This window comes from Medicago sativa, chromosome 1 (genome assembly GCF_051527215.1).
Source record: "Medicago sativa cultivar Bolivia chromosome 1, Bolivia_mono, whole genome shotgun sequence".
Lineage (NCBI taxonomy): Eukaryota > Viridiplantae > Streptophyta > Magnoliopsida > Fabales > Fabaceae > Medicago > Medicago sativa.
In genome coordinates this window covers 38712310-38784398 of record NC_140749.1, presented here as the reverse complement: position 1 = coordinate 38784398, position 72089 = coordinate 38712310, and the positions used below count along the sequence as shown (strand labels likewise).

At 35.9% G+C, this 72089-nt stretch overlaps 6 protein-coding genes and 1 pseudogene across 7 annotated transcripts; 5 read left to right on the top strand and 2 right to left on the bottom strand.

Moving 5' to 3' along the window:
• Nucleotides 1–15378: 15378 nt before the first annotated feature.
• Nucleotides 15379–17792, top strand: LOC146954847 (uncharacterized). Its single transcript, XM_085746264.1, has 3 exons — nt 15379–16044; nt 16363–16585; nt 17740–17792. The coding sequence occupies exons 1-3, from the start codon at nt 15379–15381 to the stop codon at nt 17790–17792; spliced, it is 942 nt and encodes a 313-aa protein (XP_085602390.1).
• A 13873-nt stretch (nt 17793–31665) lies between these two features.
• Nucleotides 31666–32392, top strand: LOC146954846 (uncharacterized). The gene is made up of 2 exons (XM_085746254.1): nt 31666–32202; nt 32303–32392. Exons 1-2 carry the CDS (start codon nt 31666–31668, stop codon nt 32390–32392), a joined length of 627 nt encoding a protein of 208 aa, XP_085602380.1.
• A 132-nt stretch (nt 32393–32524) lies between these two features.
• Nucleotides 32525–33932, top strand: LOC146954845 (uncharacterized). Its single transcript, XM_085746246.1, has 5 exons — nt 32525–32813; nt 32910–33011; nt 33184–33338; nt 33483–33623; nt 33681–33932. Exons 1-5 carry the CDS (start codon nt 32525–32527, stop codon nt 33930–33932), a joined length of 939 nt encoding a protein of 312 aa, XP_085602372.1.
• Nucleotides 33933–37538: 3606 nt separating this feature from the next.
• On the bottom strand, nt 37539–38675 carry LOC146954844 (chitinase 2 pseudogene; annotated as a pseudogene). The gene has a single exon (XR_015006764.1). The product of XR_015006764.1 is annotated as a chitinase 2 pseudogene (transcript).
• Nucleotides 38676–48275: 9600 nt separating this feature from the next.
• LOC146954843 (uncharacterized) lies at nt 48276–49724 on the bottom strand. Its single transcript, XM_085746235.1, has one exon. It carries the CDS (start codon nt 49722–49724, stop codon nt 48276–48278), a length of 1449 nt encoding a protein of 482 aa, XP_085602361.1.
• A 3076-nt stretch (nt 49725–52800) lies between these two features.
• LOC146954842 (putative F-box protein At5g04010) lies at nt 52801–53685 on the top strand. The gene has a single exon (XM_085718730.1). It carries the CDS (start codon nt 52816–52818, stop codon nt 53611–53613), a length of 798 nt encoding a protein of 265 aa, XP_085574856.1. The 5' UTR covers nt 52801–52815; the 3' UTR covers nt 53614–53685.
• A 6454-nt stretch (nt 53686–60139) lies between these two features.
• PRFB3 (peptide chain release factor) lies at nt 60140–66099 on the top strand. Its single transcript, XM_085718724.1, has 6 exons — nt 60140–60449; nt 62147–62364; nt 62779–62976; nt 63096–63308; nt 64571–64748; nt 65597–66099. Exons 1-6 carry the CDS (start codon nt 60269–60271, stop codon nt 65869–65871), a joined length of 1263 nt encoding a protein of 420 aa, XP_085574850.1. The 5' UTR covers nt 60140–60268; the 3' UTR covers nt 65872–66099.
• Nucleotides 66100–72089: the final 5990 nt, after the last annotated feature.

Sequence of the window (72089 nt, the reverse complement as noted above, 5' to 3'; positions counted from 1 at the left end):
TGTACCCTATTGCTCAGGTTTGTTTTCAAAATAGACAGAAAAAGATTTTTTAGTTTTCAAAAGATGTTTGTTTCAGATATTGACATTATCAAATAGAAAGAAAATATTTTGTATATAGCATTGAAAGTAGAAAGAAAAATAGAGTTTCAAACAAATAGCACAGGCTCAAATTGATGTAGAAGAGTGAGGGTCAGCCAAAGGCATGACTTCACGGATTTACAAAGCTTGGAAAATGGTAATTTTATTGGTTGGTGATACATTGAACACGATGACCGCTACATTTCATAGAAATTTTGAATTCACAAGTACAGAAGCCTCTGATGGAGACGATCATTGACAGTTGCAGATGCCCCAAGGGGTGATGGTGATTTGCCAGATATAGTTACTTGGTCTTTTATTGTCAACCTCATTTTTGCATGAACCGCCCTTTCGGGTTTTCGGCTCATCGAGGCGCTCATTCTTGCCTGAGTTGCGTACAATCTCAGCGAGCTTTTTCATATTCATTTTTTTGTCCCTAACTTTTGCCTGGATCGCCCTTTCGGGTTTTCGATCCACCGGGAAGCGCATTTTTGCCTAGGCTGCCCTTTCGGGTTTTCGACCTACCACGCTGTTCTTTTCTTTCTAGACAAAGTATTTCTTGACTATATCGGCATTAACAGGGTTTGGAAGCTCAACACCATCCATGTGTGTAAGAATCAAAGCACCACCAGAGAAAGCCTTCTTGACGACATAAGGACCTTCATAGTTAGGTGTCCACTTGCCCCTTGGGTCGGGTTGCTGACTTATTCTTATTTTCAATACAAGTTCGCCTTCCTTGAATTCTCGAGGTCGGACTTTCTTGTCAAAAGCATTCTTCATTCGCACTTGATACAACTGTCCATGAGCCATAGCATCCATACGTTTTTCTTCAATCAGGTTCAATTGGTCGTACCGACTTTGACACCATTCAGCCTCAGTTAATTTGGCTTCCATGATTACTCGAAGAGATGGAATCTCCACTTCCAGAGGGAGAACTGCTTCCATACCATATACCAAAGAGAAGGGAGTTGCCCCGGTTGAGCTGCGCACTATAGTACGGTAACCATGCAGGGCAAAAGGTAACATTTCATGCCAGTCTTTGTAAGTAGTGACCATCTTCTGAACAATCTTCTTGATGTTCTTGTTAGCTGCCTCAACTGCACCATTCATCTGAGGTCTATAAGGAGAAGAGTTGTGATGTTCAATTTTGAATTCTTCACATAAGGCTTGCATCATGCTATTGTTGAGATTGGATCCATTGTCAGTGATGATCTTGTTGGGAACACCATATCGACAGTTGATGTTATTCTTGATAAATTTGACAACCACTTGCTTGGTCACATTTGCATAGGAAGCAGCTTCAACCCACTTGGTGAAATAGTCAATTGCCACTAGAATGAAACGATGTCCGTTGGAAGCCTTTGGTTCAATTCTTCCGATCATGTCAATGCCCCACATAGAGAAAGGCCATGGGGAAGATATAACATTGAGAGCATGTGGAGGTACATGAATCTTGTCAGCATAAATTTGACACTTGTGGCATCTCTTAGCATGTTTGTGGCAGTCACGCTCCATGGTTATCCAGTAATAGCCGGCTCTTAACAGCTTTCTTGACATGGTGTGGCCCGAAGCGTGGGTCCCAAAATTACCATCATGTACATCATGCATCAATTTCTCAGCTTCTTGTTTGTCAACACATCTCAACAAGACCATGTCATAGTTCCTCTTGTATAGGATTTCTCCACCCAGAAGGAATTTGCTAGCCCATCGTCTCAAAGTCTTTTTATCCCGGTTGGAAGCACCAGGTGGATATTCATGATTCTGCAAGAATTGCTTGATGTTGTAATACCAAGGCTTTTTATCATTCACAACCTTATCAGCTTGATCTGGCATATTTTCAATAGTAAACACATGAGCGGGTCTATCAAGACGTTGTACTTTGATTACAGGCACATCATTCCAGTGATTGACACGAAACATGGAAGACAAGGTAGCAAGAGCATCAGCCATCTGATTTTCATCCCGAGGGATATGGTGCAACTCAACCTTGGTGAAGTATGCCAACAGACGTCTTGCATAGTCACGGTAAGGGATCAGCTTCTCATGATGAGTCTCCCATTCACCCTTTATCTGATTAATAACAAGTGCAGAATCTCCATAGATATCAAGGTGCTTAATTCTCAGATCAAGGGCTTTTCAATGCCCAAGATGCATGCTTCATACTCAGCTATGTTGTTTGTGCATTCAAAGGTTATTCGAGCGGTGAAAGGAATGTGGTGCCCCTGCGGAGTTACAATGATGGCTCCGATTCCTTTACCGTAAGCATTAACAGCACCATCAAACACCAATCCCCATTTGCTATTGGGGTCCGGCCCTTCATTGATCAGTGGTTCTTCACAGTCTTTTGTTTCAGATACATAATCTCTTCATCAGGGGAATCAAACTTAATCGGCTGGTAATCATCAAGAGGTTGACAAGCAAGATGCTCAGCAAGGACGCTTCCTTTGATTGCTTTCTGAGCTTTGTACACAATATCATATTCAGACAGCAACATTTGCCAACGTGCAATCTTTCCGGTAACAGCAGGCTTCTCAAAGATGTACTTGATTGGATCCATTCGGGATATCAACCAAGTTGTATGATTCACCATATAATGACGCAGGCGTTTGGCAGCCCAAGCTAAGGCACAACAAGTCTTTTCAAGCATTGTGTACCGAGTCTCACAGTCGGTGAACTTCTTGCTCAGATAGTAGATAGCATGCTCTTTCTTACCAGTCTCATCTTGCTGACCGAGAACACAGCCCACTGAATCATCTAACACTGATAGATACATAATCAAAGGCCTTCCTTCCACGGGTGGGACAAGGATAGGTGGTTCTAACAGGTATTCTTTAATGCTATCAAAAGCTTCCTGACATTCATCATTCCATACAACAGGCTGATTTTTTCTGAGCAATTTGAAAATTGGTCCACAGGTAGTGGTCATGTGAGATATGAATCTTGAAATATAGTTCAGACGTCCGAGGAAACCTCTGACTTGCTTTTCAGTTTGAGGGGCTGGCATCTCTCTGATGGCTCGGACTTTGTCAGGATCAACTTCAATGCCTCTTTGACTGACAATGAAGCCTAGCAACTTTCCAGATCGTACACCGAATGTGCACTTGTTAGGGTTCAATCGCAGCTTGTACTTTCTCAGTCTTTCAAACATCTTTTTCAAATACACAACATGCTGCTCCTCATCACTTGACTTCACAATCATGTCATCAACATATACTTCAATCTCTTTGTGAATCATATCATGAAACAGAGTTGTCATACCTCTTTGATAGGTAGCACCAGCATTTATCAAGCCAAACGGCATCACTTTATAACAGAACGTTCCCCACGGAGTGATGAAGGACGTCTTTTCTCTATCTTCAGGAGACATTCGTATCTGATTATAACCGGAGAAACCATCCATAAAGGAGAACACTTTGGATTGAGCAGTACTGTCAACAAGTACATCAATATGAGGCAATGGGAAGTTATCTTTCGGACTGGCTTTGTTCAGATCTCTGTAATCAACACACATTCGAACTTTCCCATCTTTCTTTGGTACTGGTACGATGTTGGCAATCCACTCAGGGTATTCAGCTGTCATGAGGAAACCCGCATCAATTTGCTTTTGTACTTCAGCCTTGATCTTAAGAGTCATGTCTGGACGAGACCTTCTCAATTTTTGTTTGACAGGAGGACATTCAGGCCTTGTCGGTATCCGATGTTCCACAATCTTGGGATCTAGACCCGGCATATCTTCATAGGACCATGCAAAGACATCTGGATAATCATGGAGAAGCTGAGTGATCTTCTTTTTCACCTCTAGCTCAAGTGCAGCACTGATCTTGATCTCTCGCTTGTTCTCTTCAGTACCCAGGTTGATGAGTTCAATCTCTTCCTGGTGAGGCTGAATGGCTCTTCTTTCTTGCTCAAGCAGTCGAGTGATCTCATGCGGTATTTCTTCATCATCATCCTCATCTTCAGCTTCATATACAGGGAATTCAAAATTTGGAGGAACCATAGGGTCACTGTGTTCAACGGGTTTATTATGGTTCAATCTGCATAATATGATTGGGATGATTTTTAGAAAAAGTTTTCCATGCAGATTTTTGAAATTAATAAGAAAATACAGATGTTTTGGTTTTTTCTGGCATTACCATTATTTCCAAGAAAAAGGCACTAAAAAGTATATATAAAAAAACCAAAGAGTCGTGAGAAAGACGACAACTTTTATTGATAACGGCAATGCCGAAACAAACACGCCCTTACAATGATATCACTTTCGCCTTGGGCAGAGCGAAAGGATTGTTATTTTGAAAACAAAGAAAACATGAGCAACAAGACACATTACATGGAAGCATGCATGACTAAGGGAACATCAATGGCCTCCCAATTTCTCACAGTGCCTCCTGGTATAACAAATGTAGGCACATGGCTTCTTTCAGCAGCATCTTCAACAATAGCATTGATGAACCCAGCACTGTAGAAAGTTCCCTTTGAAACACCAGAGGTTGGGGAGAATCCAAGGCCCTCTTTACGCTTGTTTTCCAAGATCTGAATCACTTTGCCCCAGCCAGCAGCTTGCCCTTCTTGACCCGGAGAATCCTGAAGCACTGGCACAATCACACATACATCACTGACGGTCAAGTGTTTGTCATCCATCAGACTCTGGATATCATCCTGCACCACACGACAGCCCATAGGATTTTGGAGACATTCTAAACAGGAAGCATGATCGTGATTAAACAAAGAAGCTTGACAAAGCTTGGTATGTAGTGGTACCAAGGGAGTAACGACATTGCGGACATCCAGCATGGGATCCTCTTGAGGAACAGGGATCCTTTCAAAAGCCTCGATCATGTTAACTGCAGCATGGTTTGGAAGCGGATTGTCAAGAACATGAGGAGCACTATTCTCGAAAGTCAACCTTCCCTTTTCTATCAGATCTTTCACAATATATTTCAAAGCATAGCAACCTTCAGTATCATGGCCTTGAGCACCCTGATGGAATTCACATGTAAGATCATGCCGGAACCTGGGAGGCAATGGATTAGGCGGAGGTTTGCCTGGTCTAGTGACACAGTGTCCCTTAGCAAGTAAAGTTGGGAGCAGCTCAGCATACCGCATTGGTATTGGTGGGAAAGAAGGTCTGGGTCGGGGACCCTGTTGTTGCTGCTGTTGCTGTTGAGCAGGAGGCTGTTGTTGTACTTGTTGAGCAATGGCATTGACGGGCACTGGTGGTTGACCCGGTGGCAGAGGATATTGCTGATAGAATGGCGGGAAGAAAGGATGTTGAGAGTATTGCAAGTACTGATAGGGCAAAGGAATTTGAGTAGTAGCTGCAGATGGGTTGCCAGATACCATCCCTACGTCAGATTCTTTCCTCTTATGGTGGCCATTACCATACTTCTTTGGTGCACTGGTTGAAGATTCACCTTTCTCAAGAACAATAATACCCTCTCGGATGGCCTCCTCTAGACGAGTTCCCATTGTGACCATATCAGAGAAGTTGTTCGGAGCAGAGACTATCATTCTCTCCTTATATTCCTTCTTCAGAGTCTTCAGGAATGTCTGTGTTAATTCTTCCTCATCAAGTCGAGGAGAAACGCGGGCAGCAGCCCCTCTCCATCTCTGAGCATATTCACGGAAGGTTTCATCTGACTTCTGAGACAGAGCCTTAAGAGAGTCCCTATTCGGCTTCAGACGGGTATTGAATTCATAATGACTTTCAAAAGCAGTAGCGAGTTCCTCAAAAGTATGGATGTTGTCTCTGCTCAAACTAGTGTACCAATCTGCTGCATCATCTGTCAAGCTACTCTGGAAGCAATGGATCATCAGTGCATCATTATCGGCGTAGTTAGCCATCTTTCGAACATACCGGATAACATGGTTGTGTGGGCAAGAAGTCCCATTGTATTTGTCAAATTCTGGCTCTTTGAATTTCTTAGGAACCTCAAATCGGGATACCAAGCATAGATCACGAGCTTTAGCAGGAACACCGTTGTTTCCCCGGCTAGCCTTGACCTCACGGAGTTCTCCAGCCAACTCCCTCAACTGTCTTTTCATAGCTTCCATTGCGGGATCTTGTCCACGCGGAGTATCGACATCAATCACCTGTTGCACAGTGTGTACAATAGGGTCGGTAACAACAGCGGTTACTTGAGGCATAGCAGTGGATACGGGAATCTCAGCAGTAACTGGAATAGAAGTGGCTGGCTGTTCTTGTGCAGCCATCATAGCGGATATAGCATCGTGAGCCTTAGCCAAGTCTTCTTTCATAGCAGCCAATTCGGCACGGAGCTGAGTATTTTCTTCTTCAAAGTTAGCCATCATCCTTCTCTTGTGAAATCTTGTTTGATGAATTCTATCTGGTTGGTAGACTTTGCGAACACGAGCCACTTTTCAGACTGCGGCGGACAAAACCAGGAGGCAATGAGCACGAGAGAAGTTTTTTGTGACCAATGAATGCATATGATGCATGAAATGTGTTAATGCATATGCAAAAAGACTCTTTTTGTGTTATCGAAGGGTTTTTAGACAAACTAGAAACTTGTAAACATTACTAAACAACAATTAACATGAACGGGAAACAACCAACATATAGTTTTACAAGACAATTCCGGCATAAACAAATGGAAATAACAACAGGAAAAAGAAATCCTCAAGCATAGGAGGTGGAAGCGTCATCCTCAGACTCGAACTCATAGCTGCAGTATCGTGCATAGAAGTCACAGGCACCCCTAGCCCTCTTAGAGTATCTCATAAGCAACATATCTTTCTCTTCAATCTCTCTCCTAGCCTTAGCTAACTCTTTCTTCAGTGTCAGGACCTCATGAGTCTGCTGCTCATCCTTTCCGTCCAAAGTCATGATCAAATTCTCAGCCTCATAGTATCTAGCCCTCCACTGATGCTTCTCCCGACTTTCCATAGCTAGATGCTCCTGATACATCTCCTGGGTAGGTGGGAGTAGAGGCAAAGGCATGGTAGGAATAGATGCAGACACATATCTCATAGAGGGGTAAGGCATACCAATCTCCTCAGCTTGGTTTATTACCCACCGTGTATAGGCCTCATGAGCAACACCGGACCTTACACCCATGTGCTTCACCTCTTTCTTCCGAAGTTTGGACCAAGCATCCATGAAATCCTCTTTTATTCCCGTGGGAGCATTGGAGTAGTGAAAGAAGTAAGGAGCTGTAGCAAGATTGATGGGTTTATCTTTCATCGGGAAACCAAATTGTCGCAAAGCAAGCTCCGGGTTATAGTTGATTCCACCCCGGGTACCAAGAAGAGGTACATTAAGAAACTTTCCACCGCCAAAGATAATTTCCTTAACCCTAGAAACGGGAGTGAGCCAAACCACATCATTAGGAGTGAGAGCCATAATCCTTTGTGAAATAGACCAATTCCCCGGATTGTCGTGGAAAGACTGCGGAAGGTGCGAAATAAACCACCTATAGAGGAGAGGCACACAACAAAGAATGTATCCACGACCTTTGTCGGAACGATCGTGAATAGCATGGTATGTGTCAGCTAGCAAAGTAGGAACCGGATTCTTGGAGTGGAAGATCATAATAGCATTCATGTCCACGAAGCCATCAAGATTCGGAAAGAGAATAAGCCCATAGATGAGAAGTGCAAGAATAGCCTCGAGAGTGTCCTGACAAGTGGTATTGAGGTTGGCTTTCCCAAGAAGATACTCTGAAGTGAACCCTCGGATGCGTGCCTTAGTGACAAGATTCTTGGAGACATCGGTGGTCTTGAGATAGAGATCTTTAGCAATAACCAATGGAGTAGGAGGATTTTCAGGTCCTGAGAAAGGTATCCCCTTAGCAATAGATAGATCCATCAAGGAAGAATAAGCCTCTAGAGTAGGCACCAACTGAAAGTCGGGGAAAGTAAAGCACCGACACTCCGGATCATAGAATTGCACTAGAGTGTGCACACGCTTCTCGTCCACATTAGTCTGGAGAATAGTAAGTAAAGCCCCGTAACGACGTCGGAAACCAGTCGGATCCTCGATCTTGAGTGCCAAATCTCTCAAACTAGCCAAATCCACTTCCTTGAACTTATAGGACTTAGTTTTCTTCATTCCTACAATGTTTACAAATTCAACTTGTCTGAGCCCTTCGATAATAATGCATGGAAAAAGTTTATGCATGTATGCATGTATGCATGATTATGTTCAAGTTCGGAGAAAACATGGTGGGTTAAAGTCCAAAGTCGAGGAGTCATGGGTGGACACGGTGTCCGGTGAGACTAGGGTTTTAGGATAATAGTAACCGGGTTCTAAAAAGGTTCCCAAGTTGCAACCTCTCCGACGTATATCACGGTGTCACGAGACAAACACTCGCTCCATGATTATCCACGGAAGGTCTAACTTGAGTGTAGTATCGCGTGACGACTAAAACTCGAGACGACACTCGGTTTAGCCTCCGCACTACATCCTAGAAAATGGCCATGGATGGGTTTGGTTATCTACGGTTCATAGCGTCATAGAACAATTAGAAGTAAAGTGCCTAAACGCGACAACACGCGCCGACAACATCACCCCCAAAATGCCTTAGCTATGTGGGATTGATCGCATAATCCAAAACACGAGGCAACCCCCGGAATGAATTGTCGATTATATCCCCCCTAAATCCTAAGTTCACTCAGCCCGGGTGCAGGATTTTTGATATTCTCACCCCACACGTTTGCAAGAAATTAAACATTTATTCACATAGGAAAGTAAGTAAAAGAAACAAGTAAAAATACAAGCGCAAGCGTGGAAATAAAGACTAGGCGTAACTCTCGAAGATCCCCAGTGGAGTCGCCAGCTGTTTTATCTTGGTTTTCGGGTGTCAAACATTGATTACGTTTGAACCTTTTAAACCGGTGATATCTTATTTTTTCTTGGGAAGGGAAAAAGTAAGCAAAACCCTTGAGAATCGAGGTCCGGGAGTTGTTTTCGCTACGGGAAGGTGTTAGGCACCCATAACGACTATAGTATCCTATAGGAACCGTCTTTAATTTCTACGCGCGCGCTTTATTTTTAAATGCTATTTTGAAATGATATTTAAGCCTAAAGGTATTCTAAGTGAAGAATTGGAGGGAGAAGAATGTTTTTGGATTTTTATTTTAGTTGAATTGAAGGAATTTTGTTCCTTGCCTACGTACCCGTTTAAGGGATCAAATCCACCGTAGTTCTCTTCCAAAAAATGTTTTTGTTTTTGTTGGTTGATTTTAAGTTTGAAAATGGATTTTGAAGAATAGAAAGAGGCCTCAAGGGCTTGAGATTGTAAAAAGTGGGGTTGAATTAGTCATTTGCAAAAGAAGTCAAGTATGATTATTTTCATTGAAATTTGATTAAGAAAATGAAAAGGAAAATTCAATGGGATTTTGATCCCAAGGTTTGTTTTGAAAATGGTTTGAATGAAGTTTGTTCATATTTTTTTTGGAAATTGATTTTTCTAAGTATGAATCCTAAACATTCATCTAAACATACAATCCTAAACATACATCTAAACATGCATATTCTAGCTAGATACCTAAAGTGAAGTGTGTGCATGTGTCGGTGCTAGTGTCGGTGTACATCATTAGAGTCCATTGTCCTTATTACATCATTGGCCTAGATACATTCTATGGTCTTGCAAGGAATTTAAATTGCATGAAAGTAAAATATTACAAGAACTCCTAAATCTTTACATTCTAAATCTTTGTACAAATTAAATTGCAAGAAGATAGAGGTGAATATGAGATGAGATGGGAAATGCTTATGAAATGATGAACAAAAGGGTTAGTGATAATAGGCATGGTATGGTAGGAAAAATTGACAAGGAAATAAAGCATGGTAACATGATAAAATAGCAAAGAAAAATGGCAAAATATACCTAACAAAGTACCAATAATCCCAAGCAAACAAAAGACCTATAACCCTCACATTATAACATTTTTCAAAGAGTTTTGGGGTCAGCCCTAATATGAGAGTTACAAGAAAATCATAAGCCAAAGAATCATGATATAAATTCCACATAGAACTATTTACATAACTTGTAACACAAGTAAGTCACAAATCAGCACCTCAAACAGTAAAATAACCACAAATTCAGGGGCATATGTACCATAGAATCACACACCAAGTAGCACCATCATGTATCAAAGCATTAGAATCAAGAACATAGTAAAAATTCACAAAATCTAACCAAACAAGTGAAAATACTAATGAGAAACATCACATATTTTTTTTAACAGCTTCCAACATGCAAAAATATCACAAGAAACAAGTCTCAAGTATCAATAACAATCACAAGAATTTTCATACCATTTTTGGAAGTTTTAACAAGATTTTAACAAAAATAAAAGTGCTAAACTAATCAAGAGATCAACATTTTCACCAATATTTTCCAGCCAATATTAACAGGTAAAAATCATCAAGAATCAACAAAAATATCAAGAAAAGCATTGAGAAATTTTTTAGGAATTTTTTGAAGGTTTTTGGAACCTGCAGGGGTGCAATTAGCAAGAAATAAGCAAAGCATGCAAGAACAGGGGGGTACATAGCAACAATGCTCCTAGGCGTGCAGAATGGGCCGAAGGAGCAGGCTGGGTCGGTTTGAGGACGGGTTAAACCGGTTCATGGCAGTATATATAGGCCTGAACCGGTTTTAACTCATTCTAAACCTCCCTTCCTCTCTCTAGGCCGAACATGTTCTCTCTTCCTCTCTCTACAATCTCTCGTCGGATCCTGGGAAGATCATGAATTTCGCGGCGAGTTCAGGAATTTGCCGATGAATATTCCGGCGAACTCATGAATTTTCCGACGAAGGTTCCAGTGACCGTCCTTATTCAAAACGTTTTTCATGCTTTTCAAACCAAAATCTTCTCCTCTTTTCAAAATCAAACCCTATTTTCGGAGGAGACGAATAGATTAGTACAGATCTACGAAATTCTTTACTGATTTTTTATTTTTAAAGTTTTTTCGAAAAGCAAACCCTAAGGTTGGTGGATCTATACTAATCTATGCTTTCACACGTTCTATTTTGGATGAAACACGTTCATAGCTTCAAACGATTGAGTCTGAGACGAAATGAAAGAAGAGAAATTGACATTTACCTCGTTGGATTTGCAGAAAGACGAAGGAAGGAAAGCTTCACGTAGTTCGTTCTTGTTGCTTCTAGCAGGCGAGATCGAAACGAATGTGAATCGTTTTTCTTTTTCTTCTTCGTATTCTGTGAACTTGTTGTTGGATCTTCCCTGGCAAATCTTGTTGAACTGGTTTTCCTACTTCGTTCCTTCTTCTTCTCGCTCTTCCTCTGTGATCGCACCAAATTAGTCCTCGCGACGAAACGGTGTTTGAATTGCAGAGCTCACTGTCCGGTGATGATGATTCAATCGTTGAATCTCTGAGGACTATATTCTGTGATGATCTTTGATGAATTCTGAAATTTTTGTTGTTTGGAACCGTTTTTTGGATGAATATTCGAACTGGAGATGAATCTGTGGATATTGTTACGGTTGTGGTTGATGAATTTGGTGGTTTTTGGAGTTAGTTGCGGTGGTTCGTGGTGGTCGGAGAAATTGGTTATGGTGGAGTAAGGGTAGGTTACGGTGGAGGGAGTTGGAGGAAAGAGAGAAAGCTCTCTGTGATGATGTGGCAGAAAGTAAATGGGGAGATGAGAGAAAATGAAAAAGTTGTGATGACTGGGTCTGTGACTGGATTTATAGCTGACAAGTGTATGGACTGGACCAATGGATCAATGACATGTGGCATAACTAACTCTTGGACCAATTGGGACCTGACACGTGGCACTGGACCATGACTTGGACAAAAATGGACTAAAATGCAAATTTTAGGAATTTAGGACTAAAAAAATAAAAATAAAATGAATTAAAATTGGTAATTGGAAAATAACGTAAAGTGAAACGATTAAAATTGACAAAACGGACTAAAACGAACCAATGGCCTAAATGAGGTACTTTAAAGTAACCTCTCTTTGCCGAAATTTCGTGTGAAATGACCAAAATGCCCTTGGGGCTAAAACGACTAAAAAAGACTCAGATGCAAATTTTAAAATGGATTTTTGACAAAGAATTGAAACAAAAGTTTATCTAAACCAATTTAAAAGACTCAGAGACAATTTTTAGAATTTACACAGAGTTTTGACACATGAAAAGACTAAAATGCCCCTAGGGGCAAAACTGACTCAAAATGACTTCAAATGCAACTTTTGGAAAGGGTTTTGACATAGGATGGAAGCAAAGACTTATTCAGACTATTTGAAAGGACTCAAACAAATTTTTAAAGATTGAAAGAAATTTTGACATAGGAAATGACTAAAATGCCCTTCTATGTGAATTTTGCAAATAAAATTAAAATAAAATGCAGAGAAAGATGCAATTGATCAGAGACAGTTCAAATGACTTATAATGCAAGAAAAGAAGAATTGAATAAGTATTTTTAGGTCCAAAATTAGGGTATAACAGGAACCTATTTAGAAACATTCCAGATCGTAACAAATATTTCCTAAAATAAAATATCTATTTTAGTAATATTCCACAGCTGATTCTTATAAGATATGCGCGTTACTTGGTCAGTAAGTAAAGGAAATATGGTTTCCTTAAACGATAAAATACGCGCGTACAGATAAGGCAGAAACCCAGGCACACTGAACCGTGCCAGGATGTTGGAACATTGTATCCAACATCTCATAGAGCTGCCTAACCACATGCTGAAACATTGGTTCCAACTTACAGAACAAGGATATTTGTTTTAGTAACAATGCAGCCAACACAAATACCCAACACTCTCCATCACAAATATTCATCTTTTGTTCTTGGAAATAATATGTGACAATTGTTTCTTCGAATAAAAGTTCATCTTTATTTTCTTGTTATTTATTTTATGTTGTTCTTCTTCTTCTTCTCCATATCTACAATGAACGTTAGTGAGTAGATTTCTTTGTTTTGGGATTGTTGGATAAGTCTAATGACGTAATCCGGACCAAGCCAAGCCTTAAACCTTAATTTTATGTAACCCTAATTTCTAATCTAAATTCACCGCTTTAACATGAATTAACCATTATCAAACTGTGGAAGCGAACACGGAGGGTTTGATAATTGTTAATCCATTATCTCAAATATCAATTCATAAAGCGAACGCGGAGCTTTGATATTCGAACAAGTGAATTTAAACAAGGATTGCGAAACATGAGAATAGTCTAGCAAACCTTGAGACATATAAAGTTTTGATCTTCAAGGGTCACAAAGGCAATCACCCATGAGAATAGGTGTGGTTGTTGGAGGGATACACTCACTGACTTCGAGAGAAGCTTTGTTACGCTTAAGAGAAACTTGTCTTTAGAAATTGGGACTAACGTAAAGTTATAAGTTTAAGGGTTTGCTTGCGAAGGACTTGTCATTAGGATGAACCAATAATCCCAAGGCTCCTTTTATTTTATTTTTGTTATTTTCTCTTATTTAAAAACCCCCTATTTTATAATCTTTCTTCTCTTCTAATCATTTTTCTAATAGTTAATTGAATTCATAACTCCCTAGCTTTACGATACTCTTTTTACTACTACTTCGATAGACCGTGCACTTGCGGTTTGGCCTATCAAGTTTTTGGCGCCGTTGCCGGGGAGTTGTTGTAATTTGATTAACTTTTTAATAGTGATTAGACAAAAATATATACATATATATATATTATTTCCTTTTTCTTTTCCTTTTCTCTCTCTCTCTCTCTCTCTCTCTCTCTCTTTCTCTTTATTTTTTCTTTTTCTATTCTATCTCTAACTGTTTTGATTTCAGGCAAGGCTCAAAACCTTTATCAATGGACCTTTTCCCCCTTTCACCACCTTGTAAGGATTATGAAATATTTGGTCATACTAGTGTTGAATGTCAACTAGGTAGTGTTGTTAGAAGTCCCGAGCAAGTAAACTATGCTCAATATAATCAAGGGTTTAGGAATAGTCAAATTTTTTTTCAAACCCCACAAAATCTTTTTTGACAACAAACATCACCACCCGGTTTTGCAAACAACCAAGGAGTCCCTCAAAAATCCGACTAGGAACTTTTGATAGAAAATTTTGAATTAGATAACATTAGGCATAACCAAGAGTTTAAAGTCAAAGCTAGAATTTTGAATGACTCTCTCAATAGGCTTTCCGCAAAAGTGGATTCTCTTTTTACTCACAACAAAATGCTTGAGACTCAAATCTCTCAAGTAGCCCAACAAGTAACCTCTTCCCCACCACCCTCCGGAGTCTTCCCGAGTCAAACTGAAACCAACCACAAAGGCCTGATAAATGCTATTACACTTAGGGATGATAAGCAATTAGAGGACCCTGTTGTAGAAACCAAGACAATTGAGATTGGGGTAGAGAGTGAAAAACCAAACAGTGAGAAAGTTATAGTAGAGAGTGATAAGCCTCACATATCACCACCATATGAGCCAAAAATTCATTTCCCACAAGGGTTTGATGAGTCCAAGTTAGATGAGCAGTTCAGGAAATTTATTGCAATCATTCAAAGCAAATTGCCATCTAAACTTAAGGATCCAGAGAGTTTTTCCATACCATATGTCATAGGATCCAAGACTATAGAAAGAGCACCATGTGATTTGGGGGAGAATATTACTTTGATGCCATTGTCCCTTAGTGAGAGATTAGGTATCGGATAGAGAAACCTTTTGATCGTCAAACTAATGACTTTAAACGAGCGCTTCGTGGGAGGCAACCCACACATTTAATTGCTTTTGTTTTGTTTATTTTTCTTTGTTTTAAGTTGTTTTGTAGGTAATCGTCCACATATGATTCATTGAAATTGAAAAAAAATTTGAAGCCCCTGACCAGAAGGTTGGCACGGCCCGTGCTAAGGTTGGCACGACCGTGCCAATATTTTAACACACAACAACCCTCCCAATTCCAGTAGCTTGGCACGGCCCGTGCCAAGGTTGGCACGGCCGTGCCCGACCTCTAGTACCATATAACCTCAAAAAATTTCTTCTTCTTCATCCATTCTCAAACACAAACATCTCTCTCCCTTTAAACTTTTCTCTAAAACCTCCATAACCATCAAACCTCAAACCTTCACATCTCCATCAAAACTCCACCAAATCAATCCAATTCTTCCCCATATCAACTCTAAACTTCATTCCAAACACAAACCACCAATCAAAAACAACTTTCATCCACCCAAACCCATAATTCACCAAAACCCTATTCTCTTTAAACTAACCCAAAAACCAAAAATTCATCACCAAACCCCACAACTAAAGTCCTAAACCATATTCCAACATCAACCCCAACCCCAAACCAATCCTCACAAAAATCAACCTAAGGTCAAATGGCTTCAAGAAGAAGTGGCAAGGAACCAGCAAGATCTCAAGGAGGACCTCCCTTAAAGAAGCAAGCACAAGTCAAGAATCATGGGATCAAGTTTAAGGACAACTCACAAAGGGATAGGTATAAAACTCTAATCTCTAAACCCTTACATCCTTCTAGATATCCTGATTCTCATACTTTGAATGTGCTAGGGCTTAGAGATGATGTTTATAGGATGATAGGAAGGCTAGGTTGGACTGATTTGTTAGAACCTATGAGGGGTTATGAGAATTTCACCTATGAGTTTTTGAGTTCCATTGTTTTTACTAAAGATAGGTTGGATTATGATAACCCTAACCATAGAATCACCTTCCGGCTATTGAATATTGATTATAATATGTCTCTTCAGCACTTTTGTGATGCCTTAGGTTTTGCAAACGAGGGGTATATCCATGATCATTGGGACCCTAGCCTAAAGCCGGTTGACTATCAACCCGCTGTCTTTTGGGAACGAATCACCGGCCTTGACACATTCGTCACTAGAGCCAACAAAGCTAGCAACATTCACAACCCCGTACTTAGGTACCTTCAGAGGGTAATGGCTTGCACTATTTGGGGTAGAACTGAGCTAGGAAACACTAGAACCGATGAGCTCTTCATGCTGTGGGCTATGCTCCATAACCACCCTGTAAACACTTGTTTTTGTTTGATTGATTACCTAGACTTAGTCGGTACTAGACTGGCCGGTAAGGGAGATATAGTGGTGGGTGACATCATCACATACATAGCTAGGTGTTTTGGAGTGGGTGAGGATGAGGGGATCAAACCAATTGAAGGAAACAATAGGCTTAATAGGGAAACCCTCATTGCTATAAATTTCATTAAACATCGTCCACCCCTCCATTACCAACTCAAGCTAAATGTTCCAATCATGTTTTTACTTCCTAACCCATCTCGGACTACCACCGAGGTGGAAGCAAATTTGTTGTATGTCAATGATGTGCAGGTTCTTGAGGAGCAAGATGTTGATGAAGGAGAAGGTGCTAACTTGCACCATGATGTGGGAGGAAGTGCTAACTTGCACCAAGAGGAGCACCATGGCCATGACACCAATAATCTAAATAAAGATCAAAGATGGGCATGGATACACAAGGAAGTTGAAAGGATGAGCACCGAGCAACAAAGGCAAGGTGTTGAAATCTCCGGACTTACAAATGAAGTCCAAAGAGGCAACCGCATCAATGAAGAAAATAATGAAATGCTCCATAGGATGATGCAACACCTTCATCTCCAAGGTCCATCTTATGGACCTCAATGAACAATTGTGAGCTTTCCTCTTCCTCTCTTCCCTTCTCTCTTCTCTCCTTCTCCTACACTTTCTTCTACTCCTTCTTCTTCTTCCTCTATTTCTTCTTCTTCTCTTTTAGTTTTCTTTTCTTTTGAATCATTGAGGACAATGCTTCTCCTAAGTAATGGGGGGAGCTAATAAAATGTCTAGAGTCATAGTGTTTCCAAACTCCCTTGAACTTTATTCTTTTGTTTTGTTTTATAGTAAAAGGCATGATTAAGTAGCTTGTTTTTAATGTAAAATCATGGCATAAAATTTTTTGTTTTGTCTCTTCTTAAAAGGTAGTTTCTTGTACATGAAAGTGATTTCTTGTGTTTTTTGTGTTCTTGCTATACCCATATCTTGTTTTATTGTGAAAAAAAATTCTCCAATGAGAAAAGCACCCAGTTGCAATCTTTGAGCAAATGTATGAGTAGGTACTTTAAGGAACTCGTTCTACCTTTAGTGGTAACTTAGACCCTTAAAAGTCCTTAGAGTAAAAGTAGTATAAGTTTGTGCGGGAAATAATTAATTGTGCTTTATTGTTATATTCTCTTAATTGTTAAAGTTAAAATGGGGCGGGAGAATGGCACCAACATGTGGGGGAAAGGACAATCCCTAACTTCCTAATTGTGGTGGTGACTCCCTAAATTGAACTTAAGTTCCAAATCCCTCAAATGAGGAAATAAATTCATCAATGCTAGGGGGAAAGGACACCCTCTCCAAAAAGACTTCCTACGCGGAGATGATAAAATTTTGCAGCACTAGTTAGGGTGATTTTGAATCTAGGGGGAAAGGATAACTCATCCATAAAGACTTCCTATAAGGATAGATAGTCCCTAAGCAATCTGCAGCCCCTTGTGCTTAAATTGTTAATCTAATTTAATTTTAACTAAATTCCCATCACTCTTATATGAAACGAAGAAAGAACTTTTCTCGGTTACTTTAGTATTAGGGATAGAACCTGTTCCTCATAATATCTGTCTTATACAAGAGCAAGAAAAGGGTTGGACTGCACACACACACTCATTTAAGACTTGTTGTTGGGTTGAATAGGTTCACAAGGAATACTTGAAGTCGTGATTGGTGTACTTGAAACAAAACCTTAGGAGAGGCTTGAGTTTTTCAATTGTGTTGCCATGTTTAATCTTTCTTGTTGCTGCTATGTCTATTGCCTTTTGCTTGAGGACAAGCAAAGATTCAAGTGTGGGGGAGTTTGATGAGTCTTTATTTAGTCTATTTTTATGCATTATTTAGTTTCGTTTTAATTAGATTTAGTTTTATTTTATTTAAATATTATTTCCTTTTTGAACAATTTTACTTCAATTGCATATTTTATATTTCAGGAACAAATATATGATGGAAGGTGTCTTGGAGCAAAAGAAAGGAGTCTGGAGCTGATTTGGAGCAAAAATACGAAAGATTCGGAGAACAAAATATTCTCCCCCAAGTCAGAAGCTTGGCACGGCCCGTGCCAATGTTGGCACGGTCATGCCACCTCCCAGGACTGCTTTTGCTTGAAGGCCAAGTTACCCTGTTTTAGTTTTACCGGAATGCCCTTATAGTTGCTTAGATTTTAAGTCAATTGTAAAACTATAAATAGAGTAGCTCTCCATCACAAATATTCATCTTTTGTTCTTGGAAATAATATGTGACAATTGTTTCTTTGAATAAAAGTTCATCTTTATTTTCTTGTTATTTATTTTATGTTCTTCTTCCTCTTCTTCTCCATATCTACAATGAACGTTAGTGAGTAGATTTCTTTGTCTTGGGATTGTTGGATAAGTCTAATGACGTAATCCGGCTCAAGCCAAGCCTTAAACCTTAATTTTATGTAACCCTAATTTCTAATCTAAATTCACCGCTTTAACATGAATTAACCATTTTCAAACTGTGGAAGCGAACGCGGAGGGTTTGATAATTGTTAATCCATTATCTCAAATATCAATTCATAAAGCGAACGCGGAGCTTCGATATTCGAACAAGTGAATTTAGACAAGGATTGCGAAACATGAGAATAGTCTAGCAAACCTTGAGACATATAAAGTTTCGATCTTCAAGGGTCCCAAAGGCAATCACCCATGAGAATAGGTGTGGTTGTTGAATGGATACACTCACTGACTTCGAGAGAAGCTTTGTTATGCTTAAGAGAAACTTGTCTTTAGAAATTGGGACTAACGTAAAGTTATAAGTTTAAGGGTTTGCTTGTGAAGGACTTGTCATTAGGATGAACCAATAATCCCAAGGCTCCTTTTATTTTATTATTGTTATTTTCTCTTATTTAAAAACCCCCTATTTTATAATCTTTCTTCTCTTCTAATCATTTTCTAAAAGTTAATTGAATTCATAACTCCCTAGCGGAACGATACTCTTTTTACTACTACTTCGATAGACCGTGCACTTGCGGTTTGGCCTATCATTTAACCAACCACAATTAAATCTAATTTTCATTTGACTTCAGAAAAATGCTTCAGTAAGATGATATTAGGAAATCAAATTTTGGTACAAATGCTTCAGTAATAAACAAACCAAATTTATTTTAAAAATTCAACACAAACAAGTTTCATGCATAAAATATTGATTGCATCTACAAGTGTGTACTCTATGTTCAAACGTGGATAATAGACTAAATATATCAATACTTATCAAAATTCATCATATATATAGTTGAATAAATTATAAATTATGCATACATGTACCTAATACCATATATATGATGACAACCATATACTTTTTTGTTGAAAGAAAGAAGTCTTGAAACAAGTCAACACACGAAGAACAGTGAAGTTTCAAAGAAGGTTACCACACACTTATCTTAAACAAATATCATCTTTAAGAATATCAAGTATATCAACGTAACTGCGTAGATAGAATATATGTACCTTTTACCTGGCCATAGATAGAAATGTGAACGCTCATCTTTTCACAAAATTGCAGCCATTATTTAATCGCAGACAAATAATAATTGAAAAACCAATCCTAATTTGACAAGATTTGAATATGGTCTTTAAGTACCTACAAGACAATTAATAAAACTTTTTAGGTACCTATTTTTCTCTGGGTCCTTGTGGGTTAATACCTTTCTTTATCCAAATATACTCACCATAAGGAACTCCAATGTTTCTTATGTAGCAAGTATTTGGAGTGTGACCTTTTATGTTACAATAAAAACATGTTAAATTAAGAACATGATGTGAACCAAAGTGATTTCCTTTGGAGAAATTATTCTTAACATTTGAATTATTTTTCTTAAAAGAATTGTTAGAATAATTTCTTCTTTTAAAATTAATTTTTTGATTCACATTCTTGGAAGAATTAACAACATGCATTTTCTTGGTTTCTATGTTGTTGGGATTTGTGCTTGCTTTAACAAAAACCGTTTTATTGGTGTTTGGTTTATCAAATTTAGAAAAACCAAGCCCGGATTTGTTGTTTGAATATCTTTGTTTACTAAGCACTTCTTCCAAACCATTGTGACCTTTTTCAAAATTCTTGATCACTTGATTTAATTCAACAATTTCTATTTCATTTTTTTTACATTTATTACATGAAAGAACTTTTAACCTTTTCTAATTCTACTTGTGTATCAAAAGCTTTTCTTTCAAGAGATACAATTTGTTTATTTTGCTTTGCACAAGTTTTAGAAAGATTAATGCATTCTTCATACAATTCATCAAATGCATTTTGCAATTCTTCATAAGAATGTTTATCATTAATTTCAGAATCACTAACCTCATTTTCTTCATCATCAGAATGATGAGACGCCATTAGTATCATGTATGCACTTTCTTCATTTTCTGATTCTGAAGACGAACTTATATCGTTGTCCTCCCATGCAATGTAGGCACTTCTTGGCTTGAATTCTTTCTTACCTTTGTGGCTGTTCTTCTTTGCAAGGATTGGACAATTTGCCTTCATGTGACCTTCATTTCCACATTCGAAACATGTGAAATTCTGTTTTGATGTAGAAGCATCATTATTCTTGTGAAATTTTCTTTTATTGATATTAATTTCTTTATCTTTTCTTAGAAATTTTCCAGTTTTTTTAAAAAAGAATAGTGATGTCTTCATCTTCATCAGTAGTATCATTTTGTTGAACAACATTGGACTCTGCCCTCAAGGAAATGTTCTTATGTTTCTTTACTACTTCTTCATGTTGTTCCAGTCTTGCAAGTTCAATTTCATGCTCTTGTAATTTTCCGAAAAGTGCTGCCAACGACATGTTTGAAAGACTTTTCTTTTGAGATACGGCTGTTACTTTTGGTTGCCATTCCCTTCTTAGTGACCTGAGAATCTTCAAGTTTATTTCATTGTTGGACAAGGTTTTTCCAAGGGCTGCAAGATGATTGATAAGATGTGAAAATCTCTTCTGCATGTCTAAAATATTTTCTCCTGGTTGCATTCTAAACATCTCATACTCTTGAGAGAGGGTATTCAATCTGGAACGTTTTACCTCTTCCGTTCCTTCATGTGTTATTTCCAAAGTGTCCCAAATTTTTTTGGCCGTTTTGCAGTTAAAAATTCTGAAAAACTCATCCATCCCAAGAGAGGATTGAAGAATGTTTTTGCCTTTTTGTCAAATAACACTTTTTTTCGGTCATCATCATCCCATGATGTTTGTGGTTTGATACCAGTCACACCATTCACAATTGTATTGGGAACATAAGGACCATTCTGGACAGCACCCCAAATTTCTTCACCTTGGGCTTCTATATACGTTGTCATCCTAATTTTCCAGAAATCATAATGATCTCCGGTGAAACATGGTGGTCGGTTTGAATTAGGACCTTCTGCTAGAAACGGTTTAGCGGAAGCCATTTTCTGGATCAAAGAAGCAAGTTATCTTTACTCTTGCTCTGATGCCAATTGTAAGTTTAGATTGTAACCTAAGAGGGGGGTGAATTAGGTTTTTAGGATTATTGGTAAATTTTTCTTAGTTTAGTGTTCTTAATAATTTTTCTGGAAACTAAATATGAAGGTATGAATGCGGAAAAATAAAAGAGTAAGGGAAGAAGAAAAGACATAAGAGAGTTTATAGTGGTTCCCCTCTAAACCTTAGTGTCAGTCCACTCCCTTCACACCCCGCGAAGGAATTCACTATGCTAGAATCTTTGTTACAAGCAATCTGTAACGCCCATTTAAAAGTGTCTAGAATACTCAAATGTGCGTTAAAAAGTGATATTGGATACATTAATTATACAATACAGAAACGACATCAAGTCAAAAGTTCAGGTACAAACATCCGAAGTCTTATGTTACATGACGTTCACAAGATATCCAAAAAGTAACTTAAGTACAATAAGTCAATACAACAAGTCTTAATTAAACATATGCGTCCATAAGTCCAACTCCAAATATGTTTCCACGATCACATGATCAATCCAAAGCTTTTTCTTTACCTTTTCCTCGAGTAACCTATGAACCTGACAAATAATGAGTGGGATGAGACATAATGACTCAGTGAGTTCTTTCTAACCCTAGGCTAGTGATAACCTCGGGGGAAAACCCACGATTATCACGTGTCTAAAAATTACAACCTGATGGTTGATTATACGTGTGTAGTCTTGCTCTCTTAGACGGTAGTGCTTACTAAAACCGTCAAAGGTTCTACTTAACTTACTAATGGTCTTGCTTCGCTATACGTGTCATGGCGGTCAAGGGGAAGTCTAAGACCGCTATATCAAGATACGCTCTACGCATCGAGATCTATAATACATGACACGACTCTAAGTAGGACGATTAAGTAAAACCTAACTCGTCATCGACGTATCTTTCTTTACTTACCTCACTTCTTAAACTTGAACATATCTAACGACAATTATAACCAATCATGATTAAGTTAGAAGTTAGCGTCGAACAACAAATAATAAATCTGAGTTCATTTTACGGATTAATTCCGGGTGGAGTAATCCCAAAAGTTAATCCCTTACTACCGGTGAAAATTACCTAGCTAAGGCACACCGGACTCCCTCAGTGGTGTGCGAGTCCCTTATGGCTTATCCCGTTCTCCTTGGAGAACCTCTTGTATCCACCCGTGGAAGGAATACAAAAGACACGACACCTACTCTTACTTAATGGTCTTGACCATATAAAATTATTGTCTTAACTTCATGTGAATATGATACATAATTGTTCATGTCTTAGCATAATAAATTCATGCTTATCTATCTATTTCTCGACAAGCTATGTCGAGGCTCTAAGTTTGTTCCCTCACCTTGTCATATATATATAATTTTGCTACCCGATCATAAAACCAATACTTCGCCCATATGTCATGCTTTTCTATACAAAATAAATACTTGCTTTACATTCGAGAAAACGTTTTAAAACCTATGCCTTGGAGTCTTGGTTTGAGGGGTTATTGTTTAAAAGATTGCATAAAGAAAACCGCTCCGAAACGCCTGAACCACCCACAGCGAGCAAAACAATGAGATCCCTCACTGTCTGCTCGCCATGGTGAGTAGGAGGCGAGCAGAACACTGGTTCTGTGAGTCTACCTCGCCGTGGCGAGCTGTGACAGTCCAGAACTATCAAAAATTATGTTTTTGACCCAAAATCCTCAAAACAAAGCATCCCAAGGCATATCATGACCCTATTGTTCATATGGAACCTGTAAAACAGTCATTAAGCAAGTATTCACATGTATAAGGATGCATAACATGAAAGGGGTAACTTTCTCTATGTATAAACCCTAAAAAAATTATGGTTTTCTTGCAAGCTTAAACACACATCCCATAGGAAGAAACTAACTAGGAACTCAACTTAAAATAACCTGAAGATAGGCTCACAACCTCAAAACTTTGACAGCAAAACCTTAGGATCAAAACCCTAAATGAGAGGAAAGTATTTGGTGAAGCTTGCTTCCAACTTGCTTACCAACAACTTAGCAAAGCCCTAATCTTGCTTAGTTCCTAACTTGTTGAAGAATTAGAAGAAGATTGAGTGAAGATCATGGGTAGAGAAGGATTGAGATGACAAAGTTTCTAGAGAGAAGGGAGAGCAAAAGTTTTTGGCAAACCCTAGAGAGAGAAAGACAAGAAAATTGTGAAGAATAGTGGCTCCAATTCACTTAAATATCTTCTTCGTGTGAAATGCCAAAAATGCCCCTAACTTAGTCGTGCGCATTTTTATCGTTTTCAGATATTACGTCAGTTCCTAATAAGTGGGTTATTACACAATCTCACCCCAAGACCCCCTAACAATCTTTCTAACATAAACACAAGAAAGAAACCCTCTCTCTTGATTACAACACAAACAACAAACACTTTTGGTGGACTTTGAATCTTCCCGAATCAAAGAACCTTTTACAACAATCACAAGATAGTAACCCCACTATCTTAAACAATAATTCTCACCAACAATGGCAAGAAACTTTACAACAAAGTAGTTGAAGAATAACAAATGTATGGCTGTATATCTTTATCAATATCACTCTAACAAATGGACTTAATGCTCAGAAAACTTTTTAATAAATGTTAAAGTGTATGCAAAGTTTTCCGAACAATTTGAATGAAAGTTTAAAAGCAAGTGATATTGAAAATTTCAATTGAGATTATGAAAGTTGTTGTCTTAAAATGATTTGATTCTCAATTGAATTTATAGAGGCTAAAAAGATACTTATGAAGCAATACTATTTTTCAAAATGAGTTACCAATGAATATAAACATATTTAAAAAGGCACCTATTCATAGTGCAAATAAAATGAATTAGCCGTTGGCACTTAATATGAAAATAGCCATGCAACAGTACAAAAAACTGATTCAATGCCAACGGTATAATGAATTGAAAACATGCTGAAAAAATTGATGCAATACGTTACTACACAAAATTGCATATGTATAGTTATGTCTTTAAAGAAGAAATTTGCTGAATCAAATATATGCCATCAAATAACAAATTGAAAATGCTGAAGCACATATATGGCCGTTGACATGCCTTCAATGTAGACATGCTATATCTTTTTCTTTTGTATAAACAATTTTGGCCAAATTGAATATAGGTGCTGAAACAAATTTATTTGAGGCATAATCAATTAAATGATTTTTCAAAATCAAAAATAATTTTTCTAATAAAATTATTTTCATGCAAAATCATTTTTATCTAAATAAAACATTGTGAGTGTATGATTTATTTTCATGAGATTTTTAGGCATAGCTTCATATGACAACTTAGTAAAAATGCTTGTAATTATTTTCTGAGCATTCTAAGTTGTTCCATAAGTTAAGAATGATAAATCAAAGATAAGGACTATACTTACAAAGAGTATAAACCAAGAAGCCTAGTCACTAATCTTTATTCTTAATCTTCATCTTGTGCCTCCATAGTCTTTCTTCTTTTGTGATGTGAGTTTGTTATCATCAAAACCCAGCCAAGTCTAAGAAGGAAATCTTCTTCACAGGTTTGAATAGGTTCACAAGGATACTTGAAGTTGTGATTAGTGTACACTTGAAATAAAGTCTTAGAGGAGGCATAAGTTTTTATTTAAATTGTCATATGTTAATCTTTTTATTGCTGCTATGTTTATGCCATTTGCTTGAGGACAATCAAAGAATCAAGTGTTGGGGAATTTGATGAGTCAATAATTAGCGTTTTTAATATAATATTTGAGTCCGTTTTATTTAGAATTGATTCCTTTTTATTTAATATTATTTCCTTTTTAGAACTGTTTTACTTCAATTGCAAGTTATTTAATTTCAGGAACAAATAATTGAAAGATTGAGTATGGGAGCAAAAGAAAGAGGATTTGGAGCTGATTCGGGTCCTAAATACGAAGATTGAAGACAAAAATACAATTTCCCCAAGTCGGAAGCTTGGCATGGCCCGTGCCACCAGCCACACGGCCGTGCCACCTCCCAGACACTCTTTTGCTGCTTTTGCTTAAAAGACAAGCTACCTATTAGTTTATCTCTGACCTAAAAGCCCATGGTTTCTTGTGGAACATTCTAGTGATGTATTGCTTAGGATTTAAGTCATTATAAACTATAAATAGAGTATCTCGCTCACAACAATTCATCTTTTGTTCTTGGAATAAAGCTCTACCTTTATTTTATTTCTTCTTCTTCTTCTTCTTCTTCTTCTTCTTCTTCTTCTTCTTCTTCTTCTTCTTCTTCTTCTTCTTCTTCTTCTTCTTCTTCTTCTTCTTCTTCTTCTTCTTCTTCTTCTTCTTCTTCTTCTTCTTCTTCTTCTTCTTCTTCTTCTTCTTCTTCTTCTTCTTCTTCTTCTTCTTCTTCTTCTTCTTCTTCTTCTTCTTCTTCTTCTTCTTCTTCTTCTTCTTCTTCTTCTTCTTCTTCTTCTTCTTCTTCTTCTTCTTCTTCTTCTTCTTCTTCTTCTTCTTCTTCTTCTTCTTCTTCTTCTTCTTCTTCTTCTTCTTCTTCTTCTTCTTCTTCTTCTTCTTCTTCTTCTTCTTCTTCTTCTTCTTCTTCTTCTTCTTCTTCTTCTTCTTCTTCTTCTTCTTCTTCTTCTTCTTCTTCTTCTTCTTCTTCTTCTTCTTCTTCTTCTTCTTCTTCTTCTTCTTCTTCTTCTTCTTCTTCTTCTTCTTCTTCTTCTTCTTCTTCTTCTTCTTCTTCTTCTTCTTCTTCTTCTTCTTCTTCTTCTTCTTCTTCTTCTTCTTCTTCTTCTTCTTCTTCTTCTTCTTCTTCTTCTTCTTCTTCTTCTTCTTCTTCTTCTTCTTCTTCTTCTTCTTCTTCTTCTTCTTCTTCTTCTTCTTCTTCTTCTTCTTCTTCTTCTTCTTCTTCTTCTTCTTCTTCTTCTTCTTCTTCTTCTTCTTCTTCTTCTTCTTCTTCTTCTTCTTCTTCTTCTTCTTCTTCTTCTTCTTCTTCTTCTTCTTCTTCTTCTTCTTCTTCTTCTTCTTCTTCTTCTTCTTCTTCTTCTTCTTCTTCTTCTTCTTCTTCTTCTTCTTCTTCTTCTTCTTCTTCTTCTTCTTCTTCTTCTTCTTCTTCTTCTTCTTCTTCTTCTTCTTCTTCTTCTTCTTCTTCTTCTTCTTCTTCTTCTTCTTCTTCTTCTTCTTCTTCTTCTTCTTCTTCTTCTTCTTCTTCTTCTTCTTCTTCTTCTTCTTCTTCTTCTTCTTCTTCTTCTTCTTCTTCTTCTTCTTCTTCTTCTTCTTCTTCTTCTTCTTCTTCTTCTTCTTCTTCTTCTTCTTCTTCTTCTTCTTCTTCTTCTTCTTCTTCTTCTTCTTCTTCTTCTTCTTCTTCTTCTTCTTCTTCTTCTTCTTCTTCTTCTTCTTCTTCTTCTTCTTCTTCTTCTTCTTCTTCTTCTTCTTCTTCTTCTTCTTCTTCTTCTTCTTCTTCTTCTTCTTCTTCTTCTTCTTCTTCTTCTTCTTCTTCTTCTTCTTCTTCTTCTTCTTCTTCTTCTTCTTCTTCTTCTTCTTCTTCTTCTTCTTCTTCTTCTTCTTCTTCTTCTTCTTCTTCTTCTTCTTCTTCTTCTTCTTCTTCTTCTTCTTCTTCTTCTTCTTCTTCTTCTTCTTCTTCTTCTTCTTCTTCTTCTTCTTCTTCTTCTTCTTCTTCTTCTTCTTCTTCTTCTTCTTCTTCTTCTTCTTCTTCTTCTTCTTCTTCTTCTTCTTCTTCTTCTTCTTCTTCTTCTTCTTCTTCTTCTTCTTCTTCTTCTTCTTCTTCTTCTTCTTCTTCTTCTTCTTCTCTTCTGTCACAATGAACGGCGTGGAGTGTAGTCTTCGTCTGGGATTGTCAAGTGTCTAAATGACATAACCCTAATCAAACCAAGCCTCGAACCCTAATTTTAAATAAATCTACTTTCTAATCTAATTTCACCGTTATTATAATGAATCAACAAATATCAAACTTATGAAGCGAAAGTGGAGGGTTAGTATTTGTTAATTCACCATCTCAAATATCAATTCATGAAGCGAAAGTGGAGTTTTGACATTGGAACAAGTGAAATTAGACAAGGATTGCGAAACATGAGAATAGTCTAGAAAACCTTGAGACAAATAAAGTTTGGTTCTTCAAGGATTTCAAAGGCAATCAACCATGAGAATAGGTGTGGTTGCTAGAAGAACACACTCATTGAAACCGAAAGGAGATGTGATAGGCTTAAGAGAAACTTGTCTTTAAAATGTAAATCCAATATAAAATTCTGGTTTATGGTTTGTTTGTGAAGAGCTTGTTATTTAGATGAACCAATAATTCCAAGGCGCTTTTATTTTTATTATTTTCTTTTAATTAAAAATCCAAACTTTATAACTCAAAACTCTTTTCTAATCATTGTTGAAAGTTAATTGAATTCATAACTCCCTGTCGGAACGATACTCTTTTATTACTACATCAGTAAACCATGCACTTGCGGATTTATCTCATCAGTGCACTTGTGGAACTACCTAAAATTCCTTGAGTAGTTTGGACTCAAGGATCTTCAAAAGGGCGGAAGGCATTCCGATGGTTGAGGAGGTTAGGGTGTAAACTTGTGGAGCTACTTGGTGTAGTGGGAAGCAAGGGAAAGAGCAGCAAGGTGGTTGATGGTTTGACATCATCACTAATTTAGAGTCAAGGTGGAGATTGTTGTGAAAGTGACTCAAAATAGAAAAAATTGGAATTCTGGAAGCAGAAAATCGGTGGCCGATTAAAAGGGCACGGTGGCCGATTTTCAACTCTGTTTTTTGGCCTTTGGTTCGTAAATTATCGGTGGCCGATTTATGGAGTTCGGTGGCTGATTTTGACAGCAGGAAATAAAACATAAATGTATTTTCGGGCCTAGATTTGTTCCAGTTTTATTGAGGATTCTTTTACTATAAATATAGACATTGTATCAGTGTAAACCTTGACATAGAGGGGGCTGAAACAAGGGTTTAGAAAGGCAACAACAAAACTAGGGTTTGTATAGAGTTTGTCTTTTGGCAACAAACACTAGGGTTTGAGGGTTGATTCACCTTGGGAAACACTATTAGGATTGAGTCTCTTGGTTACGGGAAGAGATTGGGGCTTTGGGTAGAATTAGGCGGGAGACTTATTCTTGTAACCCATTGATATCTCTTTTGTAAAGTTACTCATCATTATAGTGGAACGAAGGGCTGCTCTCTCCCCTAGACTAGGTCAATTTGGACCGAACTGGGTCAACAAATTCTTTTGTTTTCTCTCTTTCTTTCTCTCGATGTTTTCTACTTTTGCTTGTGATTATAACTCTTACCCACTTGGATTGGTTGCTTGATTATCCCTTGCTCCACACATCAAGTTTGTTATTGGTGTAATTTGTCATCGAATTCACAACAAGGATTAGTAATATGATATCAAGTATCAAGTATCACTTTATCAAGTACGATCTTCTTTTGCATGAAAAAACTATCACGTAGCAAGTACAACTTATGTGTTTAAATGAGAATGATAAGGTAAACAACCAAAGTCCATTCATATGCTTCTTAAGCATAGTAATATAAGTTCCACACTCATCTATAACCAGGGTCGTCTCAAACAATTTGAAGGCCCTGTTGTAGTCTAAAAAATGGCCCTTAATAAAAATATAAAAAAAAAGTTATTTAAATTGTAAATAACATAAAAAGAGTCAATTTTGTCAACAAAAAAAAAAGTATTTTTGTATCACAAAACTATCAACCAACAGGATCAATAGGACAATTCAAAAATATTCTTTTAAACAATTGATAATATTTTTGGATTGTCCTGTTGATTGATAGGGTTGATAGTTTTGTGAGTGGTAGTTATTTTGTGAGTATCCTGTTGATCCTGTTGGTTTCCATTCATATGCTTCTTAAGCATAGTAATATAAGTTCCACACTCATCTATAACCAGGGCCGTCTCAAACAATTTGAAGGCCCTGTTGTAGTCTAAAAAATGGCCCTTAATAAAAATATAAAAAAAAAAGTTATTTAAATTGTAAATAACATAAAAAGAGTCAATTTTGTCAAAAAAAAAAAGTATTTTTGTATCACAAAACTATCAACCAACAGGACAATCCAAAAATATTCTTTGCAATATTCTTTGTTTTTGTAGTGGCCGGGGTTTGAACCCCGGACCTTGCATATTTTATGCATTTTATGCATTGTCCCAACCAGTTGAGCTAAGCTCACGAGGACCCAAAAATATTCTTTTAAACTAAATTGTAAATAACATAAAAAGAGTCAATTTTGTCAAAAAAAAAAAAAAGTATTTTTGTATCACAAAACTATCAACCAACAATGAATATTTTTGGATTGTCCTGTTGATCCTGTTGGTTGATAGGGTAGTTATTTTGTGATTGTCCTGTTGATCCTATTGGTTGATAGGGTAGTTATTTTGTGATTGTCATGTTGATCTTGTTTGTTGATTGTGGTTGATTGTTGGTTGGTTGATAGTTTTGTGAGTGGTAGTTGAGTTGGTAGTTATTTTGTGATTATGAGTGGTTGATTGTGGTTGATTGTTGGTTGGTTGATAGTTTTGTGAGTGGTAGTTGAGTTGGCAAAAAAAAAGTATTTTTGTATCACAAAACTATCAACCAACAAAGAATATTTTTGGATTGTCCTGTTGATCCTGTTGGTTGATAGGGTATGATTGTCCTGTTGATCTTGTTGGTTGATTGTGGTTGATTGTTGGTTGGTTGATAGTTTTGTGAGTGGTAGTTGAGTTGGTAGTTATTTTGTGATTGTGAGTGGTTGATTGTGGTTGATTGTTGGTTGGTTGATAGTTTTGTGAGTGGTAGTTGAGTTGGTAGTTATAGTTTTGTGAGTGGTAGTTGAGTTGGTAGTTATGTGGTAGTTGAGTTGGTAGTTATAGTTTTGTGAGTGGTAGTTGAGTTGGTAGTTATTTTATAGTTTTGTGAGTGGTAGTTGAGTTGGTAGTTATGTGGTAGTTGAGTTGGTAGTTATAGTTTTGTGAGTATAGTTTTGTGAGTGGTAGTTGAGTTGGTAGTTATTTTGTGATTGTGAATGGTAGTAGTTATGAATCGAACTCGGGAGCACATGCATGCAACACGCTTTGTTCAACCGCTGCAGTAAGTAGCTTAACTTTTATGTCCTAGATTTAATCTTACTTATATGTAATTAACATCAATTGGCCATATACAAAAAAAATAATAAAAAGGGCCCCCAAAATGTTAGGACCATTGTGTCGTAGCCTAGCCTCGATGGGCTATGGGTCGGCCCTGTCTATAACTGAAACATGATTAGCTTTTGAAAATTGCTATTTGACATACAAAACGTCCTAATAACACATGGAAAGTCCTAAAATGCCCCATCGGTAGTTAACTACTGTTTGCCAAACCGGCAGCAGTTAACTGCCGCTGGACTCAGCTGTAGTTAACTGCCGCTGCTTTCTGCGATTAAACAAGAACAAAAGCATCATTATTTCATTTTCCAGAAACACAACACTACTCAACTCTTTCTTGCAAATTTCTCCAAACCTCAATTGCACGAATTTGAGCCCAATTTCATCAAGTAAATCACAAGTAAGTTTTTTTTTCCTATTTACATGCAGTGTAGGTTGTTTAGGGTGTTAGTTTTTATAAGTATAGCAAAATTTTAGTGTTTAGGTTAGGTTTAAAAATTGGAAATTATGATAGAATTTGATGTTGTAATGGATTGTTTATTCTGGCATTGTTGTTTAGAGTAGGTTTAGGTACAATGTAGTTGACTTTGATGTTGAATTAACACTAATTGTGCTAGTATTTTGAAATGCACTTAAGGTGTTTGATGAAATGCCTAAGTGAGATAATCTTTTTTTTTTGTGTAATTTTTTTGCAAATATATTAAATTTTATAATGCATATATGTTATAATGATTCTAAGTTTGGACTTTTACATTTTTTGGCAAGTTTAAGAATGACATAATGTGGTATGTTACATAAATGCCTAAGTTGAATAATTCTAAGCTTGGATTTTTATGAATGCCTAAGTATAATTTGTGATATGTTACATGTTACTTGCTTGGATTTTTATGATATGTTCAATGCCTTAGGTTGTGTTACCATAAAAGTATATAGTTTTTATGATACGCCTAAATACATTGTCCACGTATTTATGTTATTTTTAATTTGTTTTTGTACAGATATGGTTGTGGAGGAGGATGCGCGGGAGCAGCGTATTAGAGAGGGTAGGGTGCGCAAAGGTAAACCTGCTATGACAAATAGCCATCGAAAGGAGCTGGAGGCTGAAAACCTGTATGTTCCAAATCCTCGGAGACATAGGGACTTGAGCATAGGTGAAGAGACGTTGGGCTCACAACCACATATGGATTACTCCTCCCAGGTAGTTGATCCGACACAGGTGCATGAGTATGCCGGGTATGCGGGGGGATTTGAGGGATATGATCGGATGGAGGAGGACGCTATGTTTTATCGACCGCAGGAGGAGGTAGAGGATAAGGAGGAGACAGAGGATGAGGAGGTGGCAGAGGACAATGACGTTAAGGCAGATTATCTTGCGGCAGATGATATTGTGCCTGAGCCTTGGCGACGTCGTCGTGCTCCGTTGATACCGCCATGCCCTGTTGTAGAGTCTCCATTTCCTGGAGGTCCTGAGACCACACTATTGTTGTCCGACTACGCGAGGCACATGGCGATCCCTCTTTGGGTGAACCACCATAATGTAAGTGTTTAAATTCTTAAAAAAAATTAGTGTAATTCTTTAAATTCTTTAAATTCTTTTAAATTTGTAGTGACAATGTCTTAATTCATTTGATTTTCAGATGTGGTATGATGGGGAGTATAAATGTATCAATGCAGGGAGAAAGGTGAGAGAGCTTTCTAAGCCGAAGAAGGGTTTGAGGTGGTTTTAGGATCCTATGGAGGCGTCTGGCTTACATGATTTGTTATACATCGGGTACTCGACTGTGACCCATGCCATGGTACATGCTCTGTGCGAGAGGTGGCACACGGAGACCAGTAGTTTTCATCTACTTGTGGGGGAGATGACGATCACTTTGGACGATGTGTATAATCTCCTCGAGCTACCTATTCAGGGCCGCATACTGGACCATGACGCAGTAGTGGATCGGGACCATGGGATTACTTTGATGACTAGGTTGTTGGGCATGTCAGATGTTGCTGCTCGTGCTGAGGCAAAGACTGAGTATGGTGCTCATATTAGTTATCCCACACTGAAGCGGCTTTATGAGGTGCACCTGACAGAGGCTATACGGATGGATGACCCACATACGAGGGAGGAGAGGCAGGAGAGAGATAGGAGGAGGCAGTGGTGTGTGAGGAGTTTTCTTCTATATCTCGTCGGTAGTGCGGTGTTCACTAACAAAACGAACTGACACATCGACTTGATATATCTTGATTGTATGGCAGACTTGCATGCGATTGGGAAATGGTCATGGGGAGGGATGACCTTAGCTTACCTATATGACTATCTTGATGATTCTGTTCGTCTGAATAACAAGACGATGGCTGGTTGTGTGATCGTTTATAATTTTTATCATCATGTTAGATTATTTTTTCCCTAAGTTCGACTACATTTATTTAGGATTTTATTTAAATATTTTTGTGAAGTTTTTATAATGTATTATATTTATTTAATATTTAACTCGAATATTTATTTTTGTGTATTATTTATTTGTTGCAGGGACGGATTTTGGAGCATTTTCCAGGTCCATACCCAAGGAAGGAAAACCCAAAGTTGAAGTCGGACAAACCATGTGCGGGAGATGGCTTACTAGCAGAGGGCATAAAGTTGTGCACCATTACCGCCTACTCTTGGATCGCTTAGAAGTGGATGATGTGAGGTGGTCTACATATGATGATCACAGAGAGATATGCTCTTTTCAGCTTATTATCACTTACTCGGGATGACTTATGTGCGGAAAGGAGAGAGTGTACCGTCATTTACCTAAGCAGGTTAAGAGGCAGTTTGCCTTTGTACAGGACATTCCCAGACATCCATCAGATGTCGCAGAGATGCCTAAGGAGATACTGGCTACTGTGTTGATAGACGTCGTTGTGTGGTTCCACCCTGATTGGAGACAGAGGTATCAGAGACCATGGCATCATGAGGCTGGTGGTTTGGTATGCCAAAGTCTCTCACCCTCGTATTCTCCCACCTTATGAAGAATCTCCTCCCAGGTATCTCCTCCCAGGTCGGCGAACGTGGAGCAGATTATAGAGGAGGAGCATGCCAGAGAGATGCCTGACACACTGACGATCATCAGGGATGTGGTGCAGATAGCTGATAATATTGTGGCCAAGAGCGGCGAGATGACTAAAGAGGAGATTGTTCAGGAGGTGATTCAGATTGGCAGTAATGGTCTCCCTGCTCTTACGTATCAGATTGCCAGGCAGTGCAGGGGGCAGAGGCATCGTAGGCAGCAGGGTTGATTCTGATTAGGCTTTTTTCTTGTACATTTTGACTATGATGATGGTGATGTATTATTATGACATGTTTCGTACCGTTTCGTATATCTATGACATTTTCGTACGTTTTGTATTATTTCTTGCGCTTTATTTTATCATGTCAAAAATTATTTCGTACATTTTATATTCACGAATTTGCAATTGGATGAAAAAGAGTGAAAAAATTTGTTTAAAATGGTATGTATAAAACATGTTCAAATGTGGGGAAAGAGGGAAGGAGAAAGCAGCTGGAATTTGACCCACGAACGCAGCAGCAGTTAACTGCCGCTGGCTGTAGCGGCAGTTAATTTCTGTTGGCTTCAGCGGCAGTTAACTGCTGCTGGACAGGAGAACAGTAGTTAACTGCCGTTGAGGACAAAATGGTATTTTACTTGTGTTATTAGGACATTTCTAATTTTAGAATTGCAATTTTCTTAGCTTTTTAGCAGATTTTGTTCCTTTCTAATTCATAATATGTATTAATTATCTTTATAATGTATTGTGGATTATGACCAATGTTCTGATTATGAAAAATTATTCGTAATGTATCATCATCTTTTTTCCTTTTCTACAAGGAATCATCTTTTTTCCTTTTCTACAAGGAAGCTAGTATTGGTACTTGATAGTGGTGTAACTGAAACTGAAAGGTATTTATAACAAATTATCACATATATAAGTACAAAATGGAAATTGAAACATGTAAAAGCTTTGGTTACGTCAAATTTTTCAGCAGCATCCAAAGTAAAGCACTAAGCAACTTTCCAACAGGTAGTTAGAAATAAGAAAGTTGGTTAGTTGATTTTAGACATTATTATTTCAAGATTTTATATGTATTGCCACATTGCTCCTCTATTTTGTGTGAAGCTTCCAACATTGTTCCACTTGTTCACCAATATACATTAAAGTTTTTTTTGAAAGAAATTATATTGAACTGTTACTTTTTGAATTTTTTTTCCGACCCTGTTGCAAAAGAAAATTCTAAATCTGACCCCCTTTCACATTTAAATACAGAAATGACCCCCTTTCTGGTATTTTTTTTTGTTTTGTTTTGTCGTTTTCCTCATTACTGCAGTTTCAAATTACGGTAATGAGCTTCCGTTCTAACACATGGCAGGTTGGCACAGATGAGCAAGTTTGACTGATTTTTTTTTTAATTTTTTTATTCATTACCGCAGTTTGGAATTGCAGTAATGAAATTTTGTTTGTTTTTTTGTTTATTCTATTTTTGGCACAATATGTCTTTTAAAATTAAATGCAAATAATAATAAATAAATATTAATGATAATTGTAATAAATATTAATTTAAAAACACTAATTATATTATTCATTGTGTTAAAAATAAAAATAAAAATTACTTTCTCCGCGGTATCCATTTAGGCCCACCTAAATTTAAATTATGACTTCTCGTAGCACATAATTTATCTTTTTTTCTTCGTACGGGTCGTTGGTCTTGCTCTTCCTCTTCCTCTTCCACCTCCTCATTTTGAATTTCAGCATCATTAGTTTCCGTAGTCACCTCATTTTGCACATGTGAAACAGAGTTCGTCCAAATTCCATTAACGAAATCATCTTCGTTAAACCCTGCAGCCATACTTTCTATGGTAGTATGTGGTTGTGACCATTGGGGTACGTAGTTTGTTTGGGGAGAGTGTACATTTTGTGGATGAGTTGGTAGGTTGAAAGAGGTGTATTGTGATTGGTCTGGGTAATTGGTTTCTGGAGTGTTTTGAGTTGGATTAAAGTCATCAAATCAATAGTTTGATATTTGGGAGCTTTCTCCATGAAGACTATGTTGAGAGTAGGTTGGATATGGAACTGGGGAGTTTTGAAAGAATTGGTTTGTCGGTTGTGGTGGTGGTTGATAAGTTTGGTTGTAGTTGTAGTTGGTGGATGGGTTAAAGCTTTGGTCAAAGTAAGGGGGTGGAGGTGTCATGAATAGGCTGTTAGGTGGATGTGTATCTAACCACATGTCTGCATCTGGCATCATTGGTTTCTGGTGTTGTAGGATAGTTTGATGGTATATCTCCTAAAATTCTTCCACATCGTGCCATTGGGTTTGCCAATAGTGCTTCTCTAGAAAGATACATACGTTCTCCAAAAAAGTTCCAATACCATTAAAAGTATTGACGATTGGGATAAACCTCATGGGTATATCGGACTCCGTCTAGCGCAAGATGGGAACAACAAAACAATTCCAATTGCCTTTGCACTAGTCGAAGGTGAGGCCAAGGAGGGATGGAGTTTTTTCTAAAAAATCTTAGGAAGCACGTCACACAAGGACGTCCCGTCTGCATGGTCTCCGACAGACATGAATCAATTAAAAGCGCATTCAATGACCCACAGAATGGTTGGCAAGAAACTGGTTCAACTCACGTGTATTGCATCAGACACATCAAGCAAAATTTCACGAGGGAAGTCAAGGATGGAGATCTTAAGGATATCATCAATAATATGGGTAAGAATATTATCTTACAGCTTTTTTAATTTGCGTTCAGTGAATTATGCCAGAAAGCACTTAAGGAGGACATTGTAAAGTCCAACACACATCATGTCGAACTGTTTGACCGAGAGATGTATACCTTCTCTGTTCGTGAGACCATCAACTACAGGGAGGGAAGGCCAATGGGAACTTTCAAGGTTGACCTACAAGCAGGGTGATGTGATTGTGGAAAATATCAAGCCTTACATTTGCCTTGTTTTCATGTCATAGCCGCGTGTTCTTCTTTTCACCATGACTACACAACTCTTATTCCAAACGTGTTCAAAAACGAGAATGTTTACGCCATCTACAACAAAGCATTCAAAGTAGTCCACGACAAGATTTATTAGCCCCCATACGAAGGTCCCGAGGTTTGTCAAAATCCAGACATGTGAAGACTAAAGAAAGGTCGACCCAATAGTACTCGCACTAGGACTGAAATGGACGAGGTGGAAGAAAGAACACAGACACCGAGACTGTGTGGGTTGTGTCGGCATCCTGGTCATATTAGTAGAAATTGTCCGACCTTTCAAAATTGGTAGTTAATATAGTTATGCATTATGTGTGTTCTGGACCGACCAAAAGGAGTTTTGGCCCATTTACTTAGGCCCAATACAATCCAAAGTCCAAATACCACGTTTGGCAATATTACTTGCGACACATTCCGCGAAGGATTACTCTGTTAGCTGCTTCGGCGGCCCCATTAGCTTGAGGGTGTTCGACCGAGGTGAAGCTTTGTTTTATGTTCAAGTTTCTTAGGTAGTCTTTAAACTTGTGATCGGTGAACTGGGTTCCTTTGCCGGAGATCACGAGCGCTTACGTACGGTCAAGACAATGACTTGATCAATATCATTTTAAACAAAAAAAAACGAAAAAAAAGTTAGTTGTACCAAAAACACAACTGATATTTATTTTTCATTGTGTTTCATTTAATCAAGACCAATCAAATTTCTTTATTCAAAGAACGGTTGGCGTCCACCCGCCACATTTTTGGGATAAAAAGTTGTAGTAAAACAAATCCTAGATAGGCATAGAGGCAAAAGGTTCCACATTCTTTCATCTTTCAATTACTAGATAGATTATTTCATTACCAAAATATGAGTTATTATCCATAAAACCAAGCTGAATCGAAATGTACATTAAAATTTTTAGGATATATCAAACATATATACATTAATTCACATATATATTACACAACAAAGTCTCATCATACTAAGTACACATTGAAACAACTCATCAACATATATGCCATATATTTCATTGACTAATGTACAGCCAAAAGCGCTTGTGATTGCTTCTCAAAACGAAAACCATTTCCCATAGAATCATCAGCAGACCAAACAAAGATACCATGAAGTTTCTGCTGACTCTTCAGTCTTTGACATGCCTTAAAAAACCCATCACTTGGAGACAACCCACCACTCCCATCACTAATGAAGCTCACCAATACCTTCCCACCATTATAATTTGAACTCTGTTTGTTGAAGTAATCAATAAATTGGGACACACTTGTACCTTTATCATAAGCATAAAATTGAAAATTAACATAATCTATGAGATGCCCATAACTCTTCCATAAGGCCAAGTAGTGACTCTGAACTTGATCATCATCAAAAGGAGCAATAGAAGCAAAAGTGATGACTCCATTTGTTTTAAGAGTTGTGATTAATCTTCCAATGCACTCAGCAAAGGTATCATGGTCTGCTTTGAAATGCTCGTAGTCGATGTCAATTCCATCCAAGTTGTATTCTTTGATTATTTTTGTGAGTGAAGAAACTGCATTGGAGAGCCATGAATCAACCGAAGATGGATTGAAGTAAGCATAGCCACCTCCAACACTGTCACCTCCAAGACTGAGAGCTACCTTAACATTTGAATTTTGGCTCTTGATAGAAGAAACTTGGGAAGGGTTCAGATTTTTTGTGTCCCAAAAGATGTTAAATTTTCCATTGGTGGGTGAAGGAGAAGATGATGTATCATAGTCTATACCGAATGAGAGAATGAAGTGGAATTCGACATTCGGGTTTATAGGAACATCTGAAAATTTGATGTTGTTGGAATCAGCTCCAATGTATTCTCTGAATAGGTTTGTGCTTGAGGAGAGTGTTGTTGCTCCAACATGGGTTGATGAAATGAACAGTAATAATAATGAGAATGTTTTAATCATAATGGGAAATTCCATTGGTGTGCAACTAAGAAAAATAAGAACTGTGTTATTACAATGTTATATGAATTGTAAATAAGTATTTATATGCATTGCTTTAAGTTTCATAGGCTTATATATAGTAAAGGATAGAGTATGAACATAGAGGAAGGTGGATGAATGAACTGATAATTTAAAATTGGGTTGATGCTAGCTTGCCGTTCTAGCCATCTGTTTATAAAATAATTACGAATTCTTTATCAACGGCAAGTCAAAAACTATATTTTTAAGGGAAATAATTGATGATGGACATCCATAATATATACACCTTGAGATAAAAGAAAATAAAAAGCTATGTGAGAAGAATTATAGGTTGTTGATTTAACACGAAAAATAAAAAATAAAGATAAAATGAGGTGTTGAATAATATTTGACGATAAAAAATTATTGTTGTATTTTTAATTTTAACAATGATATTTAGACACTTCAAATTTTTCTACACTTGTTCATCATCTTTTTTTTTCCTATCTATCTATACATCTATTGACGTACAAACATTTTCCTTATTTGTTGAAGCTTGTTTTGAAAGTAAACCGCCGTTTACGGTTAGCTTCCACAATTTAATACTTTCTTGGTTTTTCTTTAGTTTTGATCTTTGATCATTCTACGGAATGTTGAAGTATATAATATGATATCCATTACTAGGAAAAGAACAGAGCAAGGGCCAAAGACTTGAAATAGAGGATACGTGAATATATCCCACGGTAAATTTTACTTCAAGTTTGATAAGATAATTTTTTTTGTTCTAAGACAAAAAAATATGTAAAGCCTTTACAAAATTCAATATTTTACTAACAGAACCGTGTGTATAAAAAAAATTGAGGTCTTTGACAAAATTTCTAAAGAGGCTTAATAATATATAAAATAGCAAATCTCATCATGTTAATGTTTTAGTTTTCTATGTCACAAAATTTTATAATTAAGCAATTCGAACATTTCAATTATAGTAGCTAAGATGTTTAATATACTTAATCTACTTTGTAGCATTGATAATCTTAGATAAAACTAAGGCTTAATTGCATGTTTGATTCCCTGTGTTTATTTTAAGTTTTAAGTTAGTCTACATAACTTGGTGGGTTTGGATTTATTCTCATTTGTTCATTTTTGGATTGATGTGTAGAGAGAAGTTTTGGTGTAACAAATTGGTCATTATACCTAAAATAAAGGTATATGAATATCACTAATTTTCATATATTTTTTCATTCATGTTTTCCATTAATATGTTCGATGATATTTGCATTTTTAGTTTTTTCCTTTGTGTTGTTTGATCGAGTACTAAATCAGTTTTTTTGGTAGCAAAGTTCAAGATTTGATTAATGAAGACAACAAGGTAGCTGATGTGTGTTTTTTATATTTTGGTAACTATTTTATCAATTGTTTATAATAAATAGAATGTTCTAATATTTTCTTTTGTGTAGGGAAAGAATTTTAATGGATATCCGGTGGATTAGAATTTTTCTTAGAGAAACAAATGTTAAATATAGAGATTGGGTAATTCAATTGGTTTGAGAAAAAAAAAATTCTTAGAGGATTTCAATAATATAAAGAATTTCAAAAAATAGACTACTAAAAAGTATACTTTTAGAAATGCATCAATTGAGTGAATGAATTGATGTATTGGTGTGTAATTCCTCTTTTTTTTATATTAAAAAATCATTATAGTTTATTGTTACTAAATCACAATTGAATTTTCTATTTTGTCGTTGAATTTCATATGAACCCAAGCTACTATTGTTGACATTAGAAATGCAAGGATACACGGTTTATCATGGCAACAAATCTTCTTGAAGAAAATTTGTAATAACACTATCAATTCATATATTGTCTATAATTACTTTTTTTTTTTTAACAATATTGTCGATGATTACTGTTGGACACAAACTCTAGCGGCAAGATTTCGGACATGAAAATTGTTGTTGTAATTTGCAAAGCTAAACTTTTATGGGCTAAATTTTGAAATTTTATCTCAGGGTTTAGAAAAGTTTGTATATCGCACGACTTTAGAGAGAAGTTTTTATAAATGTGTGATCAATCATGTTTACCTATACATATTTATAATTTTTGTTGTTTCTGTTTCCCACCAAATGTAAGTTTAATATAAAGAAAAACATTAGTATTTTCATGAACAGTGAATCACGACATAATATTTGTTAATACATCAGACCCAACCTATGTGTCTCACGGGTGTAGGTCTAGTATTTTATTAAGCAAATCAAGTGTGTTAGATGTCCCACCTGATGGAGTGATAAGAGTGGACAAGCTACTTGATATACATTTTTTTCATGATCTATCTATCTATCTATCTATATATACATGTATTCTAAGGTGCATTGTGATGATGTGTCTCCTCACCAAAGCTCTCTATTTTCTAACTAATATCTCATACTTATGCCAAGTGGCTCTCTTTTCCATTTTTTTCTTACATCTATATACTACATATTTATTTATATAAAACTCATTCATATTCATGGAGTTTTTTATTATGTAACTTCCAATTAATTTGTGTAACTCCTTCCACTACTCATTGTTTTTAATTTATAACCTACAAATTGTAAAACTTTAGTGCATGATTTTTCACATTCACTCTCATCCTTTATAACCACCACTTACTCCACATTCATTTTCAACTCATTTCTACCCATTTTGACAATTATACTAAATTTTAGAGTGTTTCCATCATGGCATTGCTACTGTATTCACAAGTATTGAAGTTTTATTTTGGTTGTTTATTTGTGCTAAAGTTTTTTGATCCATTTGCTCTAAAGTTATTGTATATTCTTTGTTTTCCTATGATGAAGGAATCTTTCCTCTTTTCACTAGAAATGTGATGCTTATCTATCTATATAAAGGTATATCTATATATACATGTATTTTAAGGTGCAATTTGCTTATGTGTTAGCTCACCAATACCCTATTTTTAATATTAGCTATGCAAACAAAAAGTTTTTATATTTACTATGACATGAATCATTACCTATGGATTTCATAGTATATATTGTATCTTCTCCAAGAGGAACATGGTTTTGGTTGGTGTGCAATTAACAGTATATTTTTTTAGTTTACTCTATCTATGTTGTAACCAGACGAGTAAAAGGAAGCATTTTTAAAAATTGTTCTTTTAATCCTTTCTATTGCTACCCACACAAAGACTAAGAATATTGAATTATTCTTGGAAATTTTTCATGCAAAGAGTAGGATAAGGAAAAGCTAACAACTTCATCACGCATGCATCTCAATCAACAATGTAAGACGGTCACATGATTTTTTTTTCATCACATGTTTTATTTATACCATATGTATAATTTGAACAATAATAATTTTTAAGCTTTAATTTTCAAGTTTGGATCTCATTCTTCAATCGATAAAATTGGGACTGTGAGAGTCTCTTAATAATGATATTACCAACCCTTGATAAACACACATTCATCCTATCATGTGTAACAATTTTGTGAAACTTATGTTTAACTTGATTTTTTTTATTGTTAAAAAAATTAAACTAATGTTTAACTTTATCACGGGTGTGCCATCTCATGGGTTACTCTTTATGCTTAATGTATGTTAATGTATATTCTTTTGACTAATATATGATAGAAAGGAAATCCTACATCAACAATGAATTAATCCAAGTGGTAAGTGATTTGGACCCCTTAAACAATTTAGCGATATATTTTTGTTATAGAATTTTTTTGATGGGATTTTTGTCATAGAATTATTAATTGGTTAGGAAAATAAAAAATGCAATATGATTGCCAAATGAGTCAATCATACATGCCATTGAAACGTATTTATTTTAATGAACAGTTCAATTTGTGTATCCTTCAAAATCAGAAATAAAATCCACTATATTAAGTATTAATCCTTCAAATTCTCTAATTGGGCAAGGATAGACATTTCACTCACACGTTAAACTTGAGTTCGTTCATGTATGAATTTCTCTAATTCGTAGCTAAACCATCTTCTTACTTATGTGTCATCTTTATAAAACTTTACTGCTTTTCGTTTTTAGAGATAAAACTCTATTACTTATATATCTACTCTATAAAACTCCTTAGTTTTATTATAAATTATAAACTCTTATGTTTACTTTATAATAAGAAAGTAACTTCCAAATAGTTTTCTCATTAAAAATCTTAAATGATTATGTCTAATAATCAAGGAAATGTGGTAATGATGTAAACGTTTGAAAAACTTCCATGCAAATATGCCAAATAATAAATAAATTGATTAGTGTTGTGTGGATATAATTTAAAGTCCAAAACTCTAAACATTACAACGTATGGCTTAGACACAACTGAAGAGATAGTCAATCATAATTTTAAAATTTATTTAATCGAAATTGTGGCCTTTGAATATCAACACACACTATTTTAGTTTATTTTCTCCATTCAAGAAGAATAAGGTATATGATTTTGAGATTATTTTTTCCGTCCATATAATACCAATTTTCTTAATGATTTCAGCAAATATTAGAAGACTAAAATGCAGAATTGTGTATATCCTATGGGTTTTCTCTCACCAGAGAGTGTCCAATTGTTCCCACACTCTTCACTTCTTTTGACTCATGTGGTAGTCACAAATTAGTGTTTTTTGACACAATCCTTAACTATGTTTATTTTCACCCTTCATTATATTTCTATTCATTCAACTATGGAATTCTACAGACCATTGGTAAGATAAAGAGTCGAGAGATATAGAGAATAATGCCCCTAAAATCAGTGGCGGATCTTGAGTAAAAATTTAGGGGGAGCCAAAACTTTGTAACATATATATATATATATATATATATATATATATATATATATATATATATATATATATATATATATATATATATATATATATATATATAATTTGTTTCATTGAATAAACAAAGGTTCTTATATGGTGCAACGGTTTGCAAGGCTTTTTATCACCTAAAGGGCAATGGTTCGAGTCCTGGTAGAAGATTTTTTGTCAATAAAAACAAAAAAATATGCAGAAAAAGGAGATAGAATGAATTATAAAAAGTAGACAGAGTGAGTCGAACGAATAATAAAAAGTAGACAGAGTGAGTCGAACCAATGACCTGTTGTTTCAAAACACGGTCACTTTCCACTGCGACGCTTGCAAAATACTTGAAACATAATGCCTAATATAGTATTTATACTAAATCTGGGGGGAGCCATGGCTCCCATGGACTCTTGAGAAGATCCGCCACTGCCTAAAATATGATATATAGAAGGGTAAAGGAAATTATCGAAGTTACCAGTAGTAGTTGGCTTAGGATCCTAAAAAAAAGTAGTTTGCATTGGAAAAACACTAAATAAATTTATATAATATAACATAAAATTTCTTGCAAGTCAAGCTTAAGACAGTTCATTAAGAAAAATAATTCAACCAAAATAAATTAAAACCATTAACTACAATCTCTATTTCTAAATCTAGCTTTCTAAAAAAATTGGTATCTAACTATTTATCTGCTGTATATAAAGTAAACTTTAGTCATTTGTAGGCTTCAACTATACCTATATGTAAGCTATAAACAGTGATCGTTTGTTTTTAAGATTGTATATAAAGTAAACTTTAGTCATTTGTAGGCTTCAACTATATCTATATGTAAGCTATAAACAGTTATCGTTTGTTTTTAAGATTGAGGAATTATTGTAGTTAAAGATGGATAGATTGAATTTCATTCGAATAATCCATCTATTATGGAAAACAAATTGGACGTTCTTCCTATTATGGAAAACCTGTTATATATGAGGGTTCATCAATCTTTGAGAAGGAAATTCCTTATGAGTATTTAAGGAATAGGAAGTCTAAAATTAAATTCACTATGAGTATTCATTAGTAGGTCTCTTTGGAGAAATCCAATAAATGTTTCATTGGGGTAGTTTTGTTCAAAACCAAGATGGTGAGACAATTTACGTGCACGAAATGAATTTGGGGATATTTAATTTCAAGATTGTTTTTTCAACATTTTATTTCCTTCCCCTATCAGATGTATCTAATGGTTTGTTCATTAGATTGAGAGGCTGCTGCATAGATGACAGAGGGAGAGGATCCGCTCGCTTTTTTTCCACACTCTATCTCTCCAATAAAATTGAGGGGTCTTATGTCTTCCCGTCTTTCTTATTTTTTGAACACTTATGAAGTCTTTTCTTTTTTTCATCAGAATTGTTCTTCTATAATGTACTTTAAATTTTTAACAATATTAGTGATCTTATTTATAGAATTTGAGCACTTTATGGAATTATTATTGTAGGTAAAATTTTATTTCCTGAAAGTTTAGATATTAAGTACTAATCCTTCAAATTCTCAAATTGATCGAGGATAGACATTTCATTTACATGTTATACTTGAGTTCATTCATGTATGGATTTCTCTAATCCGTAGCCAAACCCTCTTCTTACTTATGTGGCATCTTTACAAAACTATACTGTTTTTCTTTTTTAGAGATGAAATTCTGCTACTTATATGTCAAGTCTATAAAACTCCTTATTTTTGTTATATATTATAAACTTTTAAAGAAAATCATTTATTCCACTCAAGTTAGAATAAAAATTTTATAATATCAAATTATAATTCAATATCGACAATTTTTTCTTCTAAAATCTAAAATATGTTCAAATAAAGGAGAAAAGGAAGATATAAACTAAACCAGAGAAAAATATATAATAATTCTACTAATTTCTAACACAGATGGGTGACCCATTATTTATATTCGATATTCACTTGATGTGTGAAAAGTTTTACAAATATTTTTACAGTCTTTTTTTAATAAAAAAAAGTTCAATAGACCAATAAAATTTGTTATTTTCAATATATTAAAGAAAACTTTCTAATCAAACCCGTGCAACGTACGGGTCATATACCTAGTTTAATGTATTCTGGACCGGTCAGAAGACTATTCACATGCCAGCACGTGGCACAACTTGCATCTTCTTAAGGCTCCGCACCTGAAGAAGCACGTCAGCTAGAGTGCATCGTGTCACAAAGAAGCACGACCCCGTGCGAGTATCAGCCTACATGTTTCCTCCTCCGTCCCTAATCATATGCCGCAAAATCCGGGGACAATTATGACCAACGCGTGCCTATATAAGGGTAAACTTACTTCACCTTCAAGGTACACATCACTTTTCACAACACTTTCTACACACTCTTTCTCAATTCCATTACTGACTTGAGCGTTGAAGTGTTAATTAACGTGCCTGCAAGCACTTTTAGTTCCTGTAACGCCCTACTTCTATTAAAGCGATAAAACACACGAATAATACAAATATTTAAGAAATAGACGTCACGTCTTCAATAATTCTCAAAACATGCATACTAAAAATTTCTCAAAAATGTCACAACGGATAAATAGCATACATCTCCAAATAGCCAAGTCTTGAGCATAATAAATACATCATCAAATAAATATCCAATCTCAACATATGAGTAAAATCTCAACAACATAGTCGACATCAATATAAAAGAAAGACTGGCATCCTAAATCAGAGCCCTAAACTAAGACTCCAAAAACAGATAACAGAGGAAGCTCCCGCTATCCTCAAGCACTCACCAAACAAGCAACAAAGCTAATCCTACATGCTGTCTACCCATTCATACAAATAGGTAGGCGGTCAACTGAACGACCATTTGGGGTTACCTTCACAACACCATAATTAAGCATAAACAAGCATAAGCATTCATGGATTTCACACATGACACATATACATACCCATCCCTCCTAGAATACAAACATCACATGAATATTATCCCTCATTCCATACACATCATGCTATCACAATTCTAACATAGCATAGCAACCATATTCAATCTCTAATCAAGTCATCGATATAAGTGCCAAGGCGTGCATCTTTCCTCTCTGAAAGTGACCTCTTCGGTAGTGAAGGTTGACTATCCGGATTTTGAGAACCAATAGTCTCCCACCTAGAGGGGATTCGACCCGTTGATGACGCTTTAAGTGAAGTCCTCTTCCTTTTTGGTGCTCCCTTGGTTACCGCCTTTTTTGAAGGTGGAGAAAAATTTGTGGTTTCCGGAAATGTTATTTGACGCATCATCTCTTTGATGTAGAGTTTCATATTGTAGGGGCTTGTCTTGAGACGTTCTTGAATGCCATTCCACTCTTCCATCACGGAAAAATCATCATTAATCTCCTGTCCTTATACACTTAACCTTTTTCAATGAGGGTATATATCATCCAAGACAAGAGGCAATTTTTGCTTACTTTTCATGGCAATAATACATGCACAAGGTAAACCGTACGACGTCTTTTGCACATGATGACATCTCGTCATTACGTAATTTTATATGTATTTTGATCACAAATTGGAGTTCACAAGGCAGCTTATGCAGCAAAATGAGCAGAAAAACTGAAGAAAATGCAAAGAAAGAAAACGTGTCACGATTTGGTATAAACGTGACACGATTTTAGAAGACCAAAACATGCTTTCGACATTGAGAAAAACGTGTCACGATGGCAAAAATGTGACACGATTTGAGGAAACCCTAATTCAGCTGTTTGCGATTCAAAGGAAAACGTGCCACGATTTACTTAAAACGTGACACGATTTTAGGCGAATTTCTGTGCCTATTTAAGCTGAAGACTATTCTGAAAACAAGGGTTACGACTTGGAGAGATAAAAGTGCGATTTTGAGACTACAAGACGGCTAGGAGGGCGATTTCTTCACTCTTTTACCAGTTCATGTATGTATTGATTCCTCTAATGATTATGTTATTTGTAAACACCATTATGAGTAGCTAAATTCATTAGAGGTTAGGTCTGAGATGATTCTTTGTAACCCTAATTGAAACATGTTGCTATGAAACTCTATTTATTGTGAATGACAAACTAGTTTTTATTCAATTCAATTGTTCTTAATGCTTTTTATATCCTGATCAAATATAAACATGATTTAGTGAGAACGAATGACTACTGACCCTAGCTTTCGACTTAGACCTAATTGAATTGTTCTAATAAACATGGTTAGTCTAGGAATGGATAATCCTTTATTAGTGATATTAGGTTAACGTGCTTAAACCTTCAAAGATTATTAGACCACCTAAGGAATTAGGGGATGTGATACTAGAAGAGGGTCCTAACTCAAGGGATTGATTAGCGCAATTTTGTTAACTATCGTGGAACTAGAGAATCATTCATAAGAATAGGTGCAGCATACCAATTAGGGGAACATAGATGATTCGAAAGACCTAAACTCATCTCTCTTATTCTTAAAAACCAACATTATTTTCTGTCGTTACTTTTATGCAATCAAACCAATCAACTGCCTAGTGGCAAAACAAAATAACTTTTATACATCCTATTTTACAACGTAATTGAATTATTGAAATTAAAACCAGTCCTTGTGGGATCGATATTTTTACTACTTCGATAGTATTTGGTACACTTGCCAAACTTCTATCAGCACACAACCACAATCTTCCTTACCAAAGCCGAATGTCTTGGAGCGTTTCAATTCATCATAGAAAAATTTCAATGCGTGTCTAGATACATAACCCTCCAACTCTCTCATCATCTTGAATTTTTTGTATTTGTGTTCTAAGACCATTTTGTTCCTCCCAAAACTTCCTTGTATCTCACCAAATTGCACGGCCAACATCTTGTGTATTTCATCCCTACATGATGACAAATCGCCCACGTTACTCCTCTGATCTTTTCAACACTCCATGAGCCGATTCAACAATGTTGGTGGTTCTACACCCTAGATGCAAGACTTTATTCGTCCATGCCCTGACAAATTTTTCGTTAAGGTTCAAAACCGTGGTTTCACCATATTTTGTGAATTTTGAAAATGGCATGCATACCTCTTTGAATTTCAATAAATTACTTGCATATGATTCCTCCGTAGGAGATTCGACCAACTCTCTCCAAGCACACACGAATTTCTCAACAACATCTCTATTCTTCTCCTTGTCCTTCTTCAATTGCTTCTTGTCAACTTTTGCATCCTTAGGAGGCTTTGGTTTAACTTTACAATCCGTGATGCACATAGCCCTTACATTCTTCCCAGTGTGAAAAAAACAAAGCATAGTGTATGTTTCAAGGAAAACTATGCCAACGGCATTCATCAAAGAACCATCCCTGTCGGTGAAAATCACCTTAGGCATGTTGTCTTTTGAGGACAAAAGACCTTTCACCATCGTAAGTACCCAAGTAAAGTTCTCCTCTAGTTCAAAGTGAAGAAAGGCGAAACCAACAGAATACGTCATTTTTGAGTCCATGACCAAAACGGTCGGAAAATTGTTGAGAAATTTAATTGACCACAAACAAGCAAAAAATATGTCTTCAAGAGTGGTTTCCTCACTATTGCATCTTGTGTAATAGATGTATTGATGCTCCACCAACTTTGAGATCAAGTATTGCGACTCCATCATGTTACCTCTTTGCCCCTTGCGCCATCTTGTTCGCACATTGTACACTTGCTTGATAGTTGTCACACTTTCTTTGTTATTTTTCTTCAAATTGGTGAGAATATTCCGAGGCATCGCCAAGCTCTTTGTCATGTCGATAACTTTTTTCTTCTCCTCCGCACTAAGTCTACCCGCAAGAAGGTGTCCAGATAACTTTACCTCCAAGTCATGGTTGTGCATTCCACAAAGCATTGCAAGCCACCAATCATTTGTATCCTTATCAAAGAAACGTTTCAACCTAAACGGACAATTATATTTCCTTGAGCCGTTGCCTTCAAGGTTCGGTTTCTTCCTCGTCTTAGGTGGCTTATATATCCCACTCCTTTCACATTGCATCGTCAAGTACGGCCTTTTTAAAATGGATTTATCTATACAAACAAAAAATCCGGCCCTTTCCCCTTGTCGACGAACCCAACCAAGTAACTCTTCTCGCTCTCTCCATCTTGCATTTATTGTAAAAAATGAGGCGGTGTCGCAAACTTCACAAACAACAGCGATAGGTACCGGTTTAGGTTCTTCAATTTTACCAATGCGAGCTTGAAATGGAATTTTGACTTTAAACGGTTTCAGATTAACGGTTTTGAAGACATCGCCGGAACCTACGCTGGAAGCATCGCCGGAAGCTTCATTTTTGGCCGGTTTCGGTTCGACGTCATCACCCGCCACATTGTCAACCATCTCACTATATATCTATTGAATAAAAAAATAACAAAGGAGAAATAAATAAATTACTTGTGGAACAAGCTAACCTAGAACAAAAGTGGCGCAAAAATTTCAAAAAACTGGACTGAACAGTAGCGCGACTTAAGCCACGCATCCATTTAACTCATGTGTGACTTAAGTCACGCAGCCGTTAACACTTGCGCAAGTTAACTTGCGCACCAAGCCCTACTGCCTACGAAAAAAATAGACGAACCAAGCACAAAAACCAGCAAAATGAGATGAGTTTTGATGATACAATACCTGATGTTTAATGTTTGATGAACATAGAAACTTGCTTCCTGACGATTTGCAATGATTTGGGATGAGGATTTTGACCCAAAAATTCGCACTTTTTGGGTTTTAGAAGGTGGAGGGAAAGAAAATGGTGCTTGGAGTATGGACTGATGGGTTTTGTACATAAACAGTAACCATGCGTGACTTAAGTAACACATGGGTATAAACGGTATTTCAGCTGGGCGCGAGTGTTTTGTGCTGGGGGAAGAACAGGATTCTTCCTCTTTAGACTAGAGTTTATATAGGCTCTACACAAATGGGTTCAATCCTCAATTGCCTTAATGGGCTTAAAGTCTTCAATAACTAATTCACAATGTTTCTACTCGCTTAACGGATAAAATAACGAATAGTTACCGGTTGTTAATTAATTAATTACCCCGCTTCACTAGTAACTTAGTAAAAATAATCTCTGCTACTAAAACACTACAAATAATCCTCTTAACGAAATTACTAATTTACAATGGATCATAAAATGACCAAAATACCCCTAAGTTCAAAATGACTAAAATACCCTCATTAAGCCAAACTCTACTAATCCCAATCAAAATACACACAGAGGCAAATAATCGCATACAAGCACAAATAAACACATAAAAATTAATTACAATAAATCTAGCGAAAATCGGGCTGTTACAGTTCCACCCGAAGAGTCACCGTCGTTGTACCGGACGTAGTTACCGTCACATTAGAGCATTACTTGCCACCGTTGTCTCTCATTTGTTCTCACCAGACAGATCCAGTTTACAATTTATAACTTTGACAATCAAAATAATGTATGTCGTAGATACTCTTAAATTTGTCAAACTTGCATGTTGTTATCTGAATGTTTATAGTTTTATTGACTGTGCATGTGACCGCAACATTGGTAGAAAGAAGTTTTTAAATTGAAGTTGATTAAAACCTACTTAAGGTTATCAATATCACGAGATAAATTGAACGGTTTAGCTACTTTGTTAATTAATAATGGTATTTTAAAGAACATTAACCTTGATGTCATTATAAATGATTTTACATCTTAAAATCCTCGAAGACTGAAAATCAAAAACACACCGCACAAAGACGGGAAATCAAAAACACACTGCACAGACGGAAAATCAAAACAAACAGAGTCGTGCAAAGACGACGAAATCACAAAAACAAACGAAAGAAAATTGAAAATATGTGAAACCACTTATTCAATTAGGATAGAAGGAAAAAAACAACTCAGAGGGGTGATTTTTAGGTCAAAATTGACCCTAAATCACCCCTCTGACAAGAAGGAGAGGAAGAAAGGGGCGACTGCTAGGGTTTGAGAAATAGAGAAGAGAGAAAAGAGAGAGAAAATTAGAATTTTGAGGAAAAATTCTAAAACACACTTTGTGTGGTGAGTTTCAATAATTAAGGAGATTAGAATTTTGAGGAAAAAAAAATCAAGGAGTAAGTAAGGGTATTTTAGTATAAACCATACAATTATTCCTATAATTTAATGATTCCTTAATATTTGTGCAATCACCTAAAACATCAAAAGAAAAGGAATGGAGGGAGTAGTATAGATTTCAACATTAATTGCGAAGATTATCATATACTCCCTCCGTTTCAAAATGAGTGTCGCTTTAGTCAATTGCACACAAATTAAGGAATGAAATGAAATAATCATTAGATATAACACTTTTACTAAACTGCCCTTACTTTATAAGAAAAAGACAAACATAAAGTTGCATTGAAAATTGTGTGAGAGAAAAGTTGGAGAGAGTAAAGTTGGAAGAAAAAAATTAAAAGTTGTATTGGAAATGTAAAGTGACATTCATTTTGAAACAAATTTTTTTTGGCTAAAGTGACACTCATTTTGAAACGGATGGAGTAAAAGAATGTAATTTCTACCATTTAAAATTGGGAAATGTTAACTTGTGTCCTTGGGGCATAAGTTAAGAAACCAAAAGTAGAAATTTTTTCTTGAAAATTGTGCATTCAATGTCTTGAAAGTTTCAAAAGCTATATTTTCAACATAAAATTGATTACTTAATTCTATTTTAAGTTCCTTAACTTATGTCCTTAAGATACAAGTTAACATGACCCTTTAAAATTATTTGTTGCAAAAGAAACAATGAAATCCTGCTTGTTTTTCAAAATTGGTCTCCAACAGTAATATAATCACAACCCTAAGGCACACTTACATAAAACAAAAAAATTAAAACAAAAATAAATAAGTCATATCAATTAATATTATTTAATTTTATTTTCATTTAAATTTTTCTATGTTTTGTAAGTGTGCCCAAATCATTTTGAATTCGGGTTGTGTCCATTTAAGACTTTTTCCTGGAACAGACTAAACAATGAGAAAATTTCTTGATCACAAATACAAGAAAAAAGTGTTTAGACACACAAGATTGAACAAAATTAAAGAAAAAAATAATTAAATGATATGACTAAATTCATCTTTATTTTGTAAGTCTACGCAAACCATTTTTACTTGTAGTTGTGTTTAAGCAAGTTTTCCTCCCGAAAATTGTGTTGTACTTGTACTTTTCTGCAAGACACTAAAAAAGGAATTCCAATTGGAACTGTTGTGCTTATCAAAATCCTAGACACGTGCCATTTGCTACTTGGCATAATCTCCAGTATGAATCTTACGTGGCACTCAATAGCCATGCAGAGCACAAACATTCTCCACGTGTCACCTTCTACCACCTGTGTACCAGTAAGTGTAACCGCCGTTTTACGTACCTTCTATAAACGTCAAAACTCAAAAGAAACCCCAAAACGCAGAATAATAGGAGTATCATATATTCAATTCATGTTCATGAAGATTCAAACAACCATGGAAATGGAAACTTCACGTTCAACTATATCATGGGAAGTTCTCATCCTCGTAGCACATCACCTTGACCCTAAAACATTAGCCATAGCTTCATGCGTATCAAAATCATGGTTACATTCTATGTCCTCTGATCTTCTTTGGAAACCAATCGTAACAACCCATTTTCCCTCTCTCTCCACTCTTCCCACCACCGTCTCATATTGCCGTCTCTTTGCATTAGGTCACTCTTCCGTCACGCGCCGCCGTCAGACCCCTCTAAAGCCAACCCTCTCCCTCGACGACCTCATCTTCACGGTTTCCATTACTTCCAAGCGGGACTCTCGCGTTGTCGCAACTGCATCCAGACCGGTAGAAGCACTGGTGGTGGATCCTCCCGGCGTGTTTCGTTTTGGTGTTTGCTTTGACGGCGGTGTTGTTGTGAAGAACAACGGTTTTGAGGAGGTGGTGAAGGTGACGTGGAATGTGGTGGTGAAAGGGTGGAGAGGGGTATTCACTTTGATCGATTGTGAGGGGAAGGTGGGGTTTGTGGCCGGAAGGGAGGAGTGGTTTTCGCAGGAGCTACCGGCGCCAGGTTGTTGTTCGAAGATGGTGGCGAGTTCGGTCGTGGCGGATATGAAGGTGGGGATGTGCGGTTGTAGAGAAAGTGAAAGTGATGATGGTGGTAGGGAAGTGAGGGTTGAGAAGGTGAGTGTGGGGATTATGAGTGTTGTTGATTGGAGGTATGTTGGTATTGACGATGGTCTTAGGTATTTGCAACATTTTCTTCTAACTTAAGAACTCATTTTGATGAGTTTGTAATCAATGTAATATAATAGTAGACATTTTATGTATAAAGCTGCTTTTAAACTCGTGGGTTTAAATTTATTTGTGATACCATAGTTTGAATTTGCTCATTCAACAGGAGAGAAGTAGAGAACTATTCGAGTAATGTTGTAAAAGAATTACTAAAAAAAATTTATAAAAGAAGATTTTATTGAAGGCACACAAGGTGTGTATGGATGCCAAGATAAACGATACAGATTACAAAATTACTTCACATCCTCCCATATAAAATCATCAGCCCTATTATTATACACAGGGAAGATTTCTTCACAAAAACATCACGATGATTTGACATCACGATTCACGACTTGTGATGTTATGTGTTAAAGGATACCTCCACTTTGACTAGCAAAAAATACGGCAGAAGGTGGTTAATTAGCTATGAAGCACGGATACGGACACCGAACACGACACGGACACTGACAAGCCGACACAGCTAATAATTTGAAAAATTCACAAAATTAAGTGTAATTACAAGTGTCGGTGCCGTGTCGGTGTCGGACACGTGCGACACCGGGACACGCCTAATCCGAGGAGTTTCTGCACTTCATAGTTAATTAGCCAACATGTGACTTCGTAATGACTTTAATTTGGACTCAACATTTTTGTAATGACTAATCTATGTTCGATTTTTTGAACCACTTAATCTACGTTTGTTCTGTTTCAAATTATAGTGAAGATCATTTCAAAACCAAAATTATTGTCAAAGTCTTCCTATGAATTAAGAAAATTAAATAGGAAACCAGCTAGAACCAATTTCAGAGAAAAATAACAAGGGCAAAATAACAAGGGAGCTTATTCATGTGGAAGCGAAAGAAATTGCTAGAGATGTTTGGGACTTGGGGAAAGAATTTGGGTTCTACTACTGATTGTGACTTTGCTTTTAAACCATCTGAAGGTCCGGAGGTTTGCTAACCATGGGGGATAGTAGAATATTCTCGGCTCAAAGAAAAATCACTAAGGATCGTGTGGTATGGGTGGAAGCCTGGAAGGGGAGTGGGGTGAAGAGAAGAAATTTGTCAACATTGTGAATGTATATGCACCTTGTGACGCAAGAAGAAGACGTGTCTTGTGGATGGAGTTAAAATCATAAATTTTGGCTAAGAGTGAAGATAGATGGTGTTTGTTGAGAGATTTCAACACAATAAGGGATGAAGCTGAAAGAAGACGCAACAGTGAGGTTATTAGAAGGGACGATATAGAAGATTTTGATGAGTTTATCATTGAGTCAGCTTTGATAGATTTACCTCTTCATGGAAGAAGGTACACTTGGTCAAGAGTGGGAGGTTCAGTCATGAGCAGGATTGACAGATTTCTTATTTCGAAGTCTTGGATTAGAGAGTGACTAGATTGTAAGCAGTTGTGTTTAGACAAAGAGCTATCAGATCATTGCCCAATAATGATGTGTGAATAATGTGATCAAAACTGGGGACCAAAACCATTTTGTATGTTAAATTGTTGGGAAAATATTGATGGGTATCATAAGTTTGTTTCTGAACAGTGGAGAGATCTGAAAGTGGAGGGGTGGGGCATGTTCGTGCTAAAGGAAAAAATTTAAAATGATCAAAGGGAGGCTCAAAGATTGGCGCCGAAGGCAGAATAAAAGAAGCAAAGGAAGGATTGAAGAGATTGGAAATTAAAGGTGAAACATAGGCAATCAGAAGTACCAATTTACAAATTTACTACTTGCAGTTACTGGTACTTTCCAAGTGCCTTGACCATCCGTAGGCAATCAAAAGTATGAAGTGTCTATGCTATACATTTCTATATTTATGATGTCTTTTGATTACTTGATAACTACCTTCTCACCTACCACATCGAAAATTTACAATTGTACTGACCTCTCCACTTTACTTAAGGTCTTTAGATACCATTCCTTACACATGCATTTTGTTCACAACCAAATCCTATAATTCTCCATGTTCACCATGGTTCTCACTGAGTTTCTCTTTAACTCTTGGAAAACTTGATTTCGTTTTAACAAAATCTTACACGAGGCCTTTCTCTTATCGGTTAAAAAAAGATGGGATCCAATTAGAGACCTATTTCCAACCTTGTTCAGTCTGCAAACATGTGCTAGATGCTACTAGAGCCTCTCTCTTGCCATCCTTGTTAGTTGTATCCAAAGTTGCCCATGGCTATCGAGTTTTCTTCAACGTTGCCCTCTTTTTCTTATAAATGGAACTAAAACGGTGAAAACCGGGTGGTCCACCGGAGTTTAAAACTCATACCACGTCTAGATAATGCTTGAGCTCAATCTTTAGGATTTTGAAATTATGTAGTTCAATCTATAGGATGTTTAAGATCAAATATGAACACGTGTTTTCTTCTCCATTCTTTGATGGGAATAATTTACGGAACCTCCTCATTCTACACCTCTATGGGAACTTGGACCACCACCTATGCATCCAAACATGACTGCATTAGGCTTGTAAAAGACATCGATCTCTAGAATGTATGTGCTAAATTTATCTTTATCCTTAGAAAAAATAGTCTATTATAAATTTTTTTGTTAAATATTATTCAAAATTATAAATTTAACATATAAGTTTACTTGAAATGAGGAACCAAACGTGAAAATGTAAATTTTTTGGGAGACTAAAAATCAAAGAAATTTTTTAAAATATTACAAATTAGACTATTACAAATGTGTTAAAATATTTGTACTGTGCCCGCTGCAAATTTTATGTGTCTATATCTGCAGGTATCATAATATTATGCTTATTTTTATGTCGATGATATTTAAAAAATGTAATTTTAACTAATTCTTGTCGAAAAAAAAACTAATTGTTCTCTTGGGTCCCGTAAAAATACTTATACTCACATGTATAAAATACTTATACTCACATGTATTTATATTAATATATAGTCCATGTACTTTCATATTTTATTTACTTTCATATATATTTTATATATATAGTTCATATTATATTTTAAATTTCATGAATTATTTTTTGGTGATGTCCAAGGTTCGAACCCTGGACCTTGCATATATTATGCATTGTCCTTACCAACTGAGCTAAGCTCACGGGGATATTAAATTTCATGAATAAATATATACTAACGTATTCTCGTACAGATACATATTCTCACATATATTTTTATTAATATAGAGCACATACATTCACATAAATTTTAATAACATATAGTTCACAAAATCTAGTAAAAAAAAGTTATTAGCATAAAATTTCATAAAAAACATATACCGAGATATTCCCGTTAAAAAACATATACTTAGATATTTTTTCATCAATATATAGTCTGTACACTTACATATATTTTATTAATATACTGTTCATATTAAATTTGATGAATAAACATATACTGACATATTCTCATAAAAAATATATGCTCACATATATTTTATTAATATATAGTTTATTAAATTTTATAAATAAAGATATACTGATATATTCCCGTAAAAAACATATGCTCATATAATAAAGACATAAGTAGAAAAATATTAATTTTAGTTTTTTATTTTATATGCGAAAATCTGTTAAAATATTTGTATTGTATTTGATGCTTCTACATTTTAGTTTTATAATTTTTATGTCAACGATATTTAAAAAAGTTAAACTAATTATTCTCGTGTATTTCCAACAAAGATAAACAAAATATGAAAATTAATTGATGATTTTAACAAACAAACAGAAAAAGTTAGCAACATTAATATTATTTGAAGTAAAAAAGTCATTATGTTTTTATTTCTTTGGTAGCCATCTAAATCTAAAAAGGAAAAAATAAATGCAAAATGTTGCAATTGATTGATTAGATTTGAGAGCATAGATGAGAAGGAGGAAAGATGAGAAGTAAGAAGATGATTAAATGATAAAATGAGATAGAAAGATGATTATAATGAAAAGGAAGAGAGAGAAAGTTTGAGTGAGTGAATTTGAAATTCCAATTTCAAATGTTCAAAAGCTAAAAAGTGGGGTATGTTGAAAAGCTGTAAAGTTGTTTCTGGTTTAAAATGTCAATTTTGTCCTTCACTATATAAGTTGACATGAGGTTGGGTTAGGGGTATTGTAAGTCTTATTTTGAGAAAAAAGAGTGGATAAGTCTAATCTTATTTTGAGAAAAAAGAGTGGATAAGTCTAAAATAGTCCTGATATTGTGAAGAAAAAACTTTAGTGAAAAATGGGGTATGGATATTTAAGTATTTTTGATAGTTATGTCTTTTCATATATTGTAGTAGATAGATTATATCCTGAATGGCGGGTTGCAAAGAAAAATGTATATCATTATAGGTTAATGATGCTTTACCTCCTTGTAATATAGGCCATTTTCGGTTTTCCACCTTGTAATTTTTTTTATTTACCCCCCTGTAAAACAAAATTGTTTTGGAATGACCTGTTACGGGGGTATTCCAAAACAAATTTTTTTTACAGGGGGTAAATCAAAAAAATAATTTTACAGGGGAAAAACCGGAAATGACCTATATTACAGGGGGGTTTAACACTATTAACCCTATCCTTATTAATTTTGTTGACATTTCTTGTTCAAGCCAGACAATAGATGGTGATCAAAAGAGAAAGGTGCACAGGACCACTTCTACGTGTATGAATCTCAACCGCACATGACCATTTTTGATTTCTGGTACTTCGTGGATTTCAATTTCAGTTCGTTCAATTTTTGGAAGTTCAATTTTTCGTTTTGCAGTTTCGATTTGGTTTCAACTTTGTTCCATTTGCTTCAGTTTTATCTTCGTGATTGACTTTGTCTTAGATGACAGGTCATCTTACATTATTCTTAGCATATTTTTCAGTTTTTTCAATAGGTTTTACTAGCAAAACAGAGGAGTATTAGAGTAATTGCCTATGATTTCGGGACATTTGTAATGTTTTCTGTATTTGAGTATGTAATCAGAGTTTTCCCTAAACATAGCAATTTTAGGGTGTTCTTGATGTAATTCAAGAAGAAATCATGCAAATTGGCAAAACAAGACATCCGAAGATTTATATGGTCCTTGGGAAGACAAAGATTTAAGATTCAAGAGGCCTCATAAGACGTTACAAAGGGAGGAAGAAGATAGGCATCTTATATTGAAGAAGATTATGTTCCCAAGTTCCAAGACAAGACATCTTATATTGAAGAAAACACCAAAACGGACGAAGAAGATAGGCATTTCAGCACTGAAGCGCCGGGGCGCTTCAGAACAGTGCCTAGGCACATAAAGGCGATTTAGAAAACGCCTGGCGTATGCCAAAAGCGTCTGTGCATGGTGACTAGCCAAAAAAGTCACTTTTTGTAACTTTTTCTCCCCTAGAAAACCCATACTTTTAGCCCAAGTCAGGTGGAAACTTTCCCTATAAATACCGCCTTCCTCATTCATAATTTCTCATTCAGAACTGGAGCAGTTCAGGAGGAAGGCGATTCTAGGAGCCAATGAGGAGTTCTATCTTCTCATATCTTTTCTAGGGTATGTTTTTATCTTTTTGTATCTTGTCTTTAGTTACCATGTGTAGCTAAGTAGTTATAGGTTAGAGTTATAAGATAAACTCCTATTTATTTTGTTGGATAATTATTTAATTATATCTCGTTTATTTAGTTATTTTTTGTTCGCTATTTAGTTTTATTCGTCTAGACTTATTTCTGTCGTAGAGGAGAATACTATTGAATTGCATAAGGGTGAAATACTATTGAATTGCTTTAATTGGAAATTTGTAGTGTCAAAGAAATAGTATTGTTGAGATGATAGATCTCTTTGAATCGTTGATTCATAAGCAAATCTTAGAAGCTTATGGTTTGGATTAAAGTCTTCAAGACCCATGTGTTTTGCAATGATGCCTGTGGAAGTTGAACGTCATCGTTTTTCTTCCTCTTTTGGATGGATTGTCATTGTTCCTTTTGTATCTATAACGGCTCTGCTATCTAACGATAGTCTTGGAACTTCTCTGGTGAATTTCCATGGAGATTTTGTTCCTCCTTTGAAATCGAAAACTGGAAGAACCATTGTCTTTTCTAGTAAAGGTGTTGATGTTTCTGGTGTTAATTCAACTGTTGAGTTACTGTTTATTTCTGGGTAAGGAAAGGGAATAAAAGAAGAAGGGCGGTACGGTCATTTTCCAATGGGCTGGATTTATTAAGGGTAAATCGTCTATTCATGTCTTTAAATATGAGTCAACATGTTTATTACACTATTAACGGTGGACACATCAGCAAAACACAACCACATCAAGAGATTATGAGTTTAGAGACTAAAACTCAAGTGATTAATATTTACAACAAAATTAGAAGGATTAACAACTTGAGAGATCAAAACTCAATTGACCTCTATTTTGACCTCTATTTAGAGGGACTAAACATTAAATAAGCCAAAAGAAGAAGATAAAACACAAAAATATTATCTAAAATTAAAAAAAAAAAAATTGTTGCCGCAAATTTTTTTCTTTTTGTGAATTTTGTTAGAGGTTTGAAACTAAGTAAAAAAATATCTTGGAAATACAAACGGTCGTGGCTGAAGGGTAGTCCTCTTATCTTTTTGCAGCAGAAGGAATAATTATTGAACACATTTTCCATTTGAAGATAAGGTAACCAAAAAAGTGGAGCGAAATTTCGGTCTTAAAAAACAAACACTACTAAGAGAGACCAAAACCTTGTGAATATGGAAACTATGGGGTCTGAAAGTTGTTGTGCAAGAACTGTTCATGATATTGTTCCTTCGTTCAGCTCCAAATGGTTGAGGAAGAAGAATCCACGTGTTGGACTGTTCTTGTGTTCTTTCAGAGTTAGAGCTTGTCAATCCATTGCTAACAACAATAATAAGGATATCTACAAACAAGTGGGTGTGTTCCAAAATGCTGTCTTTTTTTGTGTAAGAGCATGTACTTTTGGTTTTGCTTATTGTTTTCTCTTTTTTATGTCTGGAATGAAATTATTTTAGTTGTTCAGTTTGGTGTTTGATTATGTTTCATAGGAGTGAAAAAGGGTAGTGGAGGAAAATTAATGTAGAAAAATTAAGACGCCCTTGTGACCGAGCCTACACAACCCCATAGAACCGGTTTGTTAGGTGAGGACTGCCCTACTTTTAAGTACTTAGTCTTACTATATCACTTTCAAAGTGGGAATGTTAACAGAACTTATCCCCGGTTCGCCTTTGTTCTCAACCTCCCAATTGTTAGCAGCCAACACTCGGTGGATTTAGTCCCAAATCGGATAGATATGATTCTTGAAAAGAGTTTATGAATAGGAGACACTCCTCACCGTACAAGCCGGTTTTGTAAGGATGAATTAGGTCCTGATTTTCGTGACACCTATGTGGGTGACTCTGTTAGGATTCGAACCCAGGTTTCCCATGTCCTCCTCCAGTCCTCCTTGCTGCTACTGTCCTCCTCCAGTCCTCCTTATAGGGTCAAGTTGCTGCTACTTGCTACTGCCTTTACCAGTCTCAGTCTGATATGAAAAATATACTCCAGTCCTCCTTATAGGGTCAAGTTGCTGCTACTTGCTACTGCCTTTACCAGTCTGATATGAAAAATATGTTGGTGGAGGTTAACCTTCTAAGTAGATAAGTAGATCTCCCTGACAGTCTGATATGAAAAATATGTTGGTGGAGGTTAACCTTCTAAGTAGATAAGTAGATCTCACTGACCTTAAGGGAATAGTCTCTGATACTTGCGGGCAGGGATACTTTGGTTTTAAAAAATTGTTATTTTTGCTCCATATAGATATTCCACCCGTGTCACAAGTAGTGGGAGCTTTATGTTTCTAAGATCTACCAGTGTCACAAATAGTGGGAGCTTCATGTTTCTAAGGTTCATTAATTCTCTGTATGCCTACGGAATAAATGATCTGCTCATATGATTATGAAGAATGTATGATATTACTATTAGTCGTCCTCTTACCATTTGCTCTTTTCAGATAACCTTGGTAGTTATGATATATAATGTGCAGATGTGGTATAAACAAGGGCATGTTAAACTTGTTTAAGCTTACAGTAAAGAGAAACCGTGGTATATTATGTCATCTATGATTAGAACTACTTGTTAGTTTGAATTTTGCTGGAGAATTTGGCTTCTTGTAGTTGACTAGTTATAGTTAACATATATATTTCATGCTTGTTTCATCAATGATCATTGGAATCATGATTTAGTTTTCCCCTTTCTGGATTTGATGCCCTAACGGTGGCTTTTGTCATGCACAATGGCTTGAGCGAACGCTCAAAGTAAAATATTAGTTGGCTGAATACTCGTGATTGTTTGGTGATGCTTGTGCTAATTTTTTTTGTTTTTGGTCAAGTAGCCCAGTGGTTAGAAATTCACCTCTTAAGGTGATTAAGTGGGATATATTATGCAATGTCCCTACCACTTGAGCTAAGCTCACGGGGACTGCTTATGTTAATCTAACGAGCCACATTAAAGTCAATGTGTAATAATGACACTTTATAGTATAATGATTTTTGTAACTTCCGAGCTGTAGATAACTACTTCTTTGTCTCACCTAATAATTCCTTAAATCATGACAAACATTGAAATATGCTCAGGTTTATTTTCCCTAAGAAGGAAAATCGAAGACACAGTTATTCGCGCTGAGTTGTATGCATCAACAGCTTTGGAAATGGAAGAAGCAAGTTGGATTAAGCAGGAAGAAATGGTACGTGATTCAGATCTGTGGGATGACCCAACTAAGTCCAACGACATTCTTGTCAAGTTGGCTAACAGTGCCAAAGTAGTTGATTCTCTAAAGGACTTGAGATACAAGGTTATATTCTGTTCCCATCACTTTCAACTAAACTTTCACAATGCCTATTATTTATTTTCACTTCTATGTAAAATTTGATCTGTTTGATGATAAACAAAACGAAATGCAGCAATTAAATCAGAGAAAGAAGAGTACAAATGATTGTTCCCTGTATGAGATAATTATGGTTATGATTGTTAGTTAGACTAGATAGATGTACTTTAAAGCTCAGAAAAATTCCTAGATTTGTGAAAGGCTTTTTTCGTTCAATAAGAATTACATTACATTACGGGTCTGTTTGGATTGACATATTTGAATTAGCTTATTTACGTGCATGTAATGCATGTCATGCCAAATTATTATTAGTTTTTAATTATTTTTTCCTTTTTTCATTTTATATGAAAAAAATGTAATCCCTTGTTCTATGTCAAGCAGGTAGAGGAAGCACAGCTGATCAAGCAGTTAGCTGAGATGAATGTTATTGATTACGGGCTCTATAAACAAGCATATGATGCATCAATAGACGTGAGCAACATACTGGATCAGTATGAGATATCCAAGCTTCTTAAAGGGCCATTTGATATGGCAGGAGCATGTTTGGTTATAAAAGCCACTACCGGCATCTTTTCAAAGGTTTCATATATAAAGGATTTTGTTGTTGCCGCTGCTATTTTTTTATTCATACAATAAACCTATATTTCATATTAGTCTTTGCAAAACTGAGTTGCTGACATGCTTTTGCTTGAATCAAGCTCTGGGCAGAACAGCTCCTACAAATGTACCTTGGATGGGCCAAAAGACAAGGTTATGAAGGAAGGATTGTTGACAGGTGTTTGATCGAGAATGGAGGAATCAATTTAGCAACTATAGAGTTTGAATTTGAATGTGCTTATGGCTATCTTTTGGGGGAAAAAGGAGTTCACCACCTCATAAGGGGTTCTCCGAATGAATCTTCTCAGCTTGAGGTGCAAAGAGTTCCTTTCGTACTACCTAATTGTAAAACTGATTTTTCGTTCTTGTTCAATTGTGTTATTTTCACATTGAATTTTATCCTCTGAAAACTAACCTGTTTACTTCATGCGTTTCTTTTTCCGTTTCCAATGGTAAGATAAACAATAGAGAATGTATTACGGAAGTTTTTGAAAATGTATTTTACATGATAGATCCAATATATCTAAAAAATCCAAAAAATGTCAACATTATTTTCAGTTTTTCCGGAAATACATTGTCTCTAATTAGCTTCCATCTTCTCTCTATCATAACTAAAATGAAAAATACAAATTAAAATTGAAAATGATATTTGAAACTGATTTTAGAAAGCAAACAGACAATACTCGTGTAGAAAGATATTCTAATTTCTTTTCTGGAGAGTTTAATTCCGATTTCAATACATCACATTTGCTGAGATATAAGTGCTTTAGCTGCTTTGTGCTGATAATATTGTCTTTCTGTAGAAAGTTCCATAAGTTAAACAACAATTACAGATCTTAATAGGTTAACATTGGAAAGTTTTCAGGCTGTTCAATTTTTCTTTTGATCCTTTTAGCAAGAAATTGCACAAGCTTCTGACTAGTCTAGAATTGAATCCTTAGGCCACAGCCCATCATTAGTTTGAATTTGTCATAATCCGACAACATGGTTCTTTTGGTGGAGCAAGTTTTCTGAATTGCCTTTACAAACTAACCACCTTTTTGGGTAAATTCAATTTCGTTCAGCTATAGGATACTAGTATCAGATACAGTTCAAAACATATATAGGAAATGAACATTTCTTTACAATACGTTGGCAGAAACCCATATGGTGAAGAGAAAGGCCACATTTCATACCCTATCATTATACACATTGTAGACCTAACCTGCATGTAATGTATAAAATGGCCTGTTGAATTTTATAACTAACTAGATGTCCATGTTAAGAGCATGATTTCCCAGACTAATGTTTGGCCCAATTTTTCTATCTTTAAGAGGCAGTGTAGTGTTGTTAAATGGTCGCTAAGGAGGAATGGTGCGACGTTTTTCTTTAGAGATTCCATAAACAATTTGTGAAGATGCCTGCCATGGTGGTGCCATAGGCCGCTGGGATGTTCATATGGATGATTTTTGGCCTTCTTCCATATTCTGCCATCAACAACACTGTTACAAGTTTTTTAAGTGTTTGTAGGCTAATGAATTATAGTATGGTATAGATGTTTGGTGAAATAATTGTGTGCTAATTTCAAAATTTGCAGACTAGCACTGCAACTGTTGATGTTATTCCGTTGTTCCTAGAGAAATCTCGTGATCTTGAGATTGATTCCGAGGATTTGATTATCTCGTCTCCCTTGATTCATGGAGAACAGAAAAGACAGACTCAGCCTATAGTTTGCATTCGTCATATACCTACTGGGATAACTGTCCAATCCTCTGGTATGCATATATCTGTGTTAAAATGTTTGCTTATTTTGTCTTCATCTAATTTCTTATTCCGTTTATTCTATATTCAAGTCCATTTGCCAGAACTTGCAAATGAAATTGATATGCCTTATATGACTGCTACTATTTCCTTTTTAGGCCATGGTGTAGTTGAGTTTGTATTTATATTAAGGTTAAATTACACTTTTGTTCCCTTAAGTTATTTTTAGGTTTCGTTTTGGTCCCTTAAGTCTGTTTTGTTTCACATTAGTCTCCTAAGTAACAAACGTTATACAAATTGGTCCCTTAAGTTGTTTTCGTTTCATCTTAATCTCTTAAGATTTGAGTGTTGGACACTTTGGCATCTTAAGTTATAAATAAATATTAAGAAATATTGGTCCTGATAGGAAGGACTAATGTGTTTAAAGTTTGTTAATTTTTTTTTTAAGAAGCTAAACTATCCCACCAAATTAACACCAGAGATAATCGAACCTGAGACCTTGAGAAGGAGCATACTCCAAGGTCCCAAGCTAACACCACAAAATTTGTTACTTAAAGGATCAAAGTATCAAATTTTAGTAAGTGACCAAAATGAAACAAGAAAACTTAAAGGACCAATAATGTTTGTAATTTAAGGGACCAAAATGAATAAAATTAACTTAAGAGACCAAAAGTGTAATTTAGCCTTGTATTAATTTCACTCATGGGTGAAATAAACTAATTTTTTTTCCTCATGATTTCCTTCTTAGCTACATTCCCTGCAAATCCATTGATAGGATCATAGGACTAAATAATTACAAGTCCTTTTTTTTTTAAATGAGGATTTTACTGAATTACAATACTTTTTTTTTTTCTTTGTAAAGGTGAGAGAAGCCAGTTTGCAAATAAGATGAAAGCACTAAACAGATTGAAAGCTAAACTTCAAGTGATAGCAATTGAACAAGGAGTTGGTAGTATAAATGGTATAGTGAAGGATAAAATTGTGAATCTGTGGGAAGAAAAAACTAGGAGGTATGTATCTCATCCATACAAGTTAGTACATGATGTAAAGACTGGCATTGAGATGTCAGATCTAAATACTGTTTTAGATGGGAATATTGGACCTCTTATTGCAGCTCATATTAATACTAGAGAGTAATAATGTCATCATTTCCGAGTTGATGTTCATTTCCACACCTTGTTCTTATCCATAAATTATTTAGGATGATATACTTAGTATTTTTACTTTTTTGGTCCAGCAAATTTTTAGGATTTACTTCAATTCTTTGGTGTCTTTTGACCAAAAATGGGTATCAAATCGTCCAATTTTGCCTGTACTGACATATTTTTGTTAATGAGTTGAATGTGAACATTACTGTATTCTTAATTTGGTTGTTTTTTTTATTGCAAACATTAGCAGTTACTTGATAGATTAATAATTGATCAGTCATCTTGGTTTGAACCCATGATCTCCATCTCTTTTAACGCTTAGCTCCCAATCCCGGTTTCTCGGGGGGATACGTCAATTATTTGGATTTTACTTTTTATAGTGTTCCAAAAAGGTCCGTCTGAATCCAACATTGAGCATGCATCAACGTTGAAAAATTTGAGGAAGAGTTTACCGTCCATTTAGGTTCACACAACTCAAAGATTGAGTTTAAGGATACCCGATTGATACAAAGAAAAAAACACTTTGGGTGTAATCAATGTGCAGCAATCAATTAATTAATTCACATGGAATTGATATATTAATTAGTTGTCATTGTATTCACATTAGAGTACCTCCTATACTCCCTCCGGTCATAAATATGTGAGAATAATCATTTTTTAAATTTATTGAATAATTAACATATCTGACCTATAATATAAACTAAATACATTATAGATTCAATGAACCTTGAAAAAAAAAATCTTCTCTTATATTTAGGACCGGAGGGAGTACTTCCTTTATCAAAAGTTTTGCTTATAAAACAAAATGAAGGAAAGAGATGGAAAAAAAATGAAAAATGTTACTCCCTCCGTCCCATTATAAGTAAGCTTTTTGTTTATATCACATATATTAAGAAAAATGTATAAGTGAAAGAAAGAAAAATTAATAATTGATGCGTTCTTCATTATCATAAATGCAAAGTAGAATATATTAAACTGAGAGTGATGAAGATAGTATTAATTTAAGTTATAATTGAAAAATTAATAATTAATATTGTATTAAAAAAGTAATGAGTCAATTTTTTTGGAACAGTTTTTTTTTAAAATTTATAATTATAATCCTACACGTTCTTCCTAAAATTTCCTTTCAAAAATTTCCCTCCAAACTTTCCCTCCATATCATTTTATTAATCAAATAAAAAATGAAAAGAAAAAAACCCACTACCCATGTTTCCTTCCATAACTCTATTTCTACTAATTAATTCACCTATTGAAAATTAATTAATTAATAGTAAAATAGGAAATAGCTATCATTCTATTAATCTTAATCTTAATATATATAAATGTTAGACAGTCTGACCTAACCCTAATCCCGCCCTTTTTGGCGGATCTGAATATTTTTTATGAAAAAAAGGTTTTTCAAGGATTCGAACCGGGTACCTCTTGGTTACACTTTACTACTCTCCCCACTAAGTCACTTCCTTTTTGATTGAAATATTGTTGCTTCCAAAATTGATATACCACAGTACTAAAACATTTTTTTAAAGACGCAAACGCCCTAGCGGTTCCTTTTCTCATAACAATTTCTTTTCATTTTTAATGGTTCCTTTATTGATGGCAGTATTTATTATTATTATTATTATTATTATTATTATTATTATTATTATTATTATTATTATTATTATTATTATTATTATTATTATTATTATTTTTGTTGTTGTTATTATTTTCTGTCGTTTACCACATAAAAGTTACCACATATTTCTTCTTATTCAATTACCACATAAAAGTTCATTTTCCTTTTCATTTTTATAGTATTAACGGCCCTTGCGGTTAGGATCAGTTTCTTGGTGTATGCTTACTACGTGTTACGATATTAAAGTTGTATTTTTAAAATTGTTGATAATTTGACTGATTCCGATGATAATTTTGTCAGCCTCTTTGTTTCTCATATATTATTACTTGAAGTTATTTATTCTGACTTTTTATTTGCAAAAATCACTACACTAGATTATAACATTACTTTGATTTCTCCCTCTGACTTTTCAAAAATGTTTACTATTTTCAATTTGTTTATTTTAGTTGTTCTTTTAACATGAATGTAATCGAATATGAAGATTGAGAAAAAAGAAATTCAAGAACACAACCTGGTAATATTATTTGGTAAGAAAATAAATTTAATAATTTAAATTAGTGTAATTTTTGCATTTTTTGTTGTTGTTTTTTGCAGTCGTTTCATGGGATAGTATTGAATGTACAATCAATATAATATTTATATACAAAACCCGTGCATCGCACGGGTTAGAGTCTAGTTAAATTAAACAATGAAGAAGAAAAATAAACCACTACCCACATATCCCTATTAATTAAATTAAAAAAATGAAAAGAAAAAAAAAACACCACTACCCACGTATCCCTCCTAACCTCTCTTTCTAATGAATTCATCCATTAATTATTAATTAATTAAATAAAAAATGAAAAGAAAATAACCCACTACCTATATGTTTTCCTCCACAACTCTATTTCTAAAAACTCAAGTTCTTCCTCCATTACCCATGTTTTCCTCCATTACCTCCCATGTAGTGGAAAATAGATTAAAGTTGGTTTGAAGAGCTCCGATTTTCTAGGGCTTGCGAAATAGGGTTTACTCCCTGCTCCGGCGCAGTGCTTCCCCCTCTGGTGGCTGCCAGTTCGGTTTCTTCTCTTTGAGAATACGCAATCGCGTTAATTTCTACCGACGTTACAAAGATTGGTTCATGTAATTCTCATACTTAGAAAATTTTCTGGGGTTTCAATATCAGTACCTGTTCGTTAGGGTTTCACTTCACGCAAGCACTGTCTGTTCTATTTTTTGATCTCTTCTGGTTCGATTAACTCTCAGTTTGTGGTCGTTGTTCTGCCCTCCGCCATGTTTGATTGGCAAGCAGAGTTGTCGTCGACTGTTTCGGTTCCAGTTACGTCGACTGCAACACTTGATCCTAACTTGGCTTTAGCAATGGTCGCAGATAACACTCCAACACCAACTATCATTCCAAGACCATCATTCGCCCAGGCTCTGCGTGGCTCTAAGGTTACCTACACAGACCCCCTACCAACGCATGTTATTCGTGGGGAACCTTTGTCAGTACAGATTACAAAAGATGCTTATTTTCGAGGGTTGGTAGCTTGTCGAAATAATATTCGTGGTAGGCTGATGCTGAACAAAGGAGACAAATCGTACTCTTCCAAGGATATTTTTGCAAAGCTTCAGTCAATATGGAAAGTTTCTGGTCCGTGGAGCCTTCTCTCGTTAGGCAGGGGATTTTATGAAGTTACCTTTGCATCTCAAGAAGACTTGCGCAAAGTTTGGGCTGCTGGAACCGTGAATTTGAAGCCAGGAGTGCTTCAATTATTTGAGTGGTCGAAGGACTTTAATATGCGTACGCAGCGTCAAACACATGCTCAGGTTTGGATCTGACTTTGGGAATTACCACAAGAATATTGGATGGAGAAGACATTGTATGAGATAGCGGGGGCGGTCGGTACTCCGTTGCTCATTGACCACGTTACTTAGAACCGTCTGTTTGGTCATTATGCAAGGATATTGGTTGATTTGGATCTTTCGAAGGGCATTTTTTATGAAGTGATGGTGGAAAGGGAGGTTTTTGTGTTCCCGGTCTCTATTGAATATGAAAACTTACCTAAGTTTTGCACGCACTGTAAAAGTATTGGCCATAACGTTAATTCTTGTCGTTGGTTACATCGAAGGAAAGTGGACAAGCAAGCATATACAATTGATAATGGAAAGAAGCCTATTAATTACCAAAACCAAAGAACTGAGTGGAAACCAAAAGATAATCCGGATGGAGTTGGTTCTTCGATTGCCTTTGAAGCGCATCAGCCAAAGGAAATCCAACAGAAAGAAGCTTTGATGGTCGATACTCAGCAGGAATCTGAGGAAGTTATTCCAGATAAGGTCATGCAAGTTCAAGCACTTGAGGTCACGGTCCCCATGGTAACACAAACAACTGCCAAAAATGTCACATCCTCCGTAGCACAGAAGGTCACGGTTAGAAATAATGAAATTCATGAAGACCAACATTCCCCTCAAAATGTTGTGCCTTCTAGCAGATCTTTCAACATGCCTCTTCAGAACATCTCAGATGAAATTGTCCGCCCCCAGATTGTTAGAGATGATATGAACTACTTCTTACTCTGGCCTCTGATTTCCCGAATATATATTGTGGCCAGGGAGGAAGATCTGGTGGATCCAGTACTACAAAAAGAAATGGAGCTTGTGAAAGATTCTTTGCTAACCAGTGTTACAACAGATGTCCCATTCACTCCTTATCTGACAAAGGCGCAAAAGAAAAGGGCGGCCAAGGCAACATATGCAACCCGTTCTCAGGGTCCACTACCTAGTTCCCAATGCAGATTATATACTGGAATATCCATGGAGTAGGTAATCATGACTCCTGTATAGGTCTTAGTGAATTGTATCGTGTACATGGTCCGTCATTGGTATTTTTTGCGGAGCCAATGATTTCTTTATGTTCTGTTCCTAGATGGTTTTGGTCAAATATTACGATTACTAAACATTATGCTAACAACAGCGGTTCCTTGTTACCTAGCCTTTGGGCTCTTTGGGGGGTCGACTGTGATTTTGTGGTACAGTATGATTATTCTCAGTGTCTGGTGTTGGATTATGTCTGTAATGACAGGAAGATTTATATAGCGGGAATTTATGCAAGCACAAATTATTTACATCGTCGACAACTTTGGGTGGAGCTGTTAGGTTTACAAAAAAATTATGTTGCACCGTGGATATTTGTGGGGGATTTTAATGCCATTTTGGGTGCTCATGAGAAGCGTGGTCGGAGGCTTCCGCCTTCAATATATTGCAATGATTTTCTTGGTTGGACTAATGTGAATCTTTTATTGCACCTTGATACTGTTGGTGCTCTTTACACTTGATATAACGGCAGGCTGAATTCTGACACAATTGCTCTCCGTCTAGATCGAGCAATTTGCAATGAAGCGTGGACGAATTTTTGGGGTGCTACAACTTGTACTGCTCAAGTTCGAGTTCATTCCGACCACAACCCTCTTTTGTTGAAAATGGATGTCAACGTAAATAAGAAGCGCAATTCCTTTAAAAAAATTATAGTTTGGAGCTCTCATGAGGACTGTCGTTGTCTTGTGCTGGAGACATGAAATAAGAATGTGGTGGGGACTGGTATGCGCCGCCTACATCTGAAATTGGTGTGTGTCAAAGAGGCGTTCAAAGTGTGGAACAAATCTATTTTTGGTGATGTTCATAGACAGCTCGACCTTGCAACTTCAGAGGTGTGTGTCAAATATATTTCTATTGTGCGGATCTATTAGCTTCTCTTGGACATGACCTATCTGGCATTGTTTGGTTCGACAGATTACCACCTTTGTTGTCTATTGATTTCTCTAGGGATAGAAATAGCTTGCCTAACTACCGTTTTCCCTAAGTTTTTGGTTGTTTCTTTTTTTGTTATTTCCGCTCTGCATCTTTTCGAGGGTTTTGGCCTAGTCCCCCTCTTGTATATATATTTTTTCCTTGTTTAATAATAGAGAAATGCTAGCAACACTCTCTTTTAGACACTCTCTCTAACACTCCCTCTTTTATTGGATAAAATCAATGTATGTCCCACCACTTTATGTGGGTTCCATTTCCAAAGTGTATGACCCACATTGATTTAACCCAATGAAAGAGTGAGTGTTAGAGAAAGTGTCCAAAAGAGAGTCTTGCTAGCACTCCTCTTAATAATATATATGGAGTAGACGGCATAAGATAGGAGTCCCAGTGGGGTGCCAACCTAATTGGGATGTCTCTGAGCTCCTTGATGCCTCGTATACTTCTTGTCTTATCCAAAAAAAAAAAACCTCCCATGTAGCCAATGCCTCACGTAGCGATCAATTATTTTTTTAATTTAAAATAAATAAATACTATAACCACCACTATATTATATCCTTCATAACATTCTTCCCTACATCAAAACTTCTCCATTTGATCATCTTTGTTCACCTTCTTCAACTCTTTTCCCCTCATTCGTTAGTTTTTTTTCCTTTCAATAGCTAGTAGCTAATTCCTATCTTGAATGATTGGGTTTTAAAAAATTAGAAGCATGTGTTAGTTGTTCTATTTATATTTGGATGAAACATGTGTTAATTGTTCTTATATCTTAAAAGTAATGTTTATCTACATTTTTTGGATGAAAC

Coding starts and splice junctions, on each gene's coding strand:
- LOC146954847 (XM_085746264.1), top strand. CDS start 15,379: ATGGCTTCAAGAAGAAGTGGCAAGGAACCAGCAAGATCTCAAGGAGGA. Junction 16,045..16,362: donor CTATGCTCCATAACCACCCT/GTAAACACTTGT, acceptor AATGATGTGCAG/GTTCTTGAGGAGCAAGATGT. Junction 16,586..17,739: donor TACAAATGAAGTCCAAAGAG/GCAACCGCATCA, acceptor TGGGTTGAATAG/GTTCACAAGGAATACTTGAA.
- LOC146954846 (XM_085746254.1), top strand. CDS start 31,666: ATGGTTGTGGAGGAGGATGCGCGGGAGCAGCGTATTAGAGAGGGTAGG. Junction 32,203..32,302: donor TTTGGGTGAACCACCATAAT/GTAAGTGTTTAA, acceptor TTTGATTTTCAG/ATGTGGTATGATGGGGAGTA.
- LOC146954845 (XM_085746246.1), top strand. CDS start 32,525: ATGACGATCACTTTGGACGATGTGTATAATCTCCTCGAGCTACCTATT. Junction 32,814..32,909: donor AGATAGGAGGAGGCAGTGGT/GTGTGAGGAGTT, acceptor ATTGTATGGCAG/ACTTGCATGCGATTGGGAAA. Junction 33,339..33,482: donor ATCGCTTAGAAGTGGATGAT/GTGAGGTGGTCT, acceptor GCCTTTGTACAG/GACATTCCCAGACATCCATC.
- LOC146954843 (XM_085746235.1), bottom strand. CDS start 49,724: ATGGTTGACAATGTGGCGGGTGATGACGTCGAACCGAAACCGGCCAAA.
- LOC146954842 (XM_085718730.1), top strand. CDS start 52,816: ATGTTCATGAAGATTCAAACAACCATGGAAATGGAAACTTCACGTTCA.
- PRFB3 (XM_085718724.1), top strand. CDS start 60,269: ATGGAAACTATGGGGTCTGAAAGTTGTTGTGCAAGAACTGTTCATGAT. Junction 60,450..62,146: donor GGATATCTACAAACAAGTGG/GTGTGTTCCAAA, acceptor AAATATGCTCAG/GTTTATTTTCCCTAAGAAGG. Junction 62,977..63,095: donor CTACCGGCATCTTTTCAAAG/GTTTCATATATA, acceptor GCTTGAATCAAG/CTCTGGGCAGAACAGCTCCT.